Consider the following 72089-nt stretch of genomic DNA (forward strand, 5'->3'; position numbering starts at 1 on the left):
AATGAAGTACGAAGTGCCTGGATATGTCAGTCAATCTGCAGAGAATCGGTATTTTATACCAAAAAAATTATCGTGGCAGTTTCATCTCCTTATTATCGCTGTAGTTACATGGCATTTTCATATCAGTGATGGTGTGATGCTGCAAAGTACAACTGCAGTGAAGGCAGAGTAGCCTAGCTGATATTTTAAACAGGACTTATGTCTGAAGAAATTTGCTTGTGAGCAGCTGATGAAAGAGATTGTTACAGGGATGCTGAGATATTTTGGCATTCAGCTTTGTGACCAGGAGGTCCCTCCTAGTCCTTTACTCCTGTATTATGCACATCAGTGACAAACGGGACGAAGAGGAGTAAAACAATCTGGAGGAGCACGTGGTGCTATCCAATTCCTCAAACAATTCTTATCTATAAAGTAGACATCAAAGTAAGTATAAAATTTATTACGTTATACAGTATTGCACAGTGAAGTACAAAATCCAAGACTTTCTCTTAAGGTATTTCTTCCATTTCCATAATACCCTCACCCCTTGCTTCTTAGCATGTATTTTCAAGAACAGGGTGCAAGGTAGGGTTGGGAATTAATTTTGCTCAGTATAGGTTACTATGCTTGTGCTTAAAATGACTTAAGCGTGTGAACAAATCATGACCTTTCCAAAATAGAACCAATGACATAAAGACAAGCACTATTGCTTAATTCAGTAGCAAGGGAGAAGGAAAGGGAGGAAAAACTGTTTTCTCTCCATTCCATGTAATTGAAATATTTGCCCATGGTCCCATATATCTAATACCTTTTGAAGCTGGTTGTAAAGTGCCTCCAGCGTACATCATTGAGCAGCAATACAATCCTCTTTAGTAGAGCAAACACAACCTACGGAAGATTGGACTGAACCTAAAAACACCCCTTCTGATAGAATGTAAGATGGATAATGGCCACAACAGATATGATAGTTACACTCATAAACTGAGCAACAACGTATATAACTTCTATGTGATGTAGCAGTAAGTACAACACTCAGCACTGCCCTAAAAAATGTAAGAAACTTTTGATGCCCAGTTTCTTTTTTCTTTTTTTTTTTTTTTGTGCTTCTGTCCTATCTTGTCAATACAGTTTTGTACCTCTTCATCCAATAAATCCATTTGCAATTATAATAATCTGTATTGTTGTGCAGTAATAATAGTCTTGCTGACTCTCAGATCTGACTTAAGGGAGAAGCAACAAAGGCCCAGCAGCTTAAGCTCAGTAAGATAACGGGCTGTTGAGAAGAAAAGCAACTTTTCCTTAGAAAATCAAGTATTGTTTAATTGAGAGTGTTTCCCAGAGTACTTTTAAAGGCCTTCTAGACAATATGGGAAGACTCCACGTGAGACACTGCATAATTCTGATGCTCTGTGGTGAGGAAAGATGTACTGAAATGAAAGAGGAATAGATGCAGAGAAAGAACTGACAGATGAATAGAGCAATGGTTAGAAAGCTTAACCCGCTTGGCTTATTTTGGACGAGCAAAATGAAAGCTAAGCGAAGACATGTAGTGGTGACACAAAAATAAGTAAATACAGACTGCTTATGAATTAATTTGGTGTTGAAACTGAAAACAAAAGTCCTGTCCATGAAATGAAGTTCTAGAGCAGAATCTTATTACCACAAATATGGGCAAAAATTGTAACTTGTATTACATTAAATTTGATGAGTTTTGATGGGAATGCCTTGCTTTTCATAGAATATATGAATCTTACTAACAGTGTGATACAGTGAAAGGATTCATTTCAGAACGTGACCACTGTAGACAGAGGATCCATTTTCCTTAGTGGTCAGCTGCGTTCAATGCAATGACAAATTGAACTGTCACTTCACCATCTCTAAAAAGGGGCTGTATTCCATGGCCTCATGTTTTGGTTTTTCATATGTTCTCTTAGTTGAAATGCACAGTGGCATCCTTATGGTTCTCCATTTTGTAAGGAAAATCAGAGCATTACACAATCACTTTTGCAGTGAAATGGGAATATTCCATGTCATTTCCTATGTTCAAACTACAATAGCTCTGTAACTTTGTCACAATTCATTACTGTTGTAAATAGAAAAAAGAAGCTATAAATTACTCCTTCCCTGTGATGCCCCCATAACTCTCACAAATATAAGTATAAGACATACGAGTGATTAAAAAGGCCTCCAAATTGAAAAAAACTGGAAGCACTCACAAAGTAAAAGCTACTTAGTTCTGCTCTTTCTCTTTTCCAAAGAAGATCCCCCAGTCCAGCTATCAGTCCAACTATAACTGGAAGTTATGTGTGTATGCTGAAGTATGTACAGAGATATACACGTTATTAAATATTCAAATACTGCACACACATATGCATGAGTTGGGCAAGTTTTAACTGGGAGGGAGGGAGAGAAAATGCAAGCTTACCCAAATAACAAAATTATATGGCGTAAATGCTGGAGTCAGCAAAGTTGCTTTTGCAAACACTTTTCATGGTCAGGGTAGCATTTATTACTGAGGAAAGTATTGCATGCTCCATTAGTGCAGAACAGTCAAGCACTTTGGTATGCACCTGGGTCCTACGCTATTCCCATCTTTATCTACATCTGAACTCTTGCTCCTTCTCTTCCTCCAGTTGCCAATCTTACCAGATAAAGTTATCTCCTCTTGTAAAAACTAGTTTCCAAAGAGAGCTTGACTCCCTATCCATTTGGTTAAGGTATCATCAGCTTAGGAAGAGGAAGGCACAAGTTGTCACTGCAAGTCAGTCAATGCAGGGGTTTGCATGGGGGTCCCTTAGCCTCCAAATCTGTTAGGTTCTCTGAAGTGGTATGGCTTTTCCATTAAAATATTTCAGCACAATTGATTTTAGTCTATATTAAAACAAAACTAAAAGTTAACCTCCTTGATTTTCAGTAAATATATTTGTATTTATGCACGTTTTGTATGGGTTCTTGAATGCACACGACTGCAATTGCAAACAAAAAACGCAGTTGGGACATTACTGCCTTTGTTATAAATGGAGAAAACAAACCCAGTCAGGCTATGTTTGTGTCAGCTGTCAAATACCAAATCATTCAGGAACTTGGTCAAATTTAGGTCATCGTTGCAATCAGGGTCAGTGATCTGCTGAAGCACATTGTTTCCTTGATTTACTTCCCTTAAAAAAAATTTACTATAACCGTCTTTTCATTTTAACCTCCCTCTTCTATTCTTTTTTTTCCCCTAACGTACCTGTCTAACTTTGGTAAGTTGTGACATTTTAATGCTCTTCTGACAAAATCTGTGGACTGTTTTGAAAGCCTGTTGCCAGTTGCTGCTCAGGTTAATGCCACACTGGGGAAGAGAATAGAGTTTGCTTAAGATTGCAAGAACGCTTCAGCCATTTCTTAGACATGTGAATTATCAGGTTAAAGAAGTGCCCGTGTAGAACATGGCACCGGCACAGTCCTGACAGATATAGACTGCTGCTTTTATTTTTGGAAAATCAGCCTAGGGCTATTGTGGCTGGCTTGCCGACAGACATCATGTGTTGCTATTCCAACAGAAAAATGTTAACTATAAAATCAACTAACCCGAGGGTTTGGAATTATACTTAAATTTTTAATAAGTTGTCAAAAGCCCACTTTACAGCATTCATTTAAAATTGGACTGAGCAGCCCCACTGTCACTTAATGTGCACTTACCCGCTGGAAACAAGCAAGGGGAAGGGTGGCAGGGCTGCAAACCTCCTCTACGAAAAGGATTTCTGCTCTCTGTTTTATTCCATGACATTTTGACTGGCTAGGTGTATCTGCCCCAGACGGTCACACCGGACTGCAGTACGGATTTCCCATCCATGCCCTCCCTCGGGTATTCAGCTCCTTTCAGCGTACTTGCGTAATCCAGCCACCGGTTACCATACCATAACCTCAGCGGTATGGCTGCATGTCCCTCCCTCTCTTCCCTCTCATTTCTCCGTGGATCTTTCCTGCTCCCCAAACACCAATTGCTTTGAACAGCACCGTTTCATCTGTCCCCTCAGCGAGGCTGGCAGTGCACCTCACACGAGCCTGGATGATGCAGCATCATGGCCCATGTAGGTTTCTCGCTCCATGTAGGTTTCTCGCTCCATGGACAAGGAGATTGTGGCCAGCACCTCTCCAGCAAGAAGAAAATGAGTGCAATCTGCTTTTTATATATCAGTGCTCTGGAAAGAGTTAAAGAACACGCGTGCCGGGAGAGACTCGTTATGATCATTATGCATCATTATTGTAGGACTACTCGTTATGCATCATTATTGTAGGACTACTGCACTTGTTATCCTTGTGTGCTACAAATGGCTTCCTTCATACGCTTCATGCTTTCCCAAAGGGCCCTGTCCTAAGCAGGTAATATATGGTGCTTAGCCATATGGCAAAGTGCAGAATAAGTCTCACCTAAACAGAGTTCTGGCTCCTTAAAACAGGTTATCCTCATTTCACAGACTTCTGTCCTGCAGACAGTCTGAAATGCCCATGCGTTTGGCCTTTGTGAAGAAAAACCTCACCAGCCCTCTTCTGTTTACTGATGCTGAGGGGACAGGACGGCGGTGATAGGCAGGGAAACAACCAGGAGCAGCTGAAGAAATAAAAAAGGTTCCAGTGATGCGGTATGTTTCCATTAAAATGTTTATGGGAGCTGAGCTATTTTCCAAGCCATCCTTGTAAAAAACAGGGGATGGGTGGAGGGTGAGCCAGGTAATCAATTGCTCTAACCACCGTCTGATGTCCATGTCGAAAGCACAAAAGTGAAGGTTATGGATTGTGAGGGATTTCTGGCCATAGCTAGCTCACTGCCACAACATGTGTCTTGGCTGTGCCCTTGTACTCTTATTTCCCGCAAAGGAGGCAAAGCCATGGGAGCTGTTATACTTTTAACAGCACCTTGTTAAAAGCCCCAGTAAAAACAGTGATAAGTTCTTCAAAGAGGAAGATGGTGAAGATGTAGGCAATGTAAAATGACACACAACTAATGATACTTCTGTCCTCTCTACAAGACACCTGTGAGAAACACACCCTGATGTGTTTGCCACGCTTTGTGTGGCTTTTTTTTCCCTCAGGAATGATGGCTGCTATCAAAATTGACTTTTCCACTGAGTGGATCTGACTCATAACTTCAGCAATTTTTTTTTTTTTTTTTAAATGCAATTTCTTAAAGCTGGAAATAATAACAGTAGCTCCTCTATTTTTCTCTCCCTTTGAGGAGGCACCTGGGACTCCCAATGGGTGACGTTCCTGTCTATGACACTTCAATGTTTAAGGCAAGGTACAGGAGCCCAAAACATCGATTGTTTTTTCTCCCTTGCTGTCCAAGAGGGGAGGCTAACTAGGTATGTCCAAGAAGGGAACAGCAGTGGAAGCACCTTCATTTGGGGAAGGCTTGGAGGGAAGGGACTGTGTAGGCAGACAGCCAAAGCCCAGCGAGCGAGGAGACATCCAGAAGTATGGGGAGCAAGAGATGCTGCGGTTGTGGGTTGCAAAAGAGGAAGAGGGCTGGCAAGCTTGGGGCAAGAGTGTCTGTGCAAGTGAGAAGAGGAGACAGTGACGGAAAGATTCTTCCTCTAAACCAGCTGGTAACCATTGCTGTGTGTCAGCTGACAAAGGGTGCACAGAAACAAGTCCCTGCCTTGCAAACTCTAAGCCTGCAGAGGAGTTGGGGGAGTTTTGACTTTACCAATAATACAGTGAAACAATAAAGGTCACCTTTACAGCTCTTGTCTTGTCCCATGTTAAATCTTACCTTTCACAAACACATTAGCTGCATAGCCATAATTGTTCACATGCTTATCACTATTTTTGGTAAATGCTCTACTCATTGGGACTTTTCAACAGAAGATTCAATAGCACCTTTCCCCCTGGGTTGTTTCCACACTGACTTTCCATTATCCCCTTAGGATTCTGTAATTATTAAAATGTAACCTGGATTTTTTTTTTTCTCAATAGGGAAAGTACATTTTTCTTAACTACACTTTTTAATGACTTTTTTTAACAACATAGCAGAAAAAAAAAAAATAAAATCAGCTGCAGGCAGGGACCAACACTGAAAAAATGCCTCTTGAAAGGTGAATGCGTCAGAAGTGATGAGCTAGTGAAGAAAGAAGAGAGAACATCTGGATACCAGGAAGGGTCACAGCAACCTACAAGAGAGAAGAGATGAAAGTTTGTGTGTAGGATCCTAAAGGCAATAGTTAGCATCCAGCCCTCAGGATAAGTCATTACCAGATTTTTACGATGGTAGTTTTTGTTGTCTCCTTTTTTTAATTGCTCATTTCTCTCTTTAAATCTTGACTTGTTAAACCATCAGAAAACATAAAGAGGATCAGACTTAGGAGATTTGCAGACTGCTTGAGTATTTGCTAATATGTAGTCAAGCTGTGTCTCATGACAGTGACATCTAACTTTTATTTGAGGCACGGAACTATCTTGGTTTATGTCAGCTCTAAAATCTCAGACAAAGCAAAAGAAAGCGGAAGAGGAAAAGGCCGGTTGAAGAGTCTTATGCCAAGTACTAATAGCTGACAGTAAAACATCCCGGGTTTAGCGTGTGGCTGTGAAGAAGAAAGAACAAAGGTGCTGAAACAAATTGCTGCCCGTCCTTTTGCAATTTGAAATGAGGAATTGAAATTCTCCCAGACAAATAATCAGACCGGGATTCCCACCTGACAGCTGTAAAACCAGTAATGTGCTAACAGGGGATCCTCAGAGCTCCTGGAAATACTCTGCCAGCAAACATGAGTGAAAACTTGGGGTGAATTCTCCATCTCTGGCACCGATCGCTTCTCCCATCAGGTATAATCTCAGAAGCTCATTAAAACCACTTTAGAGAACCCGCCCCTTTTGTAATGTAACAAATGTCAATAAATCTTTGGAGGAAGAGACAGGACGCACTCAGACTCCTAGAGAGCAAAGAGAGAGGAGAAGGAGGCTTTCTCCTACTATACACCCCCTTCATTCATTGCAGAAAGTAAGCGCAAGTGTCATTGACACCCATGCAGTGAGCTACAGTTTCTTGATATATATTGAAAATTATTTGCCTGCCCTCAGTAAAACTGTTTCTCAAGCACAGGAGTGCCCTGGAAGTGCTGGTATGGAGACAGGTGATATTACCAAGGCCAAGGACAGCCAGGGACCGTCCCAGGTGTTGTATGGGGAACCACCTTGTACTCCAGGCAGCGGTGAGGTCCTCTGGCTGCGCAGGCTGGCGGACAGTGCCGTCCCTCAGGGACAAGGTTATTCGTGCAGGTGGTAGAAGGGACCATCCCCATAAAAGGGGAACAGGAGAGGACGTTAAGGTGAGCGGAGCTCTTTTGGCCCTTTTGAGTCCAATGTTATGCTTGGAACCACTAGATTTTAGTTGAGTAGCTCTGACTCCTGCCTGCATGTTAGACCTCCCCGATTTATTTTGCTTTTCATCAGAAGTTGTGTTACAGAGCAACACCTGATGCGTTGGCTCTGTCTCACGGTCCAGGGTTCCCTAAGCCCAGGGTGATGCCAAATAGGCAGGATCACGTTGACTGGGCCGGGTCCTCTGCAGATGGAAACCTAGCCTCTGCAGTAAAAAGAGAAAAAGGGGACACTTCTAGCATCTGGGAAATACCGCCTGTGCAGACATTCTGCAGAGCATGCCCGCAGAGAGCACTGTGGAAAACCATCAGCCATCAATCAGCTGTACTACATGACCTACACGCACGCACTTACACAGGAGATTTCTGGTAAAAGTCAGACACATGAGACTCATAATTGTAAGGGCCTTCATGCATTGCCTAAAGGTAAAATAAATCATGTCTCCAAACTGATCCCTTCTATCTCACCAAATGGATTGGCTTATTGATCAGAAAATTACTTGCCTTTTTTTGGTTATTGCATTGCGTTACATCTGTTATGCTGCTTCCCACCATTATTCACTGCACAGCATGACGAGCCAGTGTGATACAATATGAATGTATCAATGAATCAATGGGACAAAATGAAACAAATGAATCAATGGGACAACATCAGACATGCAAAAAAGCCATTGATCATACAGACCAAGTGTCTGCACATGAGAGCACGAGTACTTTGAATTATGACCAATTTAAGGAATGAGTCCGTCTCTATGACTTAATTGGGAGTAATGTCTTCATGGAGGAGTGGACTGGGGATAACACAAACTACTGAGCCATAATACACACAGCGGGCTTCATATGCTGCTTTGTATCAAATACTGAAAGTCCTTTTCTACATTATTATCCTTCTGGATTATTGCAGATTGAGGAAAAAATGAAACACATAACTTCCAGAGAGGTTTGTATTGCAGTTGTGGATACTGGTTTTAGCTCTTTTGGTTGCTGACGCTGTCTTTCAATCCTGTTTCTGTTCTTAACTGTCCCCATGAATGTGTTGCCTCTGAACACTTCGGGTGCAATGACAAAAATGAAGGACTAGGTGTAAGGGGTGGAAATGTTATGGAATTTGTCCTGCGGGTGTGACAATCTACTGTTTGAATCTCAAGTCATTCACACAGATAGCAGATAGCGATAACAGATAAGAGAAGGACCACCTCCTCCTACAGCACTCAGACTTACTTGAAGCAAAATGGAATTGCAGTAAAGCTGGTACTTTAAATAATCATTCCAGGAGCATATTATTATCATCCATCATTATCAGCTCCCAATTCACTACATATTGCATACAATACATATGGTATATTGTAGAAGATTGAGTCAGTAGGGGTTGAACTTCTGAGATGCAAAGGCTGGGAGGAAAGCTGTGAAGCTTCTCTGTGGTATTAACCACTGGCTGCTTGCTCTGGAGTTAGAATAAAGCAGATCTCTTGCAATTTACTGAGGGAACCCCAGTCATAATGTGCATCATGAAATTATGTGAACGGTAGTTCCTGAAGCTATTAGTTTATGCTACAGATCAAAGTAGATCAAAAAGGTGTAAAAATACGAGGGTGAAGTGGAGAAAGAGGGGGAAGATCGGGTAACAGAGAAACGTACTGGAATTTCAGTACAGTATGAAGGAAATAATTCAGTGCTTCAATATAATTAACAAGTTCAAAAGTCAAACCACACCTGAACTTCCTGGTATGTCCTCTTGTTTTTGCTCTCATCAATCATCTCCTTTACACTGTACTTCTCCTGTCAACCCCTTTATCCCTCACCACTGCCCTCTTCCTCCGAACCATTGCTCAAAGCTAGAAGAGCAGAGAAAAACCTAAGAAGGAACTCAGCAGGGATCCAGATAAACTGGTTTCTTAAAGTGCCTCTTCCATTTTGACCTTCCTTCTCATTCTGTAACTCTAAAATACCATTTTCTGGTGGAGTAACAGCAAGAACAATCTTCTGCTACACCACAGGAGGATCCTAGCTGTTGGGAAGCTCCAGAGGGCAGACCTCTTGTCTAACAAAACCTGCTTCAACTGGCAGCGACGTTCTTGTTCCAGCGTTAAATACCTACCTCACCCTTCTGAAATTGTCCCTCTCAAAACTGTGTGAAACCTCTCTGCTCCCAGACATCGCCTGTGTAGTTATTCCTTACAAATCCATCAGGCTTCAGAAAGTTTTCAAGCCAGAAACCCACAGGGTGATTGCTTAGCAGGTTGCACAAGCTCACTGCTTTCCCGGTGAAGACCGTACTGCAATTAAGATACAGGGGTATCACAGCAGCATTCAGGATGCACAGCATGTTCACCTTTGCTATCGACCCGTCCAGCGTTCACTGTGGAGATCACAAGATTGCTGTTACTGGAAAATTTTCATTCCATCATGCATGTGTTGGGAGGGTAACAGCAAGGGCCATACCGCAACTGTGAGAAATATGTTGGGAGAGTTGTGGCTGGTGTGCCAAATGGGAGCAATGCACAGTACAGGTCACTCAGGATTGCATCCTAGAGTTCACTGTAAATCTTAGGTGCTCCTGAAATATCCATATTGTTATTCCAAATGGCCCTCAGGACACCCAGATGGTATGCCAACAGTTACTCTATGTGGATGGATTTTCTTCATTCTTTTTTATAACAAAAGAGTATTTTGGTTTTAATGGGTTTCAAATGTCTTGACTTTTCCTTCTTCTCCCTTTCAGTACAGAGAAATAAATTTACTAATAGTTTGGTCTTTGAGGGCTGCTATAATTTTAAACTCAGACACATGATTTTTTCTCATATGCCTTTTTTATTTCTTCCAAATGCTTTTCCCCAGATTGTTTGTGTATCAAAATTAAGCGCATCTGAGTGCTTCTGATTTGTTTGTGTTAAGGAAGAAAAAAAAAAATCTTATTAAACTTTGAGGATTCTGTCGCAAAGCACTAAATTAGTTTCCCAGATCCATAACCCATCAAATGTCTGAGTGATAGCTGTGTCATGAATGGCTTTAACATTCTGTGAAGGACCTTGATATTAATTTGGAAGCAGAATCCAATACCTTGAAGATTTCTAACCTAAGGATATTTGTGCCTTCAAAGTTCATGAGCCATGCTGCTGCTTAATGGAATAAACCTATTCTGTGTACTTTTTATGGATTTTATTAAAAAGAGTAATCTGGGCAATATATACATAGCAAATATATTGCTGATTGTATCACAATTTTACTAACCTGAGGTCATAACTGAAAATAAATCTTTGAGCAAACAGGATCTATTGTCAAATTAATACAACAGGTAATTAGGTCCAATTAAGAGGTTGTCTCTAGGAGGAATAATTGTGCTTTCACTTTATACAGGATGAACTCTAAGGGGGAGTCTAGTTAACAGAGAAGGAAGTCTCTCCAACATTGCAGAGTCATCATTACAGTGGATTGATCTCTCTGATGAAGGGCATTCGTATCTAAAGGACGGAAATGCTCGTAGGATCTAAATGTCCATTCTCATCCTAGACCTAGTCAGATTAAATCACTCAAGCAAATAATATATGTTTTTCGACTCAGCTGAGAAAAGGTATAGCAATTTAAGGGCTCACAGCACCTTCCATTTTAACCCTTGTATCTTCTGATCTTTTATTATGTGTTCTTAGTTTATTCTTATTTTTCTCAGTCATTTCCTGATCATTAAACCAGTCCTCCCTTTTATTTATCAGAGCTTTATCCAGACACTCTTAAACAAAATTAACACCAATGAAATTAATCCAATGAAAAGGAATGATAGCTGTGTTTATTCCCACTAATAAAGGTATCATACCTCTTTCCTGTCTTTCCCTATAGACAGACACATTAGTGTAAATTAAAGAAATTAGAAATAAAGGTTTTCACCCTTACAGCATAGGAGAAAAGTTACTAAAAGAGTTTGAGCTTCTGCTTCATTTCTTAGCACATGTAAGATAACGTAGTTAATTTTCTCAAACCATATGGTGGAGGCTTAGCTCGGGTTTGCAATCCACATGGTGTCTTGCGCCACGCTGCAGAATGGTCAGGCTGCTTTTGACATTGCTCTTTCCAAAAGAAGCAGCTGCGTGTGGTCCTGCGTTGTGTTGATGGCATCAGGAGATGGGGGTTGCTTTCCCCCGGCGTGCTCCTTGCTTTCGCGGGAAGGGCTCCCTGTTTGCGCTGCCTTGGGAGCACCCTTTCCAGCCGCAGAGCACAGCGGAGATTTCTGCCACTGAACAGCCTTGATTTTGCCAGGTCAGCCAACACTGGCTGCAGATCACAGCTCTCTCAAAAGGGAAGAAGGGGGAGTCCCTCCATGGAAGGCTATGTTGTCCATTCCCTCTGAGAAAATGGACACAGCACCCACAGATAGCACCCACAAAAAATCATAGAAGAAACTCCTAATCTAATGAACACATTCATATTAATTTCTGTTATGGCAATTACCGGAGAATCTGTACTTTTTACTGAGAAATGTTAGTGAAAAAATACTCATAAATTCATGGCATGCCCTAGGGGAGTTTGACCGAAAGCATAAGCTGCTCTTACACTATCTCAGGATTACCCTTCCTCCTAAATTATCCATCTCCAAATCAAGCGTGGGTCCTTATTCCTCAGAGGCTGTAGAAAATTTCACTGTCTGAAAACTGTGCTTCTGTTCTTCCAGACTAGACACAAGGTATGGAGTCAATAAGCCAAAGAGCAATATCCACCCAAGTGCAGATGCTCAAACAGCCAGAGCCATAATTGACTGACATTTGGAATTACACATGAGAAGCCGAGGCAAGGTTTTTACTTTATTAGGTGTTAGAGAGCCAGGTACGCAGATGTGAGACAACACAGAAGCGGTGTCAAGAAAACCATTTTACCCCCAGGATCTGGCAGCTGAAAACACCAAAAGCATTTTTTTTTTTTAAACAACTAAAAGACAGTTTTAAACAAGCCAGTGGATCATGGGTTCAAAACATAGTGCAGGTGTAGACTTAAACATTCTCCAGACAAGCTAATTGATTAAGGAAAGTCATTACTTATATCTCTTGAGTTTACTAATGGGAGACCCAAGGAGTTTAAAAGCATATCAGGTTTCTGAGAGCCTGACTCTGGACTGCATTTCAAAGTACATCAAATGCTGCTGTACCTCGCCGGGATATTTGATACGCAGCATGCCGCGGAGAGGCAGGGCTGCCTTACAGCAGCCAGGGGAGGTGGGCGAAACGCTCTCCGCCCATCGCTGCCTTGGGGGTCTGGCCGGTCTTTTCCTCCATGCTACTTAATGCTTAGGGTAATCACGCAAAGCACCCGGACAAGGGCCATCTGTGTTTAGGGTCACACTGTTCCTTTTTCCTTAACCGCAGGCTCTCCGATCCCAAAGCCCCATCCTGGGTGGGCTGGATCTGTCCCAAAACGGGGAGGTGCAGCCTGCACCTGCCGAACTCAAAGTGCTACCACTGTCCCAGCACAGCTTTGAAATCCTCCAGCAGATTTAGCTTTTTTTTTTTTTTTTTTGGCAGGAGTTGTGCTGGTGGGAGAACCTGTGGGAGAGGAGGCTTTGAATTAAACCTAGATGTGGCAATATTTGAGGTGTAAGTGCATTAGGAAACCACCTAGGCTGGCCTTTTGGGAAATGTAAAAGATGACGTGCTAGGTATTTGCCATCTCTAATCTTTATTATAACCATCAACACTGGATTAAAGGGAAAGTTGGATGCTTCTGTTCAAATTACTTAGCCTGGAACAGTTAATGGTGATATTTAAATTGTCATCATTAGGTGTCAGAGCCAATGCTCTTCTGAGACAAATGAAGTTGTTCACACTTCTCCAGAAAGTATTGCTCCCGACTGCCTGCTGACTCTGTCAAACACCACTGCCTCTCTTCCTTCTCTGAGAGTTGTCTTGGCAATCTTACGGTTTAAAAACCTTCAAGTTTAGAAAAATGAAAGCGTAGATTTTGTAGAAAGTGAAGACAACACAAGAAAAACCTGAAGTGCTGTTTGGATTGACTGTGTCCTAGTTCATCACAAGCCAACGAGGCATGAGTTAGTCACTACTGAAGTGAATTTTAAAGTTCTGAGTGCAAACGTTATACAGATTTTATAAACACATTCTATTTTCAGGTACTCTGTAGGTAGTTTGTGCATAGCTGTATTCTTACGCAATCACTTTGCTATCCATAAGTTATTTCTTAAAGAAAGAGGCACTGTCCATCTTCGTATAATATGACAAGTTGGAAAATCTTCCAGGAACGGAGGGCTGTATTTTCACCTCATTATATTGGGAGCTAAATGTATAAAGCTTCACACATCAAGGTGAGATAATAGCTCTTACTAAGTTTAAGGGTAAACTAAATATCTGTTCTGATGTTATATGCCCAAAAATGATATTTATGTTCAGCAGCATTTGTGCCCTAGGTATGTTTTCAGCAGGGATTCATCTCTTTTGTATAGCTGTTAGTATGAAGGAAAGGGGAATCAAGAAAAATAATGCTCAAATAAAAATAAAATAATTCTATGCTGTCAGCTCCTCAGGTTTTCCTACGTGAAGTGAAAAGCAGGTACTCACTGAGGTGCGATCTTGCCTGAAATTAGAGTGATACCATGTAAGACATCCACAAAGATTGGAAATGCTTTAAGGGATAGAACAAATGACGAGTAGGATCCAAACTGCTGTTTGCTTTGTCTAGTATCCTGTTTGCAAAAATGACTGACTTTAGTCATTGTGGGGAAGAAGCAAGAAACCCCTGGCTCAGCCTTTTCCAGTAGCCAGTTGTGGTCCTATAAATGTCCTCTCCAAATAAATGTCTTCCTATAAATGTCTTCTCCAGCAGTTAGAGAAGGATACCACACCCTGGCTTTTTATATACCTTCTGATGCGCCTTTTAAAGCTTTAACTAATGTGGCTATGTATAGTCTTATTACCTATAGGAGTGCATTACTCCTCGTTAAAAGACGCCACGATGTTGGTCAACCTTGGCTGCGGCGCTGTGCAGAGCACCCTGGTAGCTCCAAACGGGCTGTGATGAGGGGAGCAAAGGGCTGTGTCTGACCACTCTGACCTTCCCCGCGTAGAGGCACTCGCACGGAGCTGCTCCCCTGCGGCCCTGCAGTGTGCCTTGTAGGTGAGGCTCTGTGGTGGGTCGACCACGGCTGGACGCCAAGTGCCCACCAAAGCTGCTCTGTCACTCCTCCCCACAGCTGGACAGGGGAGAGGAAATATAACGAAAAGCTTGTGGGTCGGGATAAGGACAGGGAGAGATCCCTCAGCAATTACTGTCGCGGGCAAACCAGACTTGACTTGGGGAAATTAGCTTAATTTATTATCAATCAAATCAGAGTAGGATAAAGAGAAATAAAACCAAATCTTCAACCACCTTCCCCCCACGCCTCCCTCCTTCCCAGCTCAACTTCACTCCCTACCCTCCCCAAGTGGCTCAGGGGGATGGGGAACGGTGGTTGGGGTCAGTTCCTCACACGTTGTCTCTGCCACTCCTTCCTCCTCAGGGGGAGGGCTCCTCACTCTTCCCCTGCTCCAGCGTGGGGTCCCTCCCACAGGAGACAGTTCTCCACAAACTTCTCCAACATGGGTTCCCTCCCACGGGCTGCAGTCCTTCAGGCACAGACTGCTCCAGCGTGGGTCCCCCACGGGGTCACAAGTCCTGCCACCAGACCTGCTCCAGCGTGGGCTCCTCTCTCCATGGGCTGCGGGATGGAGATCTGCTCCACCATGGACCTCCATGGACTGCGGGAGGACAGCCTGCCTCACCATGGTCTTCCCCACGGGCTGCAGGGGAATCTCTCCTCTGGCGCCTGGAGCATCTCCTCCTTCTCCTTCTGCGCTGACCTGGGGGTCTGCAGGGCTGTTTCTTACACGTTCTCAGTCCTCTCTTCTGGCTGCTCCACAGCAGTTTTTTCCCCTTCCTAAATACATTATCCCAGAGGCACTACCACCGTCGCTGATGGGCTCAGCCGTGGCCAGCGGTGGGTCCCTCTTGGAGCCGGCTGGCATTGGCTCTGTCGGACACAGGGGAAGCTTCCAGCAGCTTCTCACAGAAGCCACTCCTGTAGCCACCCCCTACCAAAACCTCGCCACGCAATGAGTCCCGCAGCATCTTTCTGGGATTTCAGGTTTCCATCCCTAAAGGTCCTCTGGAATTTAGTGTTATGAGAGATGTAATCTATGTCATTCAATTGTGCATTTATTTTTAAGCTTGTATATCACAGTGGTCTCTTTCTTATGGTCAACAGAAATTTCTTTGCAATCTTATCCTGTATGCTCTCTACCTGCCACCCCTTTATAATTTTCCTTGTGCTTTCCAGAAACCCTTCTAAAGTTTTCGTTTGTGTTGAGGTGACAAGCACTGTACCGATTATTCTGCACGAGGCTGCATCACTGACTTAGCTTGTGGCACAACTCCTTCTTCAGAGGGGAATCTTGGAAATCTGCAATAATGCTACCCACTGGCTATAAATGGGACTGATGTATCTCTAAGTGTATGTATAAAATTAATTAACAAGGATATTGTAAAGGAAGTTAAAGAACATGAAGTACCAGCCCTTGGTTTTCTATAGGACCAATAAACTTAACATTGTCTTGTGTGTAATTCCTTACTCAGCACTTACTTTTAAATGTCACGGAATTACCAAACCCCTTCCCCACCTTGCAAAATGTGATCCACAAAAGTATATATGATTTTCCTTTAGGCATCCAGCACTAGAAGCTAAATAAGACTTGAGATTGCTTTGATAGCACTGCGTATCAGTAGAACAAAGATGGATTCCAAAACACTGTATTAAACCTGTGGCAGAGGGAGTAGTCAATTAGCTAAAGCATTAAAATGAGATTAAAAGAAGTTAAAAAAAAAATCCATCTTGTGATTGGAGTAAACATGAAATTATATAGGATGGTTGGGTTTTTCTAAATGTCATTCAGTTGTGTGTGACTGTAGCAAACCAATTAGATAAAATTAAATTTCAAGCCTGATTGACTTTTAAATATTCAATTTGAGCACTGCATTTTGTGTTTATTGCATCGCTCAGGAAACATCTAGAAATGGCTGTTGAATCAAGGAATTAAATGAAACTTACACTGTCAATAGCCTAGCTGGGGTTTCTGCGAGAGCGTGATGGCAGTTCTGTTTTATTCAGCACCATTAAATGCTGAATATCCACAGAACACAGAACTATAAGTCTGAAAGAGGACACATTGGCTGCTGGAGAGCTTTGGCATTTATAGCTGGATAGCACTGGCAGATAACGAGAAGTTTGATACCATGGAAATCATAACTATGAAATATATAACAATACTAACCCATGAAGATGGAATATATATCAGGAAATATTGGAGGATAATTCAAATCTGCACAGCAATCTGCTTTTCATTTCAAGTATCGAGCCTATGTAAGCCATAACTTATCCAGGTATTACTCACGTGGGAAATAACTACAAATTTAGTACAACCCATGGAACAAAAAAAAAAAAAAAAAAATCCACACGGGAAGAACAGGAAGGATGTAATGTCCTCTCTCTCTCCACCCCCTCTGTCTGTGAGAAAGAAAAGGACTTCTCTTAGAAAAACGCGCTCAGTACTTGTGGAGCGAGTGGAAAGCCTATCACAGGTACGACGGGATGTGCCTGCTGGAGAGATGCACCCCAAGAGCAAGAAGATAACTACCTCTTTCCACCTGCCCAAGTAAGAATGAGTAACGTGTGGTTGCTCCTAGGTCCCCCCTGTCCTTAGCACTCTTTGACCACCCCGAGACGAAGCCGAGAGTGATGTTACACAAAGAAGGGCTTCATTGTGGTCTGTATCAAGTGGGGCTTCTTTCCTCTGGGGCAAAGGTGTCATTACTGCCTTTCGTGCTGCATTTGATGCTCTGGGAAATGGGCTTTGGACCAGAGGGAGAAGGGAGGAGAGGAAACCTGTCTCGGGGCTGAAAGGTTGAGACAATATGTCATATGAATATTGCTTTTTCATGCTTTTTATGACAATCCTGCTCTCAGTCAAAGGTCAGAGTTTCCCATTATCCTGTTCCAGCATTATCAAAGTCATGGTAAGAAAATATCTGAATGAAAAGCTACCGATACCTTTTTTTTCCCCTACTGATAACATAGAGCAGCTCCAGACAACAAAAAGAGAGAGAAAAAAAAAGTAGATCCCTTTCATTCTTTTATTTTCCTTTATACCAGCATTCTTTCTATTCTCCTGAGGCAATCAATTTTCTTATTAAAAGCAAAAGATAGAAATGGTGAATGAAGCCATTGCAATGGAACCTCCCCCAAAACATCTCTTTCTCTCCCTTTAGCCACCAAACCCAGGAATAATAACAACTGCGGGATGCTATGTGACTGGGATAGAGTTAATTTTCTTCGTAGTAGCTGATATGGAGCTACGTTTTGGATTTTTGCTGCAAACAGGGTTGATAACACAGGGATGTGTTCGTTGTTGCTGAGCAGGGCTTACCCAGAGCGAAGGGCTTTTCTGCTTCTCCCCCCACCCCACCAGTGAGCAGGCTGGGGGGGCACAAGCAGTTGGGAGAGGACACAGCCGGGACAGCCAACCCCAACTGACCCAAGGGATATTCCAGACCATATGACATCATGCTCAGCAGATAAAGCTGGGGAAGAAGAAGAAAGGGGGGGATGTTGGGAGTGATGGCGTTTGTCTTCCCAAGTCCCCGTTAGGCGTGATGGAGCCCTGCTGTCCTGGAGATGGCTGAGCGTCTGCCTGCCCATGGGAAGTGAGGAATGAATTCCTTGGTTTGGTTTGCTTGCGTGCACGTTTTTTTCTTTACCTATTAAACTGCCTTTATCTCAACCCACGTTTTCTCACTTTTACCCTTCCGATTCTCTCCCCCGTCCCACTGTGAGGGAGGTGAGTGAGCAGCTGCGTGGTGCTTGGTTGCTGGCTGGGGTTGAACCACGACACTGTGGAAAGGGATCTTGTGCATATTCCTGTGCCTACTCAGAGGAGCACGAATCTGTTATTCAGCGTATCCACAGCAGGGTTTTTTTAAGTAAAGAAAACTTACTGCCAGAGGTTTCAGGAAACTGATATTTTATTCCTTTATTTTACTGGAAGAAAATGCTGACTTTCTAGCTGACTATTTCTTCTTGACAGAATCTACAGACTATTTTATTTTCTTTGATCCCACTGGTAAAATCTATGCAGTCTCATTAACAGATCCAAGTACAAAAGAAGTGCATAATTTTCAATATATCTTTACAGAGAACCAGCCCTCTCAAAAGCACCGTTCAAGGTAGTTCCTGCTAGAACACAGATGAAAAAGATCACTTTGACAAACAAGCCAAAGCCAGACAAGCCTTTGGATTGTTCCCAGAGCTCAGAATTAAATGTGTCTGTGAAACAACCCATTCTAGATAATGATATACAAATGAGTATAGCGTGCATCCAGCTTTGCTTTGGCAAGTGTCCTGGGCCATGATTTCCTGCGTCGAGGATCCCAGCCTCAGACAGGAATAGCCAGCTACACAAGTACAGGGTGAGGAGCAGCTGGCTGGGTAGCTGTTGTGCAGAAGGCATCTGGAGTTGTCATGTCTTGAACCAGATTATGCTGAGATGTTGTTGTGAAAAAGGAAAAAGTCATGATAAGGCAAGTAGTGAAGTCTTGCCTACGGAACACATGAAGCAATCCTTTTTACTCTGCTCAGCTCTCCTATAGCCTCAGCTGAGATCTCTGCTCCATCCAGAAAGATGTGGGTCAACTCAGCAGAGCCCAAATTATTCAGTAGTCTAGAACACATGACTTGTGAATAAAAACGGAGCAAGGTGGAGTTATTCAGCCTAAAGAGAAAATGGGAAGAATAGCATGAAAACAGCCTCCAGACAGGTGAAAGGCTGCAGCAAAGAGGGATAGGATAGGAGAGGGAGGAGGACAGTAATTAGGAGTCTTAAATGACAGCAGTAAAAAATCAGCAAAGAAGTTAAAAATGTTTTCTAGCAGCAGGGACAGGGTGCCACTGGGCTAGATGGCCCTCAGAGGGTTGCCAGCATTGAAGAGTTTTGAGGACACATTAGACAAACATTGATCAAGAATAAAAACAGATACGATCAATCCTTCCGTAGGGCAGGGATGTACTAGATGGCCACAAAATTCTCCAGCAAGTGATATTAATGCAGTCTCTGCTCAGCTGCAACCCCTACACATCACGCACCATCCAAATTACTTCCATTAAGAACTTCTTCTGCATGGCCTGCATGGAAGAGTTATGTGCCAGGTGACTGTCCTAGGGGCAAGGCAGTGCTGCCTCCACCTCTGGTACCTGCAACTGGTACATGAAAGCTGTTTCTGGGACTACTTTCACAGAAGTCCCCGTGAGTGGCTTCTCTGCTGTTTCAGTGAGAGCCGGTGATGGAGCAGATGATGACATCCCCCTGGAGCTGCCTCCATAGCACAGCAAGGATTTGAAGCTCTGCTGTGCCTCCCAGCCGGATGGCAAGACAGTTGTGTTGGCGATTAGCAACCTCTCAGTTAACCTGAGTGTTTCAGGGGATGTAATGGGGAAGTCTAGCGCTCTGCATGGGAAATGGCTGATTCATTTTGGGGGGAAACACAGGGCATTTCACAAAGGATGCATCCCGAGGTGATCCAGTTTACGTATGCCTTATGCCATCCAGCATCAGGGCTGCTTCTTCCCCCACCGCCCATACACCAGGCTGTACCTGAAGTCAGAGAAATGTCATGTCACTGTCAGCTAATGCACAGGAGGCTGTAAAGCGGCTGAGGAGCAGAAGAAAGGTGGCACACGCTTGACTGACACTGACAGCCTGACGTTTGACAAGTGAGTTTTAGATAGGAGGATTTTTCCCTGTGCTATGAAGCGCTTTGCAAACATTCACTAAGCTTCATGATACTTCGCTTACCACCTCCTTCTTACAAACGCAGGAGCTAAAGCTCACCAATTTAGCGTCACTCCTGGCAGAAACAAGGGGTGACTTGGTGTTGGCTGGACACTGGCGGTCACTGACTGGCATTTTTACCACCCTGCCTTCAGCACAATGCCCTGAGCAGGTTTAGATGACTTGCTGGGATGCTCAGGCACCGTCAGCTCTCCCTCCCGGCTGGCTGGCGTGCAGATGCTCTGAGGCATGGCAAGCAGTGCTTCTGCTACGTTACCAGCTGCAGAGCTTGCACGCAGTTATCACAGAAATGGGCAGGACAGAAACCCCGGCAGAAAGGACCGACTTCCAGAGCCCCATCTTCAGAGAGCCGGGATGTGCATGCGTGCACTCCCACTGCCATCCATCACACTCGCACGTGTTCTCACAGGCCTGCAGAGCTGAAACAAAAATTACTTTGTTTCTGTCTACCAAATTAACCCACATCTCCACCTTTAGGTATAATTAAACACAGATGTATCATAAGCTAGGGCAAGCCCCAGACCTGCTTGAGTAATTGTTGTACAACAGCAGCAAAGGGCAGTGTGTCCAAAATTAGCAACTTTGCTGTAGTCCCAAATTGGCTCTTTGCCACTAAGGCATTCTTTTTGCCTTTTCTCCTTGTTGTTGGGATGTTTGTTTGTTTGTTTTTCCCTGAGGTCCAGCTGAAATTATGACAGGTTTTCTTTTTGTGGTTTTTTTTTTTTTGTGAGAGCCACTGAATTCCCAGGCACCTAGGGACTTTGTTTTATTTTTACGTCTTTGGAGGCTCGCGTCTCCTCTCGGTGAACGCCGTGCCTCGGAAAACATTGCCCTTGAGCTCTAAGCTGTGCAGGCTGGAGCAGCTGAGATCAAGGGGTGGCTGCTGTTGTCTCTGCCCGTGACCGAGATGGTGGCATCAGCAAACTTCTGCACGCTGGCTGAAGAGAGCAAACCTCTGTGCTCCCTCCCCGGCAGAAAGCCTCCAGTAGCGACGCATTGATAACGCAATATTCTTGCCAGGCTGCGAGTGTTTTATCAGAGGTCAGCAGCAGGAATGGTCTTTGAGAAACGATTCTGCTCTTCTGGAGCTGCCGGCAGCTGGAAGAGCAGCGCCGCGGGGGCCCTGCCAAGCATCCCCCCCCAACCACGCGACCCCAAATCTCTGACCGCAGGGCTTCTCCCGGCAGGCAGTAACGGAGCAGCCCACAGGAGTCGGCAGATCACAAGAAGTTTTAATTTCCCTTTCCTCCTTCTGCTTGAGCGGCAGACACCCCTCCCGTTTTTAAGCGGGATGTATGACGTGCGCTGCACCCAGGGTGAAATCCAGCGTGAGGAGAAACTCGGCTGGGGGAAGCCGATGAGCCACGCATCCGCGGCAGAAGTCTGGTCTCCCCGCGTGGCAGCAGGATGGTGCAAAGCCGATAAAAAGCTTCAGCACTTCACCCGAGCGACGCTGTGGGATCAGGAAAAAAGTCAGTAGTGGCCATTCGTGCTTGATACCAGGCTGTTAGGATGACTTCAACAGCAAACATTACTCCCGCACCACCTTTACATTCATGGCCATAAAAACATTCACCAATCAAAAATTCTGCATTCTCAGGGGAAGCATCACCACTGTAGAAGAAGAGCCTAGGTTTTACATGGCACCTAAACGTTGTCAGCTCTGTCAGTAGTCTGTAATTGGCTTCAGCAGGCCCTTCCTAAAGCTAGAACGTTACTTGCTTGTTTATTAGTAGCAGTGAGAGTACCGAGAAATGACCACTAGCTCGGGAAGGAGTTTGAGTTCCTCGGTGACTTCCATAAAAATTGGGAAACTCGTGACAGAAGAGAGAAAAACCTAAGTCTTGATTATTACCCGTGGGCAAGTAAAAAGGAACAAGATGAAGTAGTCACAGAGTGCTTGTGGCAGAATAACTAGAGAACAGACTGTAGCTGGTTATACATCGGTTGCTACTGAGGCAAAATTTGGAAGTATTTCACAAGGGTTGTGCTGATGTCATTGTGTTAGGAGCAGACATGGTGATTTATCAGTAGCTAGATATCTCACCCTGCTGGGTCCCTCTGGTGATGCTTTAGTTATGTACTTTTCTGACATCACTTTTTAGGGCTATACATTTTACTGTATCAGTGGATACCGATCCCATGGCCCCAAAACTCTCTAATCTTCTACCGGAAAGCAAAATGTGTCTGCGGCTCGTTGGGAGAATGCAAAATCAGTGTGGTTTTGTTTTTTTTTTTAAAGGCGACTGTTCTCATTTTTCTTAAATCCAGTTCTCATTGTACATTGTAACATATGGTTCTCATTTTGCAGGTGCTGAGCATTTTTTCCTGTGCTGGGTGTTTTTTTGCTCTGCCCACATTGCTTCTGGGCAGAATGAGAGGACTTGCCTTGTCTGTATATTTGTTACTGACTTTGAAAATATAAGTTACGTGACGGTTCCATAGTGCCACCAGTTATGGTTACTTACATGAAACTACAGTGTGAGCAAGTACTGAGAGGTAAAAAGCACCGAGCTTGTAGGAAAATACAACTTAACATTATCACAAGTGCTTCTTCCTTTCCTTACTGGAAATTGCTGAGGTGATCGCCAGACCTATTGCTGCCATGCATGAATTTAGTAATGAATTTGATCCGTTGGCCAACATTTATTTTTAGAACTGATTGTTTAAATTTAATTCCGGCACTATTGAATTCTGTGACTTGAATTGTACACTACTGTAAATGGCTTCTGTTGAGCCAGACTCAGCCTGCAAATTGACTTTTTAGAAGACAAGTTTCTGCAGAATCCAAGGACAATCAAAGTATTTCTTTGGAGTTTATTATTCTAAGAGAATTGTGCATTTATTTTTAAATACAGGTAATAAGCAAGCAGTGTAAATGCTTGAAATTAATTTAATGTTTTTTAATGTTCAAAATAAATGGCAGCTTCTTTCCCATTGTAGAAAGATGACTCTCCTGAGAAACGCCCTGGTCTGAGGAGGAGTGCGCTTGCACGGATCAGATATTAGCTGACTTGGGTGTGGGAGGCAGTGGTCCCAAATAAGCTTTATTGATGCCATCAGCAAAACTTCCTCTATTTCAGGAATCCAAGATCTCACCTCCGGGTTCTCATCTCAGCATGGCTGGTCACCTCTAACCCATCCTGTGCACACTCCTCCACCTCTCTTGGCCTCCAGCTCCTTTTTTCCATCTTTCCATCCATGACGAAGATTGCAAAGTACTGTGGGTTTGCTCAGAGCCTGCTACTGTGCAAGAAACTCAGGGTGACACTGAGAACAGCGATCAAGTTCCTGCCATTATAAAATGCTAAATAAATAATGAAATATTTCATTTTAATCACAGTTCATCTCTCTCAGATCAAAAGAAATATTCTAAATGGGAAGGAACTTTTAAAATGAAGAATGTGCTGTGAGGAAGTCTGATTTAATTTCGTAGTATGAATATTAACCAGAACAACTCTAAATCACCAACCTCCTTACAATTATTGAGGAAGAAGAAGAAGAAAAAAAGAGGAACCATTTAAGTGAGGTTGTAATTTTATAAGGCACAAAAGCAGCGTGAGAACACAATTTGCAGAGCAGCTTGTGCCCAGCACCCGGCCTTGGTTTTCCTCGTTTCAAACTTGCAATAATCCACAGTCTTTTAATGGGAGGTAGGGGTTGTTGTAACCTTGCGGTGTAAACCTGCCTCTCTGTTTCTGTTCTGCATGCTAACTGTGTCACATTAGTGTCACTGACATGTCATCTCGACAGTCGTTTCACAGTAGCAGTAAGCCCACTGGATAGTGACTATTGCCACGTAGAAATTTCCGGAAAAATCTATTTTACACCCTGGGAAGTATGCATTTACTCCTGAACGATTGCAAACACTCATCTGGAAGAACAATTTAAAGGGAAATCAAAGTCTTTGACTTTTTTTTTTTTTTTTGTAAAAGGGTGCAAAAGCTCAGCAATTACAACTCCTGTCTTTAGCCGTTTCCATAAAGCATTAAGTGCTCAGTAACTCAGACCCAGTGTGCCTAAAACATTAAATACATGTAAGACATCCTCTTTTTTCCAAACTGCACAAAGCCTGGCTCTCTCCTTAGACATCTCAAAGCAGATGTTTGTTTATGGGCTCCATTCGGTGTTGCCTGTAGGACTGGCTTCCTCCCCCCCCTCATTTTCCATGTTTTCCCCCATCTCTCCCTCCCCTTCCTGACTTCCAGCCTCTCCGCTTACTAGCAAGCAACATGCAAAGAAAACCAGTCCAATGCTGATTTCCATTCCAGTTTCACTCCCTCTCCTCTTTCTCCTTCCCTTCCCCTTTTTCCCTGCGAAGCGTTTGCGACATTTACTTTGTCGGCAATTTAAGCGTCTGCGGGCGCCTTGGAATAAGCGTGACACGTAGCCTGGCTCCGCGCGGAACAGATAGGGTGACACAGCTGATGGGAGACTTAAAATCGCTTTGGAGACAAGCCAGCGACACGCAGAAAGGAAACGTAGGTGCCCCTGCCTGGAAACCCACCCCAGAAACAGGTGGGTTACAGGAGACGGGCCTCCATTCTGGTTTTAAGAGCCTGTTAAGCATCGGCGTGTTGCTTTTGCCCGCGCGGCTGGGAAGCCGCCCTTATTTTGCGGCGCGCTGAATAAAGCTCAGCATCTCCCCTCGGTCTCCATGGGACGAGACCGCTGCTGGGGGACGGCGGGCTCAGCCAGGCGTGATGGCAGGACAAGGGGACCGACTGCGGCAAAAGACTTTCGGATTGGGAAATGCTCCGTCAGAGAAAAGGGAGAGGTCGGGAGAGGGCAGAGAGGGGAGAAGAAGGAGGCGGAGAAGGGGAGCGGGACAAAGAGGGGCCGGTGGGTATTCACGGCGTCCTAAAGCCCTCAATGGGGCATTGTCCCCAGGCAGGGCCGCTTTCCCCGGAGGTGGCCAGCTGGAAGGTAGCCTGGGGGGCCCAAGGTGGCCCCGGAGGCACAGCCCCCCCCCCGCAGTTAGGGAAACATGGAGCGTCTTCCCCAAAATCCACACGGCGCTGGCTGTGTTTATTCAGGCCCCAGCGACCAGCTGTCAGGAGCCTGTGAATGACGAGAGATTTTTTAATGATGGCGCTTTCAACCATAATGATCAGTTTGTGGCGCTTTCCATTTTCAAAGCTGTTTTATTTTCCAAGGAAAAAGGCTGAAACCTTTCTTTAATGAAACGGGAAGACCAAGACCCTCCTTTGCATGTGTGTCTTTCTCCACCCCGATGGAGGAGCTCATTATCATGGGCTTTTCAGGCCCACAAAGACGGGCTCAGCTAATACTCCACAGCACATTTCACACGCTCATTCCTGCCTTTTTTTATTAATTTTTTTTTTTTTTTTTTCAGTCCAGTTTCAGCAAACGATCTGGGGGGAACATTTCTGATTTGAGCTTTAGGAGGGAGGGAAGGAGGGAGGGAGATTGCTTCAGATCAGGGGAAGTGGCAAAGCTTTTACTTAACTATAAGCACATGAACATGCTCGCTGAAATCACTGGAAATGCAATATACCTGCCAGGGGCCTTGGTTCTCTTCCCAGCTCAGTCATTGCACGGTGCAAGTACCAGGATTCCCCACCTGTGAAATAGGGCAAGCAGACTTGCCTCCTTTGGACACTGTTACACACCTTAAAAAAAGCCCATAAAAGCCAGGTAACATTATTATCTATGTCCATAAACCCAGCAGTAAGTTCAAGCGCTTTACTGCATCAATGTCCTTCAGCATGAGAGAAGGGTAGGAAAGGGAAAAAAGTTAACTGAGTATAAATGAACCATTTAAAACATATTTGAAGTTAAAAAAAATAAAAAAAATAAATTGAACCAGGTGTCCTGAGTGCAAGCAACACTTTGATCCCATAGTTTTTATAGACTTTATCAGGCGACCACTGAAACTGAGGAAAGGGCTCCCATTGATTTCAAACACCATTAGACAACACCAGCAGAGCCTGTTCCACCAAGATAACCAAAGGTTGGTATGTAGTAGATAAATGCCTGCTACGAGATGCACAAAATCAGAGGCCATTTCCGACCCAGGGGCAATCTGGGCCAAATAGGTCCATGCCCTTACTGTTATTTGAAGAAGATCCCCAAAGTTCAGACTTGAGAGCTTAATGGTTAGTCCTGCAGCACCTCAACACTGTGTTCCTCCTGTGAGATCCAGACCTAGGTGCTAGCACTTCAGTGATACATCAGTAAAAGGAAAAAAGTGGGGTGACTCAGAATAAGACCTGTAACAGGTGAGCAGGAAGAAACCTAAAAGAGACAGCAAAAAGCCCACGAAACACCGAGCAGGACAAAAGCCTGGCTTCCAGTTGGTGGGGGGTCTCGTCGGAAAAGTCAGCTCCTGTTGTATAAAATGGGGGAGCTGAGGTGGACAGCACGGTTGCTGTGTGTCTGCTAGCTGGTTTCATCTGATGGCCCTCGGTCAAAAAAATCCAAATTCCTCTGAGTAGCAGACAGCCCTTCTCGTTTACAAGAACCGCTAATACTTTTCATAATGGCCAGATTATGTTGATCTGCTGGTCTCCATTCTGTAAACAAAGACTAATTAAGCACTTGCTGGGGCAGAATGGTTTTGATAGGGATGCTCGCATGCTTAAAATTTGCTATCTGTTACTCGTTTGCTGAATTGCCATTGCATACAAAATGAATTGAGACAAAAGTTGCTTCTGGCTGTCATCCCGCTTAGCACAAATCCAGTGCAACTTAAGACTGCTTGAATTTATGCCTATGAACTTAAGATTGATTGAATTTTAACAAAGCTTTATATACACGTATAGTATCAAGAGTATCTTGTGCTCTGGTCACACTTCTCTTCTGCATGAAATCCCAAATCACACACAGAACCTCCCTTATCATGCTTGTACATCATAGAAAACAGTCATGTTATACCAGATAATTGAGGTTACTGGTTTTACACTACAAAAACTTTTCCACGGTTATAGCTTTATTGGTCTAAGTAACAGTGTTTTTCTTATTTACTTTTTTCCTTTTGCTGTTTCTGTGGAGAAAAAATGGAATGCAGAGACTTGAAAAATGAGCTGAACCTTTCGCTAGATGATCAAACGATGAGAAGAGTCACGCCAAGAGACAGTGTGAAGAAAATCAGCTGCTCGGCTTAGACAAAGAGAAAGATCTTCTGATCAATTGGACAGAAAGGTAGGACCCAAGAGTCACGGAGGCTTTTTTTTATTACTTCTCCATAGCAAATGTCTGGATACAGAAAACTCCTCTAAATTTAAGAGCGTGGGGCAGAAGTGTCTCTTGGAAAAAACATTTTTCCTGCCACCAATCCCCCCCAGATGAGAGGCTACAACACGCTGAAATAAATTAAGCTGGGCCCCACTGCTGCTCCTCACCGAGCTATGGGGATGCGACGGGGAAGTTTGGGGTCTTAGTGGGAGGACGGAGCAGCCGGGGCCAGGCTGGGGGCTCAGCCCCTTCCCACCCCAGCACAGGCGAAAGGAAACTCAAAACCCCGACTGGGGACTGCCTGAGCTTGTTTTTCCCTTGCGTGGAAAGCACGTAGGGCATGGTCTGTCCTGCAGAAATTAGACACTGAGAAGACCAATTAAGTCATTCAGTTCGACTCCCTGAGGCCAATTCAAAGACTGTTCTCTCTGCTAGATGCTCTATTGTGGGGGGTTTGCGGTGTAATTTTAAAAGTCCCAAGTGGCAGTGCTTTCATTATTTCCCGGGGGAAACTACTCCACAATCTAATATATTTCACTGTCAAGAAGTTTTTCTTGAAATTCCTCTTAAAATTTCACTCCTGATTTCCTACCATTTGCTCCATTATATGTATTATGCTATGCTAAATGTAGATTATTAGTTACACTAAAAATTTCATCTCTGTTTCCCAAATGTTGGTAGAATGTCACAATATCCTGTCTTTGTCATTGTTTAGCCAGAATGAGTTTTACTGTGATTTTTTTTTTTTTTTTTAGTTCAGGCCTTTCCTGAATTATGTTGATCCCCTCTGGGCACCTTTCCCATACACAGTGTATCTGCTGTAGTGATGCAATATTCCAGATGCTGGTTCTTATACAACCTTGATGCATAAAATATTTCCCCTGCCTCTGCAACACATTGACTGTTGAGGGTGATTTTATTTCTCTCATGTCAGCTCGTACTTGAAGTGCATGCCTAATTTCACTGCCCATGCTTACCAGTGAATCTCTGTCATTAGCACCAGTCCCCAGTCCTTTTACTTCTGTGTTTGGAATTATATTTTCTACTGTCCATCAGAACATATATTTCATAATTCAGTCTCATTTTAGTAGGTATGTTCATGTTTCTAGAAGATCACAATTTATGCTGGTTTTCTGTACTTAATTCTTCAGTATGAAATCTTTCATATTTGTTAATAGCAATAGCACCTCATAGTTTTCATGGATAGGGTCTTTCTCTATGTCCAGTGGTGTAATGCGGGATGTTAACAATTCACTACTTTGTTATTCATTGTTATTCTTTACCTATTGTCTTTTGCAACTTTTGATATACATTACACTTTTCTGTGTAAGAACTTCTCAAGTTTTAGAAAAAGATTTCAGGAAATGCATTATGCATTTCTATCCAAATAAAGCAATGAAACGTCTATAGTTAAACTGTTTTTTCTTTTTTTTTGCAAATGTGAAGCATTTACAAGGATCCCTCTTGATTTTTTTTTTTTAAATAAGTGTTATATGTACCTTTCTGCTCAAGATTTTTTGTACCTTCTCCCATCCCATGTTTCTTCCAAAAGTAGTTGACCTTCATGCAGTAGCATTATTAGGAGATTTTATTATTACGCTAAGCCATACTGTCACCTGGAATTGCAGACTTGTTGAGAGTGATGTTTTCCTAGACTTTTTCTTTCATCCTTCATAGCAAATGCTATGTTGAAAACCTATTTTTTCCCTGCAAGTTTTACAAAGTCCATTCCTGCATTCATGCACGGAGTCAATGCTGATCCTGTGGGCATCACAAGAAAAGCTTGTGAATAATACCAGTAGATGCCTGAATGATCCTGATTATTTGCACAAAACAAGGCGGCCATATGTCACTGTTTAAGTCCAAATGAAGAAATTGTCAGGAAAAAAATAAAGTTACTCTGATTTGTCAGCCTGTCTTATTCTAACAAAACCCAGCGTTGGCAAAATGTCTTTCTGGACAGAAAGTTCATAGTCTCTTTTGACAGTCACTGGAGATAGACTGTGTTAATATGAATGACTTTACCTTTTATAAATGCCACCTGTATTACCAACATTGATTTGAAGGTGACATAATTTTCTTGCAAAACCCATTAGGTTTTTATGCTCTTGGCAAGCAGCTCTGCTTTGATGATTAGACATAGTAACTCTTCTTTTAAGCAAGGAACCTCAAATATTTGCCTCGGCTCTTATGTGCGGGCTGTGTAACCAGACATAAAGTAGATGATTTAGCTTAAAGTTATGTTAATGATCTGACACTTCTTTCTGCATTTAGCTATTTAAGCACAACACTTTAATTATGGCTATATAATCATCAATATCTGTAATGACACATTGTGGGTGATGCTGTCAAACAGGATAAGCACGCTCCTACTCCTTCAAAGCCTTTGTGATCACACAGTCCTTGTTATACAGCATCTTTCATTCAGAACTAAATTACACTAAACCCTCTCACTTTGACGTCTCTTCTTATCAGATGAACTGCTTGCTCCTCAAAAAAAAGTTTGCAACTCAACTGTATGTTTCCTGGAAATCGGATATTTCTGTCTCCTAAATGATAACTGTTATGATGGTCACTACAATAAATCCCCAAATGATAACCTCAGAGAGATGAAGGCTAAATCTGCAAGGGAATTCAGGTGCCCCAAAGGTTCAATATTCTAGTACCTAGGTGAGAACATGGAGGTACATGACATTTCTTAATGTATACGTATACAGATTTCAGATGTCTCCAGCTCCTAGGCAGCAGCTGCGAGAACATACTGAGGACCCATATTTTAATTCAGTCACTTAAATTTCAGTTTAGGTAGCTAAGTTCTTTTATGGCTTTGGCCCTGATTGACTAATTAGATGAGAGGGAGGAAGGAAGTATTACCCTTATTTTACAAATGAGGAAGCCAGTACACAGAGATTAAATGCTTTGCCTAAGGAAATGTAAGAAACTTGAGGCAGAGTCAGGAAGGTCCATTTAAGCTGTGCTTCAGATCTAGATCTCCTTAGTCTCTGATTCCAGTGTCTTAACAAAAAGGCCTTTCTTCCTCACTTCTCTCAGCCACGTCAGCTCACAAATGCTGCTGAACTGGACATGTTGAGACTATAGCTCTATTTACTTTCCTTTTTTTGTGTGCATTTTCTGGTGAAATGATTAATTCTTCTCTTTTACGTAGGTTTTTGTGCCATGACAATCCCCCTGGTTTGCAAGTGCCACTAAGTAAAGCCTTCAGCGACGGAGCTAACATCTGTCACAGGCTGTTGGTATCTTCGTTGTCTCCCCAGGGAAGGTGTGTTGTTTTGGTATGATTTCTGCAAACACACGTGCTGCCAGGTATCTGTGTTCGAGGAGGCAGGCGAAGGTGGAAGCGCACCTTGCCCTGCCAGCCGTCGTGGTGAGGTTACGACCGTCTCTGCTCTCCCAGGGAGTTTGTTGCGGGCAGGGCTGACTCAAGCCTCCACGGCAGCGCACGCAAAATCGCGTGTTGCTCTCCCGGGGCGGCATTGCCGGAGCTGGGATGCTCCGGTTATAGGAAGGGAAGGCGAGGAGAGCAGAGCTGGGAAGCGGAGCCAAGGGAGGCCACAGAGGGCTGGCACATCTCCTCCCGCTGCCGCCGGGCGGGCAGGGAGCGACTGCTGCCGGTTTTGACCTTGCCCTCCAGCAGCAACTTTGGCTTCCCGCAGGTCTGGCACAGGCAGAGCAGGCAGCGTGGCCACGGTCGCTTTTCTGCCAGTAGAAACCTGCCATCCCTGGGCAATGGCCGGCTTGGCCTTTCTCCCAACCACCCTGGCTCCAGCCTTTGCCTGGCTTCTGAGTAAACTGAGGCCAACCACTTCCAGCACGTCAAGAGCGGTGGCACTGGCATCTCCTGGGTGGGATGCAGGGCTGCAGGGCCACGAACCTCAGCAGCAGCCACGGCATTTTAGGTCTTACAGGTTCACTCGTGGAAACTGGGGGATCCAGACCCTGGAGCCGTTGGGCTCCAGGTAACTCCTCTGGCTTCTGCGTGGCAGAGTTTAGGAAACGTATTTAGGTAGGGCTGGAAATGCGAACTCTTTAGCACCCAATGCAGCCCACCAAGAGCAGTTCCTCGCAAGCCCACTGACCGTTCACACAAAGTTTGGCCAGACTTGGTCTCTTTTCATAGAACATCTCGGGTTTAGTTATAAGGTGCTTTCTAACAAAATATACCTTGTTTTAAAAATGTCCATCCATCACTGCTTTGGCCTGACCACTTCTGTGATGCTACCTCCGGCAGCCCTGAAATTGGCGTTTGCTAGCTTCTGGGTAAACTCAGAGCTATGAAACTGGGTGCCAGCTGGCCAGAAATGAGGTCTACGATGTCGATTTCCTCAGCACTGGACTAACAGATGGTCAAAGAGAGGAGGGCCCTCTGTTCGAGTGTTGCGCTGGCAGCTGCCCTCAGAAATGGCACCAGCTGTTGAACATTTTGTTTCCCAGGCTGAGGAGGGGCATAGGCCACTTCTCGGGGCTCCTTGAGGGTGTCTGTTACTTCCTGATGGGATGAAAGAAAGTACTGAATTCAGGGAATATAGGTGGGCTGTTTGTTGGTGGGTGGGAAGGAGCAGGTCTACGCCACTTGGAAAGCTCCCTGAATACGCACGATTTTGTTGGCAACGTAGAAGCGGTCCCTTGGTGGTTTGTCTAGCGTTCAGCTTTGTTAAACCCCACGGCCATCCAAGTCTGATGAAGTATTTTGTCAGGGTGTACAGCGATCTGGGGCAGGATTTGATAGTTTCTTTAGGGGTTAACAAGAAGCCCCTCTCGGCTTACTCTTTCACCTTCACGTTAATACTTTCCTTCCTGCCCTCCTGGTTCCCTTCTCCGAATGTGACTTCTGTCAGACATTCAAGGTGAGCGTGTCGGATGCCTGCAATAATGAGATACAAGGGAGGCAAAGCTGATCCCAAATTTTCCTTATCGTTTTACTTCTGTATAGGAACTGACGTCTTCCAAATGCCTGTAAGCAAGTTGAAAACGGTAATCCACACAGGTCTAGCTTCTCCATAATTCAAATAGATTGAATAAATCTGGGCAGGCTGTGTTTGAACTGAAGCAGAGGCCTACAGTATTAATGCTGTGATACCACACAATTTTTCTTTCTGCTTGTTAGGAAAACGGTACACCGAAGGTTCTGCCACAGATAAAGCTGCACAGGTGTTCTCCCTAATAGGAATTACATGAAAGCTTGGTACAGAAAATATGCTGTCTCCATAATGTGATTTTGAAAAAAAAAAAGAAAATCTTTTTGGAGGCAGAGCTTTTTAATTAAAAAAAAGTCCACACAGCAATATCGTCCATCATTCCTCCTGCTGTTGAACCCTCAAGCTGACACTTGAAAGATACAGCAGGTGATAACGAGCCTGAACTTCATCCCACTCTAACCAGTAGTGAGCCTGGTGCTGACTTAGGCTGTATGTCAGGAAAACTTCTGCAGACCATCATTGCAGAGTAGTGGGCTCCTTAGAAGGCTGTGACTCTGCGGACACACTGTGATAAGGGCGCTTTTATGTCAAAAACCAGTCGTTATTCTCAAAGACAACAGTTAATTTTCAAATAAGCTCAAATAAAGACACAGTTAATTTTTCACATCTTCTTTCACCATCATAATTTGGAAAATATAAGTAAATTCTAAGGTCCCAGTGATTCAGAAACTGGCAGCTCTGTTAGTGTGGCAGAAATCTATACTATAAGCACTTGCTTCTCCTTTCCTCTTTATTCCTGTCACCTCTGCCATTGGAATCAGATACTCTCCAAATTGAAAACAGGTATCTGATCCAGAAGAGTGCATTTCCCATTAAATGCAATGAATCCTGATGCAACCTGATTGGATACAAATGAACTGCAGAAAATGAAAGAAAAAGGCCAGTTTGCAGTGTAGGTGCAGTCTCTTAATATGGCTAACTGAAGATCCAGGTGGCTGGGGAAAAAAGGCCAATCAACTGCTATTACTGCAAACACTCAGCAAACCTAAATACCTTCCAGTCTCTCCATCATTAAGTGTTAGGAATCTGGAACAGAATTGGTTCTTTACTGGAACTGCTGTTTTAATAAGGATTGATATCTGTTTAGAAGAGAATTTTTTTTTTTTTTTTTTCCTTTTGAAGAACATTTCTGCCCTGTATTATGGGCTTGACCCAGTTACCACTGATAGTGGTAAAAGTCAGCCGTAGCTGCGCTGAAGACAAGAGGTATGCTTGTGCCCAAGAGAGATGGATGGGAGTTCAGTCAGGCCCCATGCGTGTAAAAACAGGCCACAGAAAATCTATTGCTTTAATTGCCTCTTAAAAGATTGACATGGTCTAATTTCTTATGGTTAAACACCATCATTTATGATGAACAGGATGATTACCTTGAGCATTCAGCACCAATTACTAAGCCCTCCCTCCCTCCCCACCAATATTATTTTACTCAATTCTTTTCACAGCAACAATCTCCATCCCTCAGAGCATCCCTTTGCTTGAAAAAAATAATTATTAGCTAAACTAATTCCTGGGCAAGCCTCTATATTTCTTCCCACATATACATCCTATATTGAGGCACAGCGCTAAACCTCTGGCCATCACAGCAATTTACTGTTTTTAATGGCTGGAATATTTCACCTCCCTGTTAAATATCCCTTTGCCCTTTGTTAAGTTTGTTGCCTATTAAATTGCATGTCTAGCTTTGGAGCTTATGTTGCTGCACCCCTGCTGCTTTAGCTCCTTATCTCCATAGGATTTTCTGTAGCACACACAGCCAGTGGATGAATTTGCACATATTTGCAGTGTGGAGCCTTGACTTTTACTGCTTGCATGTAAATGAAAAAGAAAAAAAGAAAAAAAAAAAAAAAAAAAAAGAAGAAGTCATTTCCTTTTCGTGATCAGCAATTCATCATCACTAAAGCACTGGGAGGAAAACAGTTATCAACTTCCCATTTTAGGTTGTAACTTCAAAGCAAACCTTTGATTTGAATGCCAGACTCTGAATGCTGGGGAAAGAGGGGGGAGGAATGGGAGGGGGGAGAGGAGGGAAGGAAGTAGGAGGGACTGGACCGTCACCTTGTGGTGGTGACAGCACCCACCATCACAGAGAGAAAAACAGCTTGTTAAGGTACCAGAACAGCCACTGGTTTCTCACTTGCCTTGTTTATGCTCATTCAGGGATTAAAGGAGCCACTGCAGGAGCCCACATTCAAATCCATCCTTACAGTCAAAACTTACTCTGATTCTTGTGGAAATCATCTGCCTTTAGGGTATGAAATATCTAATAAGTAAATGAAAAAGCCTATATTTTCATAGGATTCTGGGAGACTGACTGCGTTGTACCCTCTTGCTTGCTTTTTTTCACTTGGAGCACTTAAATTCAGCATCCGTTCATGGAGGTACATGTTTCTGACAAATTTCAATTAAAATTGTAGATAGTCTGTGTCATAAACAGCCCTTTTTATTGCTACATGTTTTTACAGTAAGATAGAGAATTTAATTCCCTGCAGAGCTTGTTTAAAGGCTTTAAGTGCCTGCCTGAGCCCAGATCCATCTTTCAGGAACCTGTTTTTCTGCTTGTAATAGAGCAGCCCCTCTTGAGCTCCTTCTCTTCCTCCTTCTCTGCCTCTCTCATTCTCTCTCCCTCTTTTTAAAATTTTATTATTCTATAGCCAGCATACTCAAGGCTGTTTACAGAACTGATACCTCGGGTACATTAGTACCACATTGATTATGGTTGGAAATAATCACAGGAAGCCACGTGTAACTCCCACCCCTTGTCCTTTCTGCAGTGTAAGCACATTCTTTTTGGCCGAATGAAAGGAGGATATTCTGTATACAAGCTATTTCCAAGTCTTGAAAATGTTCCATATAGGTGCCTTTGAGGATTTTCTTCGGCCTATTTTTGTGTCAGTCTCCTGAAACTATCATATATCAAAAGCCATGTTATTCCTTCGTTCAAGTCCATTGTCCTACTGAAAATACTGCTTAATCCATTTCCTCTGAGGGAGGGAAGTGGGCTGTTGATTTTTGAAATGGACACGCTATTCTCACGCATTAAGTTATTCAGTAAAAATTCCCATTAAAAGACCATTAATATACATGCACTGGAAACACCTTTGCAGAAATCTCCTAGGCTTTTAAAGAGGGCACGGAGAGCCTGACTCCAACGAGCATTTTGTCATTTGTTTCCGTCAGAGCACAGCTCAGTGCCAGATTACGTCTTACCTCAGTGTTTATTTCTACAGTAAGCAGATATGCCTGATAAGACATTGGCAAGATTTCGACTTTAAAACACAGCCCATTCCAAACCCTAGGCTGCCTGTTTAGGACCTTCACTGGTTTCCGTACGATCCCGTCCTTAGCGGAGCAGCACCTAATCCTCTCCTTTCTCAGCAGAATATTCTTTTTGGCAGGAGGGCGTGAGGGGTAATTAAGGGGCCTGGCCCCGGTTGTATTGTCGGTAGTCCTTTATTTGCTGCTGTGCTCAGCGGAAGGAGGGATGCTTTGCCGGAGGGATGCTTTGCCGGAGGGATGCTATGCCGGAGGGATGCTCCGGGACTGGGGCTTGACCCCTTCCACCTGCGGCAGAAAGGCAAGAGCTCCCCGTGCACTCTGAGGGCAGACTGTGTGCCCTGGAGAGGGTCTCTCCTCCTCCTCCCGAAACCCACGCTGTAATTTTAATCAGGTAGCTCTGTCCGTTTAAGGGCGACAACAAGTCATAGCTGGCGTAAACAGGGCCTCGAAGTATGTGCCTGCCATTCGCAAACAGGAAAAAAGGAAAGAAGAATTGCTGTTTTCCTAGAGCCATTTGAAATTAGTGGGGTCATTAAAAGCTTTTATTCAAATAAATAAATTCATAAAATTGCTTAGAACTCAATAGCGCAGGATGTCTAATCAATAGTAATTCATTTTCAGAATTGCCGTCTGTTACACAAGCCAGGAATTGCAAGAGGTAAATCACGGCAAACACTGCATGCACAGACAGGATCCATTATATCACAGCAGGGGTCACGCTGGAATCACTTCATCTGTTTTTAAGGTTTGAAAGCCCAGGATGCAGCGGATTTTCAAACAGGCCCATCTGTGTGATATTTCTGGCCACAGATCTCTGGTTTCCCCACCGACGGCGGTAACTAAATCTCTGTGATGTACTCCATGCCACGGGATGGATTATTTGCATTAGGAGTAATCTTCTGGTGACTCTGCAGGTGTCTGTAGCCGGCAGAATGAATTGCAGGGCTGCGCTTAAGCAACTTTGTTTCTGAACATGGTTTCAGCTCGAAAATGATTAAAGTGGGTAGCTGAACTTTTGGAGCTGTAGCCTCTGCCCTGCGCTATAATTATGGCCTAACTTATACACAAAAGCGGCAAAGCTGGAGCGGGGCCACTCTTTCTCCATTTTTTTGCTGAGCTTTCTGAATAACAAAAACAAAAAAGAAAAATAAAAAGCCAAACCCAGCCCCTTACAGGCTTGCTACTGCCTGCTACTCACCTAACTGGAATTTTCTGACAGTAAATTCCAATTCATTTAAAGTTCTGGTTTTAATTCTGTCCGTAGATGATTGTGAGAAATTCACTTTTATAGTTTGGAGGCATTCCACCTGGAAAAAACTAGCTCTGGAAAATGATATTTCCATCTGTTAAAAAACGGGAGGGAGTGGAGGGGGCAGGGCAGGGAATAAATGATGGTCTATGTAGATTAGGGCCAACATTTTCAAAAACAGGAACTAAAGTTAGCCTTGTGTATTCATACCGAGACACAAATAAATATATAGTGCTTTGGGAAATTGTGCTAAGCTTCTGCTAGCTCTGTCTTGTTGGTTTTTTTAACCTGACCTCATCATTTCAGGCCATAGTCAGCTGCCCAAATGTGGATGAGAGAGAAGCTCGTGCTCATCCTTCTTTGTGACAGTGTTGACCCATGTCCCAGGGAGCAGGGTCCGTGTTTCTCTCTTCCTGCGGAGGAGTGAAGTGCCAATCCAGGCTAGAGAGCCCACGGATCTGTTCATGGATAAAGGTTAAATGCTCCAGCCTGCCATGATGTTGAACTTCTGTCTGGCTACATTTCCTTTAACAGCAGCTTCCACAGGAAAATTACAAACCCACAAATTTCTGCTTAGTATTTTAATTGTCTACAACACATTGCTGGGAGCTACAGTGAGTTTTGTAATCAGCATATGTAGCTGGTACTGAAAGACCAAAGTAACAGCAAGTCCAATTCAAGCAAGACCACTTAGCACAAAATTACATTCTGCTAATCCTACCGAAACAACCACATCCAAAATGTCAAGGGACATGGCTGTGCTTTCAAACCCTTGTGATCAGAGTACAATTTATTTTAAAAAGTTATGTGGCTGCAGCTTCCCCCCGTTTCTTTGTTTGTTTCTTGCCTAAGAAAGGCATAAGGTACAGTCAATGCTGAGTATTTTCTCCCTTTAAATGTGGGATTTCTGGGGGCTGATGTGAAGACTCTTGCCTTCCTTTCACTCCCATGCACAGCGGAAGAGAAGGCAAGTGCTTGCACCTCCTTGAAATATTTTTCTATCCCTTTAAGGCAGGCCTGGATTTGCTGTAGCCTCTTTTTCCTTTCTGGACCGATGTTGAATTATTTTTTGCACGGTTGCTTTTGCTATTGTTTTCCTGTGTTTCATGTCATGTTGTATTTACTGGCTCACACTTCCCAGCTCTAAAATATCACTAGACAAAAATACCTGCCTTTACCTAAGCCCATCTCTAATTTTCCCCAGGTAAATAGCTTCATGAAGGACAGCAGGGCAGCACAGATGAGAGATGTTCTCACTGAAGTGTGCACAGAGCATGATACCACCTGGGCTGTAACTTCTGGGCAGACGGACTCATGCACTTCTCCAGTATCTCCTCCAGCAAAACTTCTACAAAATTAACTAACTTTCCTGAGCAAGGATTGAACTTAATGCCTCTAAAACATACTGCACACAATTCAGCTTTGCACAGATGTAGAGGAAGCGCAACCGCACTCCATAAACCCTCATCAGACCAGACTCACAACACGTAGGTATGCAGGCACATTAATGTCCCTGCCTATGCCTGAAAGCTGCTCTCATTTAGGAAGGATTCTTAAAACTCCTCTCAAATTTAAACACACTTTCTCATCTCTGGCCCTCACAGATGTGGAAACTAACACACAAGAGGAAATCCCGACCCACAGAAGCTCTTTTCACCCACCACTTCTAGCTTGAAGGACAATTAATACAGCCTAATTTATGAGCCTGGGTTTGTAATAACCTTGTGCTGTTGAGCCGAGAGAATTAGTCCTATCCAGGCATCCTCTGAACTTGCATGAAGCATATCTCCTGCAATTTGGTGGTTTTGCTGCTGTTTGCTTTTAGCTGTACCCATTTGGCGTGATCTAACAGTTTGACGTTTTCTCCTAACAGCAGATTTCACAAAGAACTAGCAAGCGCTTCCTGACCAACTGAGACCTCAAACTCCGGCGCAGCAGTTTCCCACTGCAGGATAGGATTTTCCCATGGGACCTGCTTCAGCAAGGGCTGGGCTGAAGCATGCGTTGGTCTGCAAAATGAGCGATCCGCTCCTGTACCGTAAGAAGTTCCTTCTCTCAAGGGTTAGGGCTGCTATAGTGCCCTGCCAAACCGGGGTGTTAGGGCTTAAAGTGTTCTTCCTCACTTTGGAGATGTAAGGGGGCAGGTTTAACAAGGCAGTGGTCACAGATGTACACACCAATCGGGGGAGGATGTGTGTGATCAAGGAGAAGGGAAGAAGGGATGAAAAAAAAAGGGAAGGAGGAGAAAAGGGGAAAGGGAACCAGAGAGACAGGCATAGATACGACAAATACTGAAGCTCAGCTTGCTTGCACTTGCATAAGGACGTAAGGCAGAACAACGTCCCCTCAGCCCAAATTCCTGAAGAAAGATTGTTTTCTGTCAGTCCTCCCCTAAAATTGTATACAATGAGGAGGACCTAACAGCAGGCAAGCTGTTGTTTTACTGCACTGATCACGTCTGATATCCTTCTGGTTCAATCTTCTTACGATTTGCATCGGTTTTGCCCTGGTTTTTCTCTGCAATACGATCTCTGAAGACACGTCACAAAATAGTTGTGGCTTTAAGTTTTTGCATCATCAGAGTATCGTTAGCTGTTCCCCAGAGATTTAGGTAGAAATCTTTTGTCTCTCATTTCCCCTGCATTGTTCTGAGACTTGCAGCAGATGCCAAACAGGCTATCCCACAGACAAAAATGTGTGAAATAGTTTCACTGGTCTAACCTCACAAGGTAATCAAAGAATTAGGAGGGGATAGAGTCAAGTAATACAGCACTGGTGAAATCACTGTAGACAGACAGGGTAAATAAACCAAACCATTGTCTTTATTTCTACTGCAGCTGGACTAACGCCCTAAATACCTCTACACCTGAACAAAATACGAGTAGCCCTACAAACTTTGCAGTTGGAAGCTACTTTTTATTATAAAGGCTGCATTTGCTGGAGTGCCATAAATACAAAGTTAGCTGTGTTTTGAGCAGGAACGAGCACTAGCCTATGAATACCAAGTGGTCTTACGATATTTAGTGACTTATGTAATTGATTGCGAGGGGAAAACAGGGCATTTTCCATTTAAAGAGAGAGAATGAATGAAATGGAGAGCTAGCAGTGCGCAGAACAGCCAGTTCAGTAAGCTAAGGTGGAAGGGGACCTCGACGTACTAAGTAAACCTCAACCTGGAAAGCTTTCAGAGAACCACTGTCTGTTACTTTGGAAGCAGCAAGGCTTTTTTTATAGTAATAAAGGCTGGACGTAGACTGCAACAGAGCCATTGCCACATTGCTACAGCATCCAGCACTAATATAGCCACATTTTACTGGATCCCCAAATTATTTTCAAATTTTTCACTGCATTTGTAATTGGGTCATGGTGATGAAAACAGTTCTTCATATGAGGGGTCGTTATGGCTGGCATAAAATCAAATATTTAGTTATCTGTCTTCCATTATATACTGAAACATATGATATTTATGATGTAATGAAATATTCAGGCTTAATGCTGAGACACTTATATCTTAGCCTCAGAATTCAGCGAGCTCCTGAAAATGTACTTTGCATACACAAGATGTATATTTCATATAAAAAGATGCGCACTGAAATATTAATAACATTTCCCTGAACTCTCTACATTGTATTCTGCAGAATATGACATATTTAAAGGCACTCATTACATCGTGAGCTTTACCAGCTTCCACCAAAATGAGCTGTATCACTCAGCTTACTCATGCTGTCCATGGTATGTCATTCTCATTTCAGCCCATCCCAGGTATTCTGCACCTTCCCCAGTTGCCCAAGCACATGTGCTGATCTCCAAGAAAAACCTCTGACAAACAAGGTTCATCCTGTGCCTGTCTCTGAAAGCTACTTTTCCCACCATACATGAACAAATTTTGCCAAAAGTGCTTTCTCTTCTGACAGTAATGCTTGCTGTTCGAGTTTCCTGACAAGCAATGAAGATTTCCCTTTTCTCTTTCATTCAGTTCACTAAAAAAACCCATTGTATTACTTAACAATGAAAGCATATCAAACCAAGATAAAATGTTTAAATAGCTCTTAGCCACCACATTATGGCTAAATGACAATAATCCTCTAATTTATGCAAAAAATGCTTAGTTATCTCACTGAATGAAAAGAGAAGTGGGTCTTTTGTATGTAAAAACACCATAATATGAAGTCCTTGTTTAAGCGAGAAAAGAGAGAACTCCTGCATATCTAAAAATCATTACAAAATTAAGTCATTTTTATGGGAGAAAGATATAAAAATGATGCAGGAACCCTAGAATTCTATTGTACATTACCTGAACATACACATTCCATTTGAATTATTTCTTTGGCAATGAACTAAGTCTCCATGAGTTGATGCCATGATAGATTTTCAATGAGTGTTTATTTTTCAGGGAAGTTCCTTTTTTTTCCCTGCAATTGCTGTCATTACATTGCTAATGCAGAAGTTGTTATTAAATCACTTTGAAAAATGGGTTTACTCTCTTTCCAAAACAACTGGGGACACTGTTTCAACATCAGTAAAATGTACTCACTTCAGTCGTTTCTCATTACATTAGTTGAGTCACGGACAATTACAGTTTTGTCGTGGTGTTTTCTGATTTGCCCACAAGATGTTTGACCAAGATGTTCAGAAGTGGTTATTGACCCTAGCTACTCATCAGGAGGCAATTTAGTAGGATCTAATTTGGACACAGTCTAACCACCAGTCCTCTTTGTAACTTAGTTTAGTTGCCTAATTACCCCAGCTATTTTTAAAACTGCTGATCTTCCGGTATTATTATTTGTTTAGTTTCATCTGCTTGTCTCTGTTTATAGAATGAAGTAAAAAGCCTCATCTTCATCTTTGGCATCTTAAATCTGTGAAACTCACTCAGAGGTGAAAGAAATGTCTTGGCAAGCTGTTTGTGCAACAGGAACAAATAATTGCCTCCAACTTGTTCTTATTTATGGTAATTTTTAATTCTTAAAGTATTACCAACAGGCTGAGATGAAAAACAGCAATACTCTGAAAAGTCGTCAAGTAACCTGCAATGTATCTCAGCACAAGAGGCAAAGAGGAAGACTGATTTGGAATGACAATAGACTGCTAAGTGTTACCACTCCACCGTATACAAGCTTCATTACACAGTGAAGGAAGCCAGCTATATTGCATCGTATTACTTGTATATTGAACTATTTTGACAAAGACATTTCATAATCGGGTACACGGTGGCTTGCAGAATACAATACACCAAATATGTGGTGGCTATATAAATATTTCAGTATGTTCTGCTGCTTTTTATGCGGAGTGCACATTTTCATTAGGTAACATACTTTTTTTTTTTTTTTTTTTTCAAAGTACAGTGTATCGGTTTTACCTCATGATTCTTCCGCTATAGCAGTTTCCAGATTTTATTATATCATACATATGTTTCAGTATACAGTGTAAGATCTTACTAAATATTAAGATCCTTATGGAAACCAGATGTATTTTCTGATGGCTTTGTATGGCTGTGTATAGGATCTTGATCTGTGGGCCTGCAATGGTTGCTGAGATGAAGTGTCAAGGTCAGGCATGATACTAATTACATGCCCTGAAGTTATGCCTTGCTAAAATGGAATGAGCCTTGAATGCTTTTTATCAATTCCCCAAGACTCCTAACATTTTCATGCATCTACCATCTTCGAAAAGATCAAGTGTGTTGATGACATCCATTAGAACTCAGACTTGGTCACCCGTTAAAGAAATCGCTCCCAGATGGAGCCCATCCAGGGCTGTAGAACAGAAGCTGCTACGCTTTTTATTTTAGTCTTTTTAATAGGCCAATACACAATTAATAGATTCTACCCACTGGGAATTTTCAGACTTGCTGTATATCTATTTGTATGTGCCATTTACAGGGCCTCCAACATAGCAGCATATGGGGATAGTCTGTTTTAAACAGGACTATCCCCATACCACCGCACTCGTGCAGGCAGTGACTGGTATCACAGACAGAGCTAATGATGTGCCCGTGGCACTGATAGATTAGAGCGGGGGTTAATCTTTGGAATATTTACCTTCCAAACTTACTCATGTTTTTGAGTGCATGCAAGAAGAGGACTGCATCTACTGCGAGGAAAATTGCTTTTCATTGATTCTTCCCCCAGTGAGTGACTAGCATGGATCATCCTTTAAAAGCAACTGATACTAATCCCTGTTCTCCTAAATTCTACTGTTACATTAATTAGCTATGATAACTAAAACGCTAAAGTGCAGTTATGTATCTCTGTGACCAAATGCAAGAAAAAGAGTTAGCTAGCCATCAGTCTGCAACAGCAGAAGTGCTCTGAGGTGCTTAGAGCCAAAGGACTCTATTATGAGTCCTAGTGCTGTATTTCTGACTCCGTCTGCAAGCCTCAAGCAAAGAAAGTCTGAAAGCTCAGGCACCACTCTGCCACTTTCTGCTTACCATGACTTTATTAAAAATGCAATCCTGTTTGAATTAGAGTAGATAGATATGTCAGCGGAGTCTCAGGTATCAAAGATGAGCAGTCAATAGAACGGCTGAATGCCAGAATTTCACCCTCTGATTCAAGTACAAGAACATATTTTCCTATTTCATGTGGCTTTAGGCCAGTGTCTATGCACTAACTTAAAGCTCCCATTTAGATGCCGTGCCAACAGGATAAGAGCTCTGACCCTGCAGAGTTTTGGAAGAGGGAACTAAGTCAGCTTGCACTACTTTCCCTTCTGGCTTACTTTGGAATAGTTTCCCTCTTTTCCTCCATTAGAGAGATACATCTCTTTCACTTCTCAGCCTGCAAAGCAACACCCTTCCCTCTGCTGTGGAAAGGGTAGTACCCCTCGTCAACCTTACCTCACTTGCCACATCTTGTGTGTAAAAAGTTCTTTGCCATTGTTTCAGAACAGGTACTCCACTCCCATTGTAATTAGTGCTAAGGGTCAAAAACCAGCCAGTTATGCTCAAGCCTATAATGACTTTTCTACTCCTAGTTCAATGGCTCAGAGATACTAGCAAAGATAAAGATCCAGATTTGAATTTTCTATAGGAATCACTGAATTAGCAATGATTCTATTTTTTTTCTGTGCCTCTCAATGAGCTGCGTCAGAGAAGAGAAAACACTCTTGTCTGGACCATTCCCAATTTATGTGTATTTCCTTACAGAACAGATATCATTATTGTTGTGACACTTATGTTGCACATTTTTCTGTATTATGTTCAGTTGTAAATGGCCTAAAAAATTGAAAGGGCACTTACTTTTTTTTTTTTTTTTAAGATAAGTTACATTTTAAGAACTCCTGAGTAATATTAATATCCTTAGTAAAGGACAAAGTGGTGAGCCGCAGACCTAAGTCACCCTCTGGGGATTTGACTACTTGCCTTTTTTCTTTGCTAAAAATCTGTGCACTTTTCAAACTGAAGGTTACATTAACATTACACAGAGAAAGTCAATTAATTTAACAAATTATCAATTTGTGGAGTTTCTTGAACATGCGGTAACACGCACACAAAGCAGCTCTTTGTGATCCCACAGATGTCCTGTCCTCAGCGCACAGCTTCATTAATCATGTGCTATGCATGTTATTGTCTAAATTGTAGTGCCATTTGAGACAGGGAAAACATTGGGAAAGAAATGTTACTTACTCTTTGCACACCAGTAAAGATTACAAACAAGCAGAGGGTTTAAAAAGACTATCAAGTTAGTGCTGTGGAGATTTCATTTTATACTTAAAACTGCTGTGATCCACCCAACCAAAATTTCTTTTATGTTGGTTTATATATTTCTAGAGGAAAACTGAGCATACCCAGCACTACATATCCAGTTCATGCAAGAAAAGCTGAAATCTCTAGTTACATCCCAAGAGCGGGAAGGCAAAGGTTTGCCCCTTGGGTTGAGTTATGCCTCTAGGAAATCCAGAAAATGCTACTATAGTTAGTGTGATTCTGTTACAGTGAGGCTGCACAACACGACCTCTACCCCTAGTGCAATACTGGTACAGGCACTGGACTAAATTTTCCCCCTTCCTAAATGGTGAACAAAACTCAGCCAGGCCAGAGTTTCACTACTTCACACAGATTTTTACCATATCCGTATTCCAATGGCCACTGCTGGCTGCCGTCTCCCATTTTCTTACACTAGATAAACATATAAACAGCTGGCTATACATAAAAATCATGTGTGAGCTATACTTTGAGAGAGCCTTAGTAATCTGATATGAAGTGTGAGGACCCTGTTGGCCTAATCCAAGGATATCTGTTGCTTGAGGCTAGGACCTTCTCTGCAGCACCAAGCTAGATGTCAGCACTTAAATAGCAGAGAGACTGTGGCTTAAAATGCTTCCCTTCCAACTACATCCCTAGCAGTCACCGGTCATTTGACCTGAATACTTCGAAATGGACTCTTGTCTAATATATCCTGTCAGAAATTCTTCATATAGCCTTTCTTAAATGTAATTCACATATTCCATGACTCACAGATTCCGTGATTTCTTTGCCTAGTTACCTATAACCACTTAATTTAATGTTGGACACAATTTGACAAATATAGGGAAGGTCACATTTGTATCTCTAAGAAGGTGATGAGGAGTTTACAGTTTGATGGACAGGTACAATTCAGAGACCTCGAGAGCAGAGGATAGCATGTATTTCTTCAACTTGCTGATATATATGTAAATACTCCAAAAAAGCATCTGCCATTAAAAAATGTTTGCGTTCTTTATACAACAGAGCAAAAAATGGACAAATAAACTAATAAAGTGAGTGTATTAGCAAACAAAAATCCTAAGCAAAACTAAGAAAAAGACCACTAAGAAGGGGTTAAAGAGGGAGAAGTCACAGATGTGGACAGAAAGACCTCTCATTCAACGAAACCATAAAATCAGTCTTATAGATATCCTTAGGGAAGGAATGCTGCAATTAGGATCCTTAATCTGGAAAGGCTTACTTGTTACTTCAATCAAGATGAAAAGTAAGGTCAGAAAGCAAAAAAGGTTGTTTGAAATCAACTTTTTTGTTGGGCTAGAGGGTGAGGGAGAGTCGTTCAGCCACTTCAGGCTAAACAATGGAAGTGACTCTGCATCGTCAGTTCAGCCCTCAGTTCAGTCTGATGCCTTACCAGGAGTTGGCACAAATTCACCGATATTTTGTGCTGCTGATATTCTTACTTACGTACCCTACTGGGTGTGAGCAACCAAAGAGTGTGACTGTAGATCATATCCCTGTAACCTTGCTGATGATTCATGCATGCCTGACAATGGAGGGGGAAAAGTTAAAACGGGTTTCCAGTGCTGGCAAACTCTGGCCAGCTCAGAGCACTGCAAACTGGAGTTTCGGTACCTGTTGCTGAAGAAGCTGTCATACCTTTTAGTCCTCCAAGGCATTCAGAAGAACACAAATGAAGCCCCTGCGATAGCTAGATATACAAAGGTACATCTGTAGGAGGTTCTAGTAAAGCTGTGTGTCTAAACTATAAAAACATCAGGCAATTTTAACACTGCAGCTCCACCAGTACAAGAGGGGTTTGTGCACATCACAAGGGCCACAAATCCGTGGACTTGTCTCTGGATGCTGCCTTTAACATGTTGGGGGAGGAGAAGGAGCATGAGTTAAAAACATGTTGCCCGTAGGATCTGTGTAGATCATAGCAATCAAGAAAGCTACACGTTTCTTCTTTTTCAAGGACTGTTAATGGAATTTTAGCTGAAACCTTTCTTTTCACAAATGTGATATTTGCCAAAGAAATCCAGTGTACAGGCTTATTTTACTGCTTACTAAATTAGAACAGATATTGTATCATGAAATTAAATTTAGTAAATGTGAACTATTTTGTTATAACATATTCAGATCATAGTGAATTGTCATTTTGAAATATTTAACATTTTGAATATGAGGTCTTTTTTTAAGGCTAAAAGTTGTAAGTTAGATAACCCGGAAAGAAAATGTTTCCTGTCAGGTCAAATTAAATTTGGGGGGATTGAATTTTTGACCACTGAGCAAATAATGTGTCTTTCACGCAATCGTGAAAGACTTTTAATTTGCTTTTTAAAAACTTTTTTGTATAGTCTTGTATGGAATTTTTTTAAAAAATCTCCAGAAAGGAGACAAAGCTGAAACTTAACTACAAGAGAAGTTTGTTTGCAGTTGTTTTTCTTAATACACTGCTCCCATTTTCTCTGTTCTGTTTCCACACGATAATACCACTTGAGAAATGATAGGTAAGGAATAGTAAATATGAAATATGTATTTTTCGTAGAGTACATTCTCTCCACAGATTACGTGGCAAAATGTCTGAATAAAAAAATCCACATATAAAAGGGACACAATGCTTCTCCCTCTTATTTTAAAAAACTATAAAGTAAGAATGACTTTTCACACACAAAATTTCACAAAAGTGTTTTCATTTCTTACCCAATGAACTGAATGAAATCCTCTAAAACCTATATTCAAGTTCCTTTAACTTCTTAAAATTCATTTGACAACTTCTATTTGTTCGTGTCCCTAAATTACTTTTCAGCTGTCATTTTAGCCACGTGGAACACAGGAAATGAATTTCCACATATTTTGAGCTTCAAACATGTGCATGCAAAACACAAGCCAGCCTGGAACAGTAAACACCTTTTCAATACAGCACCATGCCCACCTCATACTCACACATTTTTTCCTATGGATTCAGAAGTACAAGATAAAATATTACAGAGCTACAACTCAAGGGGGAAAAGAACCCAACCCAAAACCCCCCCAAAACCCTGCATCAAAACCTTTAGTGCTTTAAGTAAATGGGCACCCATTAAGTATAATGTTTCTGAGCTAAATCCTACAGGGAAGAAAATGTTAGGCATTGCTTTGCAATTTGCCAGATGTTTCCAGATTATTTTTCTCTTTCCATCACAGTCAAGTTAATCATTTTCAATAGGCCACCCTGCAATGAAAAGTAAAAGTAACTTCCTTAGACAGCTGCTTTGCATAAAGTGTTTGCTTTCAAGGAATATTGTACAGGCAGGAGATACTGGAAAGTAATAACAGAAAAAACAGGGGGAGGGAGAATGTGCTCACCCTCCCCCTTAGCATTTCCCCATCCCCCCAAAAAACAAAAGATAAACAGCTTTGTTGAAATGTTAGGGGAGGCTAAACCAAAATCCATCGATGACATCAAAAAGCCTACTTGAGCTAGTGTGAAATATTGCCACCTCATTTTCCTTTACAGCAGTTAATAACTGTAGGGATACTGTCTAAACAGGTCTTAACATGTAAATAATGACTGAGAGATAGGACAGTTCAGAAACAGGATATGCAATGAAGGGAGAAAAAAAGCACAGGGAGAGTGGCTTAGCTCAGAGCACAGGAACGGACCCACGTCCGCTTGCTAACTGACTTCTTTTATATTTTTAAATAATTGCATTCATTATCCTCCAAGTGCTTGAAAAAATATTCCATGGCCACAGATTACACATGGAGAGATTTGAGACAACTCAGCTGGCAAACACATTTCTTTCTGGGAAAACCCCCACATACATCAATATAAAAAATGCAGACATAATTCTGGTGTTGAAAACCTCCTCAGTTTTTATTGCATAATTATTGTTTTTAAAGAATCAGGTTTTAAAAGACCCCTTGCCAAAAATATGATTTTATGGTAAAATAATGGGTTTTAAATTAGGCATAGGGAGTCCTCAGTATAACTGAGAATTTTAATGTTCACGATCATCTACTTTTCTAGTGTCTCAGACATCTGCTATATCTTTGGAAAGCTGTCATTATTGTAAGATTTTCATGACTTTATCTACTGAATCCAGCTTTTAAGATCATAGATGTCGTATAGTACTCTGACTTATAAATACCAAAGAATGTTTGCTACATATACAGTAATTGCCATACAGAAGCAAAGACACATGCACATGCATATATCTAGAGACATACGGGACATACATATATAAGTGTACTTACACATATATATACTTGGGGGGGGGGCGGAGAGTGGCATTAGCTAGTGGACATACAACACATTGGATTCAATTACATCTCTGAATTTGATTATAGTCTCTTCTGAAGACAGATTTTGAATGTGATCCCATGACCCTGACCCAAAAGAAGAAATAATTTTGTTAATACACAGAATGTTGTACAAAATATATTGACATATACCACAAAACTACAAAGTGTTGAGTCAGTAAGACATGAAACATAGAATTTCTAGAGGCTCCAGTGGTTACTGCTGGATGGTAATTTTGTATTAATTTCATATTAATTATTAATTATGTCTTGAATTTTATATTAAATGCGTTGTATTGAGGCACAGATACGTGCATTTTTCTTGAAATCAAGATACGTACATTATCCCGACCAGCTTTTGAGTTTTAGGAAGTTTGGGAATGTGAACTTCACAGCTAAAGCATAGCTCTAGTATTTTTGATATGTGTCAGTGAATATTCTTACAGACCATTTGTCTGGGCTTTTTTGCTTTTCAGTACAGCTCTTGTGCTCCTCTTCTAAAGCTTCAGCTCTCCCCGTACCCGTTGTGTTATTACAGACACTGCAAAACTGAGAAGCGAGCATCAGCTCAGGCCTCCCACCCTCTCTGTCGCTCCCCGTGCCGCCACGCTCTCATCTGTGGAAGCAAGCGGCGACAAGACCCCTTCTGACCCGGAGGACAGCCCCGCCGCCTAAACGCCGTGGTGAAGGTCGGCTCGAGAGCATCTCGCCCGTCTCCAGCCGCCCCTGCGAGAGCCAAGCTCTTGCGTTGCGCTGGCCAGCCCTCTGCCAATACCCGAGACTCCCCACCGTGTCCCAGCCCACGTGAGGTGCCTATATTGAGGCAACCAAATTGAGCAAACGTAATTAGCCAGGCCTGGGAGGGGGGGGCACAGGAGCAGCCTTGGGGGGCCGCAGCTTTTGCTGCAGCTCAGGCAGCTGCTGCCTTAACGGAGCCTGGAAGGAGCAACCTGCCACCAAGGGATGCAGCATCGGGAGAGCATCGGGCACAAGTCTTCGAAAAAGTAGGCGAGTTTCAGCCCTTGCCACTCATTTTGGGTTCGTTTAAATTGCCCAGGTTTCTAGTTTTTAATCCCAATAAAGTGACTTCTTTGTGCGTCTGTGTATTGGAGCCTTTTGGTCTTCCTCGGGGCACTGACTCTCAGAAAAGGTCTGGGCACATCCCCATGGACCAGCCAAACCTGAATGGGTTTTCAATCTTTGTATACTTGGGAACCTTGGAACGTTTTCTAATGGAAGTGTAGGTCAGTAGGAATGAATATAAACCTCCTTGTTTCTGCAGATCTCTCCTAGAAGGGGTGCATGAATGAGCATTTGAAAATGACTGTGCTTTATCCCTTTTATCACACAGCCACCACGATTTACTTACTCCCTGGCAGAGTCTCCAAGCTGTCTGCCTCCATAAATCAGCAGTAGTCGCCTTAGCCTTCTCCCAGAGGGTGCAGGTTGAGGTGCATGCAGGTTGGGATGATTCATGGAAACTTTGACAGCCCCCTTAAGGATTTTTTTATGACTTGGTAAACGCACAGACGTGCCAAGTTTTTTTTTTAGGTGAGTGATACTTGGATGTTTGCTGCTGAGAGATTTTACTTTGATATAAATGTCCAGTCTGTAAAAAATGTGCGTTTTTCAGGATATATTAACAAATGTAGCTCTTGCTTAAGACCGCTGTTGTATGTTTTTGCCTCTTTAAGCTTAAAAGTAACATATGGACTAAAGCCTAGCATTCGTCAAACTGACGTGGGAACAGACCAGACATTTATAAATCTAGTCCATAAGCACATTTTCTCGTGTTTGGTTTAATCTGATTGCAATTATATTGTGTTGGGAGAAGAACAGTAGGAGCAATACCCCAGCACCTAGGCTGGTCTAAGATCCGAGTGGCTCTGAAAATGCGAGGTAGAACCCCTTGCATTTGGCAGAGCTACATGGAGGGATTTTACACCAAACGAGCAACCTGATGAGCACGCGTTCCTCCCCTCCACCCCCATATTTCATGCACAGCATGTTTCCAACGTAGCCCTGACGCCAGGAGCTACCGAAAGGAGACGAGCGAGAATTGGGACACGGCTACGGGCTGTGAGGAGGGAGGCTGTGGCACAGACGTCCCGCTGGGCAAGCTGTGCAGCGTGGGTGTCGTGGTTTAACCCCAGCCAGCAACTAAGCACCACGCAGCCGCTCACTCCCTCCCCCCCCCACCCAGTGGGATGGGGGAGAAAATCGGGAAAAAGAAGCAAAACCCACGGGTTGAGATAAGAGCGGTTTAAGAGAACAGAAAAGAAGAAACTAATAATGATAATACTAATAAAATGACAACAGCAATAATGAAAGGATTGGAATGTACAAATGATGCGCAGTGCAATTGCTCACCACCCGCCGATCGACACCCAGCTAGTCCCCGAGCGGCGATTCCCCCGCTCCCACTTCCCAGTTCCGATACTAGATGGGACGTCCCACGGTATGGAATACCCCTTTGGCCAGTTTGGGTCAGCTGTCCTGGCTGTGTCCTGTGCCAACTTCTTGTGCCCCTCCAGCTTCCTCGCTGGCTGGGCATGAGAAGCTGAAAAATCCTTGAGTTAGTCTAAACACTACTGAGCAACAACTGAAAACATCGGTGTTATCAACATTCTTCTCATACTGAACTCAAAACATAGCACCGCACCAGCTACTAGGAAGACAGTTAACTCTATCCCAGCTGAAACCAGGACAGTGGGGCTCAGCGATAACAGGCAGACTCATCCAGGGTGCTTGGATGCTTGCTCTGACAACGGTAAAACCCCCGAAGTCACAGTGGCTACTTTTAACCGGCGGGTTGTCAGACACCGGCTTGGCAGCAGGATGGACCACTGCCCCACACCTCACCTCTCCCCTCGGATGCTCCTGCCAGCATCTCGGTTTGGCCCAGCCTAACACACAGCCCCAGGTCAGCGGAGATACAGGTTCTGTTTCTTTTCAGGAGCGATGAATCGAGGGAAGGAAGAAAAAAGAATCAAAAAGGAGAGGTAAGGATATTGATTTGCTAAAGATCGGTGTTACTCAGAGCCCGAGCTGGGATAACAGAACCACAGGACACGTCCTTACGCAGGGAGCAGCTATTCACGGCCCTCCTTGAGATGTATAGATTTAAGGGCAGCTGTACCCCCTTCTAAAACTGCCTTGTGCTACGAGATACAGTACGTACAGTAAAAATAGCACTCTCCACACAGCAGGTTTCTATTATAGGATTAACCAGTTGTGCCCACATTGTAAAAACCTGCTAACGACTAACAAAGGCAAATCTCCCCAAAGCAACGAGGCAATGAAAGTAAGTCACAAACAAAAGACTAATGACCTAAAAATAAAATTCAAACCTGAAGATACGTCAGAAGACATTGCTTAAAAAGCTAATGGCACGAAACTGTGTCAATTATGCAACTAAACCCGGCTAACGAAACTTCTATTGCTTGTTCCCATATGTCCTATGCTTCTGCATCTGTTAATGCCTATAAGATTGTAAAATGGCAGGGGGAAAGGTTGCATGTAAAGTGTGTTTATTTATGAATTCCGTATTTAATGATTCTTCAGCTAAACCAGAAGAGGCACGGATGATTCTGACTGAAGTGGAAAGGTTATGTTAACAACATTATATACAATCCCCTGCCAGTCCCTGCAATGACCGGAGTTTTACGCAGCCCATTTAGAGTAGATAACTCTGAAAATAAATTAATTTTGTTCACTTCCAGAGTTGACCAGGTCATTCATTTAATTAAACTTCAGTAAGTATAAAAAAATCTGAGTGTTGCTTTCAGTTCAAATGGTCTCGTGGTCTGTCCTATTTCAGCATATGGTACCAGGCAGATAGCCAGCTCTATATGGAAGGAGAATTCAACAATATGTTGCAATAAAGCACTCTCCTGGCTCCCCGGTCAAAACTTACTTTCACCTAAAGTATTCTTTCTTGCCCTTCCTTATTTCTAGGATCTTGACATAAAGTCATCAGCATTCACGCTGCAAGATTAGATTTAATGTGTTTCTAAAGCTTCACATTAACCTTTCAGAAAGTCTGACATTTCCTGATTCACCAGACAACTAAGTCTTTTTCTATCGGGGTAGACAGCCTCTTCTCAAATCACTTGCATGTGTCAATAATGACTCCTTTCTTCCCCCGCGAGCCGGAGGAGAGCGGGGCCCCAGCTTCCTTGACTGAGGGGGGTTGCTTTCACAACAGCTTGTGCACGAGCGAAAAGCAGAGATGGAGAAATGATGTTAAGCAGCCGCACAGTCAAAAGCTTCTGCAGATAGCCTCAAACCCAGACATAGGTGGATTGAGTAGTAGATAATTCTTTATTAAGGTACTGACAGAAATTTAGTCTTTCAGGATGCGTATGAGCCTAAGAAAAAGCCGCTATTATTCTTGAGTTTCCATTCCTGCTGAGCCAGCACCTGTTTGCACTTTTCCCTCATTCTGGGCAAGCAAAGATTCTCACTTAGCATGTAATAAAATGTTGCTTTATTTCCCCTGTAAGCCAAACACATTGACATCATTGGGTGTGTGCCTGGTTTATGGCCTAAGGATTTGGCCTTTTATATGTACACAATTATCTAGATCGCTTTTCCCCGCCCCTACCCAGACCCAGGTCAAAACAGCAAGTCCCTCGGGTCTATTTTTTAAGTTCATATTTGTGAGTGTCATGTGCTTGCAATTCTATTTGATTTCTGTGAGATATCAGGGTGCAAGCCATTCTGTACTCTTTAGACATTCATTTCTTTTGTAAAATTAGAAATCACCCAGTTTTGAGTATTTGGCCAACATACTTGTGCTGTCCTGCCACTACAAAAATAAAATATTTTCCATAACCTAGATACCATGAAAGATCTTGACTGAGTTCACATATATCCATGTAAAGTGATTTATCACTTGACAATGGAGTCCCCATTGTATTATACTTTTGAGGAAGGAGAAAGAAAAGTTTGGTCTTTTGTCCTTGATTTTGTGTTTCCTTCCCACAGTCCAAGATAGCTCTCAGAAACATAAATGCTTGTGATTTTTCCCACAGACATGAAGGACAAGATATACCATCAGGAATTCAATGCCACATTGCTGATACAAAGTAATATCTTTTATACTTTCTTGGAGGCCACACACAGCTTTTTTATGCAACTCATATGTTGGTTATTGCAAAGAAGAATTGCTGCCTTTTTTCCCCAACGTCAACTCTAACTAAAAGAGTTGACAGGAATTACTGTCTGCTCCGTCTTATATATATCTATATGCATCTGTATGTCAATATAAATATACATTGATCTCTCTATATATATCAGTATTGATATCTATATTGATATCAGCGTATGTAGATATTTACAGATATAAAGATATATGTACATATAAATATGTATATATTTTGATATCTATATATTAATAGCTCACAATACGTATCAGTATCAATCAGTATCCATAGACGTTGATATCTATCAATACAGATATTGATAGGCATTGATCCTTTTTGATCTGCATATCAATATCAATAGCATCAATGCCCATTGACTTGATACTTAGTACTACCTACAGATATGAATATCTATTGATAGGTATCGATGCCTATTGACAGGAGTAGGCATCAATACCTATTGATAATATTAAGACTAACAGACCTATTGATAGGTATCTATATTGATTGATGCCCTACAACTGATAGGCACTGATCTCCATCAAAACCTATTTCAAAACCTATTTTAGACATCAAAGTCTTTCGATATCAATACTGATCAATGTCAATGTATATGGATATCTATTGATATCAATAGGCATCAATAGGGATTGTTATCTATCAATATCGACAAGCATTGACACCAACCAATATTGACAGGCATCAATATCTATCAACATTGATACAAACTGACAGCTATTGATATTGATACCTAACAATAGGCATTGATACCTATTGATAATGAAAACTATTGTTATCAGTAAGCAAAGATAGCTCTTGATATCAATAGGAATTTAGAGTTACATATAACAATACCTTTCAATTTTGATAGTCATTAAGAGGCATTGATATTTATCAGTGTCTATAGCTTTCAATACTGATAGGCATCAAAACCTATCAATACTTATCAATACCTATATCAATAGGCACTGATACCTATCAATATTGATACCTATGGATAATAATACCTATCACTAGTCATTAATAATAATTAATATTGATACCTCTCAATAAGCATTGGTACCTTTTTCTGTCAATAGGCATTGATACCTACCAATACAGATACCTTTTTATATCAAGGACAGGTTGGATGGGGCTTTGAGCAACCTGCTCTAGTGGGAGGTGTCCCTGCCCATGGCAGGGGGGTTGGAACTAGATGATCTTTAAGGCCCCTTCCAACCCAAACCACTCTATGATTCTATGATTCCATGATCAGTATGCTTTGATAGGCCTCAATCCCTATCAGTTTGGGTACCTATTGATAGGCATTGATATCAAGAGATATTGATACAAATTGATACCTCTCAATATCCATACCTATTGATAGGCATCAATACCTATTAATTTTGATACCTATTGATATTGATGAGCAGCTATGCCTATTGTTTTGGATATTGATTTGGATCTTAATAGGCATTAATAAGTATTGAGATAAATACCTTTGATACCAATATTAATCAAGAAGATTCAAAACAGAGAGCTATTGAAGCTTATCATTATCTATCAACAATGATATCTATTGGTATTGGTAGGCATTGATACCTATCAATAGTGATAGGCATCTTTACCTAGCAATTTCAATACCTCAGTATTTCACACATATCAATAGTGACACCTATCAATAGTCACAATACCTATTGATAGTGATGGATATTGATAGGTTGATATCCATACTTACTTTGATATCAATGCTACTACTACTTTGATAGTCATCAATGCTTACTGACATGGAAGGCGTACATATTAATGTATATCAATATTGATATTTTGAGTATCAATAAGCATCAATGTCTATCTATTTGGGTACCTACTGATACCTTCTGCTATACATAATTGTCAATAGGCATCACTAAGCACCTCTACCTACATCTATACCAGTTTTAATACCATTTTTGATGCAGATAGGTGTCAATACCTATCAATTTTGATATCTATCAAGTTATCAATATCCATAGGTAGTGATACCTATCAATATGGATATTAATACTTAGCAATAGGTATTAACCTCTCAATTTTTGTACCAATTTTAATATCAATAGGCATCAAGAAGCATTGGTAGGCATCAGTAACTATTAAGAGGCATCAATACCTTTCCATATCAATAGGATAGCAGCCTACAGATAGACATTGATTTAGATACCTATTGTAGATATCAATACATATAGATATTGGTAGGCATTGAAATGTATCAAGACCTGTAAGCCTTAATAGGAATTGATACCTTTTGATATGAATAGACATCAACAGATATCAATACTTACAGGCATTGATATACATTGATACCTGCAGGCATTGATAAGCATCAGTAGGCATTGATACCCGTTGATACCTACTGATATTGTAAACTATGGATAGGTATCAATACCCATCTATTTTGATATCTGTCAATAGGTAACATTATCAATAGGTATAGACACCTATCAGTACCTATCAATATCAATACTTGTTGATAGACATCTACACCTCTCATTATTGTTACCTATTTTCATCAAGACCTACCTAGATCGATAAGCATCAGTAAGTGGTTAATACCTATCAGTTTTGATGCTGATTTTGATATCAATAAGCATCAATGCCCACCAATATTGATACCTTTTGATATCGATAGCCATCAATAAACAATCGATGCCTATCAATTTTGACACCTATCTATTGGTAATGATATGGATAGATACTAATAGGTATTGGCACTTACCCATGTCAATAGTATTGTTAGGCATCCATACTTAATGGTTTCAGTGCTGATTTCAATATCTATATGCGTCAGTACCTATCAATAGCTACACCTATTTATTTTGATACCTATTGATAACAAAAGGCATATATACCTGCTAACACCAGTGGAGTTGCTCTTCATAGTGCTGTAGAAGCACCTTGACCACAGAGTTAAAGCAGGCATACTGCTGGTGGTTTTGATGGCCTCAGGCTTACGCGAATAGTTGGCATATGTATGTTGTGCAACACCACTCCTCAGAAAACTACAGAGAACCTAACTCCTGATGTTGAGAAATTGACTGGAGGATTTCTACTTAGGGACCACAGAGAGAAGTGGAGATTGAACCATACCTAATTTTTTAAACACTGCTACCTAACATGCAAAACCTCATGAAATGTATCAAGTGAGAACGTATCAAGAGGTCCCTGAGAAGCAGACCTAGTAGCGTTGCAAAATGTGAGTACATTCCTATTCGGTTGACCATCTTGAGCCATTAATCTGAACCACAAGGCATTGTAATGCTAAAGGTTTACAAAACATTCAAGAACACATGGGTTATGGCATGTTGTATGCTCCCCGCCCTAACACCTCTTCACTATTTCAGGTAAAGAACACTGAAATTACACTGAAATAAGTCATTTATATTAAGGTGCTGAGGTGTTATCTCCTATTCAAACAGAATCACACAAAAGATCTGGGTAAAATTTGGTAGCTGATGTTCTGAATACACAAGAAGAACTCGCTACAATAATAAACAGTGGAATAAACTGCTAATCTCTCCAGGCTGAATAAGCAGATTGGGGAATCTCCTTAAGTTTCTAAAATCCCAAATGTGCCTTTATTTATCCCATGCTAACGCCTACCTTCAATTTGTCTGACATAGAGAAACTTCACACATTAAGTATTCCTTCTGAGTATTTCTGTCTGAAACGAAGGCTTGATTTTCACCAGGATCAAACTATACTTCTTGGCAATGCTACGATGATAAACCGTGACACAACAAGGAGGCCAGGCAACAGTCTCACTTGTCAACAAGGACAACTGCTGTGGAGTATGTTGATAATGCAATAGCGTGTTGGAATAAAATGGTCTGATGGTCTGGCTCATATGGTGAAGAATAAATTATTGATATGGACTACATTTCTAAGACATCTTAATGTAAAGACTCATGTGGCAAATGCCTCCATGGAGATAACTCATGCGTGAGTAGCATATATTTTCATTATTGATTCACTAAAAGGATAATATTGCTAAGGCAAATGCAGGAAAATTGTCTCTATGGGTCAAATTCCATTTTAATCTTACTCCAAAGAAGGTAACAAAAATACACCGGGGATTTTTTTTAGCCCACTCATCCAGTCCATCAGATGTACTCTAGTCTAGCTGGTGGTTTAACTTTTCCAAAACCATAGGCTAATACATTGTGAGCTGCACTAAATATCTGAAGAAGAGAATAATAAACAGAAGGGAGCGTACTCCAAACAACTTAAGCCTTAACAAGCTGGCGAATCATGAAAGACACTAAACCTTCCTGGGTCGATGAGCATTTTGATAAAAACAAATGAGAGGTACAGAAGACAAACATGAGAAGGTTCATTGCATGTAGGTGCTGAGCCTGCACCAAGAGCAGAAGGTTAAATGCTTGCTGCTGATTCAGATATCGTCCCAACCTGATTGCAAGGGCCCAGCCCCACAGTACTGCAGTGGGGGAGCTGGACAGACCCAGAGACCATAGCCAGGTTCAACCAAGAATCCAGACCATGAATCACCTCCCTCGGGATGGGGACGGGCTGGGATGTCGGCCCATGGATGGGCCTGGATCGATGGGACCCGCTGCCAGGCAGGGCAGGGGTGTGGGGAGCTGAAGACCAGCATTGCTGCGACATCGTTTCGGCAGGGACTGATGGATCCAGAGGGCTGAAATGGGGTCCTGGTCCATGGGCAGGGTGGGAGGAACCCCAGGGAGCTGGGTAGGGATGGTCAGCACTGGTGGTGTCCCTGGGGCCATGACATGAAAGCAGCACTGCAAAAATTGTCTAGTTGTGCATATACCTGATATGCATCACGCCAGGGTTCCCCTACCAGACTGTAGCAGAGTGTAAAATATTGCCTTGGAGAACGCTTCCACGCTTTCCTACCCATTCCTACAGAACTTGAACAACGTTCAAATAGTGCCAAAAGAAGACCTCCCCATCACTGTAAAATAAGATGAGGGTGAGATTTCTGAAAACTTCTCTAAGAAAAGATTACGCTCCAGCAGGAGCAGAGCAAGGTCAGCGCTGAGAGTATACAGAAACCCCACGTTGGTGTACACATGTCACTGCTGGAAAGGAATCTGAGCTATACAGTTCGTTTCACTTCAGAATATGAAATTGCCCAGCCCTTGAGAGCTTTGTTATCTGAAATTCTAATGCTGGACCCACTATGGTTAAAACTGAGGATGATAATCCAAGCTGGAGTAAGATATATACAGCACATTCAGCTTGCAAACTGACACAGACACGGAGGAAATAAATGCCATCATATTTGAACTATATTTAGGCTTCTAATTGCCAAGTATAAATCTAAATATATGATTTCAAAATCTAAGCTATATAATCACATTTGAAAGCTCTATGTTCAGTATGAAGTAATTATTAACTGTTCATTACCAAATAAAGCAAATTATTATTTTTAAAAAGTGCTTAGCTATCTAATGTAATCTATCTAGATTTCTATTTGGTTCTTATCCCAATAATAATATATTACAATATATTGAGAGGTCTAAGTAAACTTTTAAGGAACTTATTTTTCCATATACCTAGGCCAATAGTTTTCAGCCTTTGGAGAGGCCACTTCTAAGGGTTCGGAAAAGGTAGCCAAGAAAAGGACACCTATTTCTAGAAGTTTATATTTTCTATACAGAAGATGTACACCTCACAGCCAAGAAGTCCAAAACCAGTAATACAGGTGCTAGGAGAGTTCTTGCCATTAAAGTACTGCACTGCTCTCCAGCATTTCCATTTAGAAACACCTGTATTTTTCTCCTATGAAAATTCCAGGAGAAATGGACTGCTTAGTTTGTGGGAACATTCTTGTTGCTGTTTAAGTGACCAGTTACGCTGTCCATGCTAACAAATTAGCTAACACTAGCATCATTCATCATCTCTCTCTTTGTTTACCACTAGTAGACCAAGTTGGTTTTGTATTTAGATGCTTGGCACAGCTATAGCCTGCACTGCTATCAGTGAATCTGGAGTTTGCACCAGCGCCCCATGATTTGGGTGCTGCAGGAGGTAACCCAGGCGGAGGGTGCATGGGTTGCCCCAGCCAGATCCCCTGTGAGGACATCCAGGAGGCAGGACCCCAGGCAGTCACAGCACCCTAGCCTCTTGGTCTAGATGAAGCCTTCCTCTTCGAAGGTGAAAGGCAATTAGACATCACTTCTCCCTCTTTCTCATGGCAAGAGCAAGCATGTTCTCCAAGAGCCAGGGCCACAGGGGATGTGATCTACCTAGGGCAGGGATGCCTTAATAGCAACATCTCTTAAGCAACTGTGCCAATATCACTGAGAGCGGAGAGACGGACTTGACTAGCTAATCCATACTTTCTCTACATGGAAATGAACATAGGCTAGTCAATAAATTGACTTTTTCTAGGTAAGTGATTTAAGACCATAGTGTGAAGGATGACAGATGAACTCTTGCAGGAGTTTAAGATACTACTACCCAAAAAATGTTCCTCCACTCTACAATTGTCATGGGATTTTTGGTAATTTTAGTATTAGAGAAGTGAACGAGAAATGAGAACTAATGTTTCTTATTAGTCTTTGTAGCTGGCAAGTGCTTTATCCTTTGCAAAGAAAATAAAAGTGACTGAAGGTGAGAAGATGCTCTAGGGCAAAAAGATGCTATTGGAGGAAGAAGACAGTAGGCTGTCCTGTCAAGGGGATCTCAGCAGACCCTCTAGTCATTCTGCTACGCAGAGACAGGCTCAGGGGGACACCTGCCCTTTCAATTCTATTTCTGCATACAAATCTCCTTTAGTTATATTTTATATATATAAGCACATACACACATTTCATACACTCTCTTTTTTTTTAAAAAAAAAAAAAAGGAAAATACTTCCTTGCCAACAACCAACACACTATGGAATAGCAAATTAAACTATAAAGCCTCTTAGGTCTGGATTAATGATGTCTGATTTTATGTACATAAATGAGACACACAGCACAATGTCACCCTAGGTACCCTCTGTTGTCAAGACAGAGAGACAGGACACCTCCAGAGGGCACTTAATACTTAAGTGGTTTGCAATCACCCTCAGAAAGTGCCTATCTCTGTTAATTGATGGTAGAAGGCAAGTGGACCAACCATACTCTGAACTTAGATACCCTAATTAGATGCCTGGAGTCTGGTGAGTTGAATCTAGTTTTATTTAAGCAGGAAGAGGAATAGGGGACTTGTGAATGCAAAGCAAAAGGAAAACAAATCAGTAATACAGTCAGTTTTGCTTTCTAGACTCTAAAGGTCAGTTAAAGCCACAGAGAGGAATAAATAAAAATATTATTTTAAAAGGCTGAAGAAAAATCATTGATAACATTCCTTCAAGCTAAAACATTTAATATAAGGGTCAGAGAAAATCAGTTCTTGTTTCCTTGCTTCCCTGCTTTGCGTGACATCCTCAAAAGGATACTTGGATGTTCAAAAATAATAATTTTTTATATTGGCTAGATGATTAGAGCTACTGCTAGTGGAATCAGAATTTTCTTCTCTCTCTAAAAGAATGCAAATGTTTGTTTTACAAGAATCACCTTTGGCATGATGGAAACCTCACTGAAAGTGATGATAATTGTTCAAGTTAGACCCCAATATTCTATGTATTTCCACAGCTTTTTATTTAATTATGTTCCTTTTTAAGCTCTGTTATTAAAGAAAATAAGTACTACCTTTCAAACACAGCTGGAATAGTGGCAAGGGACAGGGGTTCTCTGTAGCATTCATTTTTAATGTCTTTGCTCTTAAGATTGACCTTAGATTTATAAGATAAAAGTACATTTGAGACAGGGAGTCTCCCTGAGTTATTAATAGCTTACTTAATTATTCTTCTTTATTTGGTGCTAATACTTTAGAAGGCATTGAGAGGAGTTACATGAACACACTGTGCAGTACTCAGACCATGCATACCTTCATTATATTTGTCCACTTCCCTTGATTTACCAACCTATTTTAAATGCAATTTCCAAACTCTACTCACGTCATTCATTTTGTGGTGCAGAGGTGCAAAGATTACACGTCATCCTCTGAGGCTAGCAGCGACCGAAATTACTCAGGGTCACACTTCCAGCTTCTCTCTCGATCTCTCCTATCTGAGACGCTTTTTGGAGGCACCCAGCACCGCCGGAGCAGCAGCACTTCTGATCTAACCTGCTGCCCAAAGCAGGAGCCCTGTGCCTGCGAGCGCAGTCCAAACCTCAAGCGCTGGCTTTTCCTCCCCAGGACGCCTGGTCTGGCGCTGGGAAAGCTGGGGAGGGGGTGGTGGTGCCAGCCCCAAAAGCTGCCCCCAGTGCTGGGGTGCGGGGGGAGAGCACCTCGTCAGAAGCCGTGTGTCATGGCATATTCGCGTGCTGCCCGGGATCCTAACAGCCAGATCTACTGAGCGGGGCCAAACCACTTCCACCACAGCCTTAGGTGTAGGTTAGATTGGTACAAAGAGAGGGGTGGCAGTAAAAAAAAAAAAGCTGTTCTGGCTACTGTTGTGGCAAGCAAATAAATTTGCCCTACGATATTTGCGCTTACCCGGAGAAACTGTTGGGGGGGGAGAGGAAAAAAACCAAAACCAGCTTTTAATTGTTAGTCCTTTGAAAAAGCACATGCATAGGAACTCATGCTGGAATCATTTGGAATAATGCCAACAGTAATAACTCTGCCTTTAAAAGATCCCGTAATACTTGTTCCAACAGCTCTGTCTATTTTCCTATTAAACTCCTTTAGCTACAACCCAACATGGTGCCATTACACTCAGGCTCCTAAATCCATAGAAGTATCTTAGAGGCATACAGCATAAAATGCAGCAGACATCATCTGTGGGGGACTCAGGAAAAGCAGCTTTAACACTGAAATTTGTTTCTAAGAGTGCACAAAGGCTTTCCTTGTATCTAGACAGGCAGATACATTATCACTGTGGAAGGTCACTTTCAGAGCAACAAGAAAGTTTCACTGGGATAAACATGTACATAACAACACGTTACTACTTTCGCTAAATTAACTAATTCAATCCAATGGAAAGAGAAACCAAATTGGTTCAAATTAACTTTGATCTGAAAATTCCAGTTTCTGTAAAAAAACTCAGACTTTCTTGACTGCTGTTGACGACAGATATCACACTGAGATACCTAATGAAGCTCAGATGCAAATTATTGAAATAATACAGAGCAATCAGGTGGGAATTGGAAATTCAGATTAATTCTGTGTTTGCCAAGAAGTCCTTATTTAAGAAAAAAAAAAATCAATCATTTCCACTGAGTTACTTGGAGACATTAAGCACCACATGATAGAGATTATTCACATTTTACTGGCATCTAGGAGGGCCAGTCTCTCTAGTAAGAAATAGCTTCCCTATGGCTGCATCTAAACAAAGGGGAACTTGAGGCACATTGAGATTGAGGTGCCGTAACAGCGGACAAAAAAGCAGACAGTGGGGAAACAAAAGCCGATCAACCCAAACCTTCCAAAATTTCAGCCTAGTGCCCCAAATCACAAGATCAGCTCTCCTCCGTGCTATGGGTATACCCTCAGGCTGCGTCATACCAATCATACAATCTCTCCTCCTGATGGAGAGCAGCAATCTCAACTCTTCTTGGGTTGGTTTTCCGTCCTTTGTACTCTAACAGGTGTGTGCATGCATTTGTTAGTGCCTCTCCTCTATGGCTGCTTCCCCCCTTCCAGCTGCTCATCTCCCTCTTGGTTTTTTAAATCATATATTTAACCATTTACATTGTGGTGGTTGTCCGGAGGCCTTGGTCCTGGGCACCGGGAAAGCCAGACTGGGGAGACTGCCCAAGGGAAGCTAAGATGGTCTCTTCTTCCAAGAAACTAAGTAACATCTATTTTCGTTGCTTTCAGTGAAGGGGACCTTGTATATCCCCAAGCGGCTCCACCCCTGGCAGGGTCAAGCTCATATACAACATGCTGTCCCTGCTGCACGAGGTCAAGGCTGGTAATCTATTATTTTGTTGAAACGTGAGGCCAAGAGATGCAAGAAGCTAACAGTGGAGAGACTTGTAATTTATATCCCACTCTCACCTCACTGCAGGAAAAACAGGCCAACAGTGCAGAGGAGTTTGAGACTTGAAAATGAAACCTGGGCACTGGGATTTATTTTTCTGTGGTGGTTTTAAGAGACCAAAAGAGTCTGCGATAGGTGTAGGCCAAATACTGAGGCTGTGTCTGCTCAAGTTTTGACTGCAGTGAGAACGGGCTTGGATAAAAACCGCAGGAGGACTTCAGGATCTGGCCCCATGTGGGGTGTTTAGGGGAGACTGGTTGTCAGCAATTGGGTCAAGCCAACAACTTCTGTCTACTTAAAATAAAGTCATTATTCTCGAACCCACAGCAGCGCCTGCTCCTGATGACTGCTGCAGTTACTGATTGAAACCAGAATTAGGCAAAGCCTTTCTGGGTCCCTGCTTCTAATTTAACTTCCCAGCCTTGTTATTTCTGGCTGTAAACATTTTTATTTTTTGCTCTGAGAGACAGTTCAAAGTTTTCAGCTGATTGTGCCCAAGTAAGTTTTCTAGCCAGGAGCCTGTACTGCCTCTTGAACTTGCAAATAATTGGTCCAGCCAGGGATTTCTTCATTATTGAGGAACACTGGAGGAAATGCTCTGTAGGCATTTCAGGGGTAATCATAGGCTAACCTGTCCCAGGATATTTAATCTGTTAGATTGTATTTAATATTTATATCATGATAGTATCCAGAGGCCCCAGCCAGACCCCCAGTGAGACAGAAATTGTAGAAATGCAGATGTTTACATGGTCTCTTTCCCAAAAGCTAACAGTCTAAAAGTAGCCTATAAAATGCATATTTAGAGAAAAACAATAAACCTGGTAAAGCTGTCACTGTAGTGAATAATCTTATTTGCTTGTATTAAACTTACTTTATTCATTTATCTAACCAGCAGTACCCAGTTTGTGTCCAATCACCTAGCACAGAAATGGATATTTCTGTGCAAAACTCACAGGCAATCTTGCAAGATCACTTTTTTGCTATACTTTTGGATAGCTGCAGTTATTCCCTGTTAAAATGATTAGTACTTTAAATGAATGAGATCACCTACTGAATAAAAGCACAGCCAAGCCACACTCATAACATGATCTCATGCAGGCTTGTCTTCAAGAATGCCCCCCTGAGAGTTTTCTGCAATTGTTCATCCAATTGTTGTATGTAACCTCTGTTCAGAAAGGAAATGTGGCTGACAAAATCAACTGAAAAAGAGCCCACTGGTGCCAAAAAAAATATTAAAAAGTGTTTGTGCCTGGGTATTTTAATATATATTCTTTTCTCATCACCAAAAAAGAATCCACTCATTTTAAACAAATATACATAATGCTAATTTTCACATACAAGGGCCATTCATTCATTTCAGAGGGGGCTCATGAGGCTGGGCTTTAAATAAGCTATGCATGAGTGTCTCCATGCCCTAAAGCCAAATATAGCAGAACATTCTCTCTCCTTATGGTACCCATATAGTGCAGCACTGTCTGCATAGCTCCACCACCAATAGTGGTTTTGTCTCATCTACGAGGCAAGAAATCACTATTTTACAGAAACGAAGGGAGGCACTGGGAGAAGAAAACATCCACCAGTTGAAGAATATTTTGGTGCTAAAGGCGGCAGATGATTTTCAGAATTGTCAGATTTTCAGAATCCGTCATACACTTGTGAAAAGTCCCACATCTGCATAGATGTCCAAAAATCCAGCCGGCTGTTGAGACTCACAGAGGAAGTGTGCAGCAGAGAGGGGACTTGAACCAGGTCACCAGCTACCCAGACGAGCCTCATAATCACGAGCTCATCCTTCTTCCCATTTCACCGCCAAGGAGGTCACCAGGAACTCAGACATTACACAACATTGACTTTCTGTCTCTTTGAAGAAGAACTTTGATCCTTGCAGTCGGACATTTTCTGCCCCAGACAGCTCATTGCATTAGGCTGTCCCCTTGCCAGCTCTGTGCAGAGGCTAAAGAGAAACTTCTCTGCACAAGACAGAGTGAAACATGAAGACGTGGTTAGAATGGGAAAGCATAAGTGGTCAGAAAAAAGAAAATAAAATATGGGGAAAAGGGGAAGAGAAGAAAACAGGGGACAGATGGGAGCCAAAAAGAAAGAAACAGCCACAAGTTTTGTGGCATGGGTTTCGAAAGACTTTCTGTGAGGACTAAATATATGGTATTACTTACATTTAGCAGTTAGCACTCAGAAATGACGATACAGTTGGTGAGCACCTTTGACCGGGACAGCAGACAGACATGATGCTGCAGCTAACATGCAAAATACCTCATTTACCAATGGATTTTTAGCAAGTCCATTTAATGATCTTTTATTGTGTGAGTCATGGATCACATTGACAAACTAGTACGAACAGTCAGTGGTAGTATAAGCTATCAGCTTGTTTGCACAAAATACCATCCAATGATACTGCACCTCTAAAGCATACAAATGAGTTTTTCATTCTGCTCAAGGGTTTTCTAGACAGTCTCCCCACAGTCTCTCAAATGCAGATATTCAGGATATCACACTCTCTCCCAAATGGCCTCTTGCTTTTCTGACAGTGTCACTGGCTTTTCGAAGATCTCTTTTGTCTTTCTTTTGGTGATTGGCAAATAACATCAACCAAGCGTCACCCCCCTTTTTTAACATTTCTGCTATGTAGAGGTTACCTGATACCCACCCAGAGCATCTGACCCCCCCCCAAACTGAAGAACCATGTAAAGGTACACGTACAAAACAGCGACACGGGAGGACCACCATGCTCGAAGTCTCCACAGTGCTTTTTTTGCCAGGCACAGTCCCAGCACAGGTAGCAAAAGTGTAAATGTGCATGCTTGGTGTGCTTACCCAAGCAAGGAGATCTCCTAACAGAGACAATGAATGGGTGCGGGTGATTTTTATTCTCTACCAGATGGTATGAAAGGAACTTCTCGTATGCGATTTCAGCATCTTTGTGTGTGTGAGAGAGAAAAAGTCTGAATTTATATTTAACTTCATTTGAGCAGGACTGACTGCCATTTTCACTTCTCTTTTCCTCACTGGAAAGCCTGAGCCTGATTCTCAGCTGAAGTAACCTGGCACAGTTCCACCCAAAGCAATGAAGTGCACGGGCACAGGGGAAAGAAGACAGTTTGGCCAGGGACCCTTGAGAAATCTCTGCTTTTAAGTGCTACCACAGACTGACATCCATGCAAAGCAAACAGGATGTCCAATTTTAAATCACTAACAACCCACATCCTGTAAACTGCATTCTACTCAGCTGACCCCGGAGATAAAACGTGTTGGCACTGATCCTCAGCTGTGATAATGCTGGTTTGCTTAAAGTTACAGCTGAAAACCCCTCCTGAATGGAACTTTATTCTATTCTACCTGTCCCCCACCCCACCACGGACAGGCAAGGGATGAGGGGAGGGAAGAAGTGGGGCTCTGTCATTGCAGGGTAGCTTAAAGCAGCTCAGATGTTCCTGGCGGTTGTGTCCAGGACTGTGCCAGCCCCATGGCAATCAGCATAAATTTAGAGTGCCTCTTACCCTCCACCGAACCTGCTCTTCAGAGAGATGAAAATTAAGGGGTTGTCCTTCTAGAAAAAAAAAAAAAATCACTTAATTGCAAATGGATTTAAGAAGATTGCAAAGACCTACCAGCTCAAAGCTGTTTCAAGAAGCAGTTTGTTGGTCTTTCACTAGTGTTCTGCTCTTCATTCATGGCACATCTGCTATCAAGAGGCTTTTAAAGCCTGTCCAGGTTGTCTGAACCAATCCTGGCTAACAAATACATGAAAACTATTTGGGAACATTTGTTGTATTCATGTTTACAAATCTACATAGGTGATGCCACGGTACTCTCACACCTGGTTTTTGTTCTTAATTTTTGTTCACCTCAATATTTGCAAGTATGGAAATGTGAAAAGCTGTTAATCACTGTCCACAAAGGCCAAATGATTTTGTGAGTGTATACATGTGTGTGGCTGTGTATTGTGGACTGACACCCATGTACTTTTACACTATGAAGGTTATACGTTAATATATACTTTGCATATTCTTTATGTTAGGGTGGAGGAGAGCTGGCATTAATCCAAATGTGACTAAAACTGAGCAAGATGCACTCTTTGGGCTATTGCTCTAGACATAATTTTATCGCAGCACTGCAAGCACATGCTTTATTGTTCACTTGCTTGCAGGACTGCAAGGTTAAAGGCTAATGCTGTACTCTAGCTTAGGCTGAAAGCCATCCACCCAGCAATGAGAATGCTGGCAGAAGTACTTGGTTGGTGACTGCCCTCCACTATCACCATCAATGAGGGACTGTCCTGCTGGGAACGATGGCAGGACAAGCCGGCACAGACTTGTGACATCTCCTCCCTGAGAAGCGCAGGAAAAGCAGAAGAAGGAGGATGCAGGAACAAGTTGAATTTTGCTGAGGAAAGGCTCATTCTTGGCTACAGGCAACCCAAGTCCTCAAACCAGATGCCAGTCCCCAAGACTGACTCCACAGCATTACCTGTAACTATACATTAAATGTACAGGGACTTGGGACTTCTCTGGGCCAGGTAAAGCAGGCCTAGAGCAAAGTCCTGCTGCTGGATTAGTCTTATGCCAGGCTGGATTTCAGCAGGTTGGCTGATGGTTTGTCATGCTGCATTACTTTGTGTACTGCTCTATGAATTCATTCGTGGCAGACTGTGGGAGAATATGCCTGTTCCTCCTAAGCCCTTGTGTGCAAATGCTCTCAGCTTGCCAGCACAGTAAATTAAACTGCTGGTGGAAAGACACAGATCCTACTCTAGAAGATGAACTCTTCCAGCTGTTAATGCAAGTCAGATTTTGGGACAGGGAGCAAAAGGGAAAAAAGAGGCAGATGCAGGGTATGAGACTTGGTGGAAGGAATTTTGGCAGTGGGTTTTGCCCTGACAAGCAGCAGGGTGCCTTGCTAAGGAGATCACGCAGGCTGCATCCAGGCCTGGAGTCGTGGAGACAGCTGATGAGAGTTTAGGCTTTGCCAGACAATAGCACTGTAATACACACACTGAGGAAAACCCACCAGAGATGAGTGGAAAAGTAACTTTCTGGAGAATTCCCTTATGGAGTAATTCCTTACCCTTCCCAGAGTGTGCTTGCACATGTGCAAACACGTGGACAGAGATTCTTCTTGCTGTGAATGATGTCACCAGGTACCCTCTGCTGTAACATATTCCAGAGCATCCACCGCAAAGTATGTCATGGACACCTTAGCTCCCTCGCTGCTCTAGCACTCTACAAAACCACACTCTGCAGAGCTTTTCCCAGTACCTGCAAACAGTCCTTCCTATAAGCTCCTTGTCCAGTTATTCCCCAGGAGCAGACACCTAATCCTTAGCGATGTTAACTACCACGGTACCAACAATACTCATGGAACTGCACTAGACAACAGGAGTGCCCTTTGTAGGAGGAATTGAGCACAGTCCAGAGAGGGGTCCCCAAATACTATCAAGTAGCATTACTGTGAGGGCTTTATACATTGCTCTCCACAGCTTTTAATTATACACCATCGAAAGCATCCTAGCCTGCTTTAGGAAAAGCATTACTAACAGGTCGAGGGAGTAGATCTTTCCCCTCTGCTCAGCCCTGGTGAGACATATCTGGAGTGCTAGATGTAGTTCTGGGCTGGAAGAGAGATGTGGACATACTGGAGTGGGTCCAGCAAAAAAAACACAGACAATTAAGGGATTGGAGCATCTGACATATGAGGAGAGGCTGAGGGAGCTGGGACGGCTCAGCCTGGAAAAGAGATGGCTCAAGAGGGGATTTTATCAGAGTGTATAAATACCTGAAGGGGGGAGGGGACAGTAATGAAGACAGAGCCAGGCTCTTCTCAGCAGTGTCCATTGACAGGACCAGAGACAATGGGCACAAACTGAAATACAAGGAAGTCCATTTAAATATAAGAAAAAACTTTTTTTTACTGCGAGGATGGTCAAACACTGGAAGAGGTAACTTGGAGAGGTTGTGGAGTCTCCATCCTTGGAGATATCCAAAGCACAACTGGACATGGCCCTCAGCAACCTGCTCTATTTGACCCTGCTGCGTGCAGCAGGGTCGGACTAGATGGCCTCCAGAGGTCTCTTCCTTCTTCAGCCATTCCCTGATATGCTGTCCTTTGAAATAAGAACAGCGCTAAGCCAGCATGACTTTGCACAAGACTATTGGAGTACAAGTAAAAGTCTGTAAGTGTACAAGTGTTTTTTCTTCATCACCTCTTGAAGTTGCAGTCAAAGAAAGTTGGTGTCTTATATGTGGATGTTAGTGAGATACATAACACCTTGGCTATATTTACCAACTGTCCTTCAACACTAAAACCAGCATGCTTTGTACCTACTGATGTTACCAAACCTGTACTAAGGAAAAAAGGCACAATTGCAGAATATTTCCAGTTGCAGGCCAGAGGCAGGATGTCCAAGACTCAATCTGTCTGAAAAGTAATTTCCTTCTGATGTAAAAGACATTCTCTTTTCAATTCTCCCTCCTGCAAATACCATTGCTTTCTTATTCACAAAATGGGTCCAAATATAAGCCAGCAAAAAGAGTGTCTAATCTGTCCCAAGGTAAGTATCAACTTCTACCCGTTATGGAAAGCTTTATGCAAGTCTGTAGAAAATAAGTGGCCCTTAAGTGAATGTTTTCTAGAAACAAAATAAATGCTAGGTCTCAGAAATGCCTCAACATTTTCTATGGAGGGGAAAAAGAAAAGAAAAAAATCCATGTCTATAATATCTCAGCTGAAAGTGTGCATAAGTCTCTGCTACAGCAAAGGTTGATCTCTCTCTCTCCTTGTTCCTTTCCTGTGCTTTCACATCTACTCTTAGCACAGTGCTGCAGGTTGTTTATTACGCCAGAGAAATTGCTGCCAAATGCTTGTTGGCATTTGACTCGGCAAAGAAGATTAGTGGAGAAGAACAGAGAAATGAACATTCTCAGTAAAATGCCCGTCCCTCCAAGTGGTGTCTTAGCTGGTGTTTTAGTTATGGGTACCTGAAGCTTTACACAGTAGAATAGGGAGGGTGCAGGAACGTTCCTTACATAAAGGAATCGGGGAAACCCATCCCTTTATCCCCTCCCTGCTCCCATAACTGTATGATCTGGCACAGAGCATCCATCTGTGGGTCTGCCAGCCAGACTGCCGCAACAGAGGGCTTGGTACCCGGCCCCGTAATGCTTTCAGGTTGGCCTAAGCTCAGCCCAGCATTTCCTGGAAAGATGCTTCTCCTTCAGCTATTTTGCTCTGCAAGCTGCTGGCATCGTGTCGATGCGATGCCCAAGGATAACACCACGGCCGAGGAAGAAGGTAAAGCTGAAGAGCCCTGCGCTAACCAGCAAGTGTCTGCTCCTTGTGAGCTCAGAGCCCTCCTTGCTTCAAAAACCATTTGTCACACGGGGCTCTGAGAAGCCTCCAATCCTCCAGCAAGACTCCAAGTTGTAGTAATCATAGCGTCTGCACTTCTCTTTGTGCAGGCAGCAAAGAATGAAGATACAAATGCAAATGAGGATGTCTCCTGTGACAAAGGAGACTAACAGCACCCAATGTCTGGTTTTTACAAGTGATTATTAGCATTTTTTTGTGCACTTCCAAATGCAGACTAGTTGCTATTCACACAAATGAATGACAATAAGGTTTACTGCTTATTATTATATCACTCGTTTCTAATACAAAGTATGTAATATAGGATATAGGGAAATATTATGGGAAATGTTGCAAGATTACCAGAAAAGCAGATGAGCATTTCTCATATAGGAATATAGAATAATGGCAACCATAATGAGTTCAAAAAGCCCCAGGTAGTGCGCAAACAACAATAAAATGCTCTGAAAGTAATAAATCCACAAGGTTATTAGCACAAGAACAATGATGTAAATGGTTTCAAGTCCCATTTGGCTTGGAGCATTTCCTTCTAGGTCAACGGTTCGAATAAGAGGTAGGCAAATACTGCCGAAGATTTTGTGTAAATGTTTGTTTAATGTTTTTAATGAATTCACTTAGCTTGTGTTTATTTTCCACTAA

General features: G+C 42.4%; 1 long non-coding RNA gene across 1 annotated transcript; it reads left to right on the forward strand.

Annotated features, from left to right (window-relative positions):
- The first annotated feature begins 26999 nt into the window (after positions 1–26999).
- LOC115353158 lies at positions 27000–49998 on the forward strand. The gene is made up of 3 exons (XR_003927456.2): positions 27000–27373; positions 38802–38966; positions 49441–49998. It is a non-coding gene; the product is annotated as an uncharacterized LOC115353158 (long non-coding RNA).
- The last annotated feature ends 22091 nt before the right edge of the window (positions 49999–72089 follow it).

This window comes from Aquila chrysaetos, chromosome 18, assembly GCF_900496995.4.
Source record: "Aquila chrysaetos chrysaetos chromosome 18, bAquChr1.4, whole genome shotgun sequence".
Taxonomy (NCBI): Eukaryota; Metazoa; Chordata; class Aves; order Accipitriformes; family Accipitridae; genus Aquila; species Aquila chrysaetos.